The sequence below is a fragment of the Salmo salar genome, chromosome ssa26, assembly GCF_905237065.1.
Source record: "Salmo salar chromosome ssa26, Ssal_v3.1, whole genome shotgun sequence".
Classification (NCBI taxonomy): Eukaryota; Metazoa; Chordata; class Actinopteri; order Salmoniformes; family Salmonidae; genus Salmo; species Salmo salar.
Genome location: NC_059467.1, coordinates 137,639 through 209,727, shown reverse-complemented (window position 1 = coordinate 209,727; position 72,089 = coordinate 137,639). Strand labels below are relative to the sequence as shown.

General features: G+C 42.8%; 1 protein-coding gene across 2 annotated transcripts; it reads right to left on the bottom strand.

The window, feature by feature from the left end:
• Positions 1 to 27,459: 27,459 nt before the first annotated feature.
• Positions 27,460 to 39,168, bottom strand: il12b2 (interleukin 12B 2). 2 transcript variants are annotated; one of them, XM_014205516.2, is made up of 8 exons: positions 38,977 to 39,168; positions 31,789 to 31,870; positions 31,315 to 31,545; positions 31,099 to 31,201; positions 30,549 to 30,739; positions 30,050 to 30,198; positions 29,737 to 29,847; positions 27,462 to 28,450 (listed from the first exon to the last, which is right to left on the bottom strand). In XM_014205516.2, the coding sequence occupies exons 2-8, from the start codon at positions 31,868 to 31,870 to the stop codon at positions 28,319 to 28,321; spliced, it is 999 nt and encodes a 332-aa protein (XP_014060991.1). In that variant the 5' UTR covers positions 38,977 to 39,168; the 3' UTR covers positions 27,462 to 28,318. The 2 variants fall into 2 exon arrangements, with proteins under 2 accessions (XP_045564902.1, XP_014060991.1); XM_045708946.1 differs by lacking the exon at positions 31,789 to 31,870 and having other exon boundaries at positions 27,460 to 28,450; positions 38,977 to 39,161.
• Positions 39,169 to 72,089: the final 32,921 nt, after the last annotated feature.

The window sequence follows — 72,089 nt, the reverse complement described above, 5'->3', positions numbered from 1 at the left end:
CGTATTTTTCTGGGCGCAGTGCTCAGATTATTGCAAAGTGTGATTTCCCAGTAAGGTTATTTTTAAATCTGGCAAGTTGATTGCGTTCAAGAGATGTAAATCTATAATTCTTTAAATGACAATATAATATTTTACCAATGTTTTCTAATTTTAATTATTTAATTTGTGGTGTTGACTTGACTGCCGGTTATTGGAGGGAAACGATTTCCTCAACATCAATGCCATAGTAAAACGCTGTTTTTGGATATAAATATGAACTTGATAGAACTAAAAATGCATGCATTGTCTAACATAATGTCCTAGGAGTGTCATCTGATGGAGATTGTAAAAGGTTAGTGCATCATTTTAGCTGGTTTTATGGTTTTGGTGACCCTGTCTTTGAATTGACAAAACATTACACACAACTCTTGTAAATGTACTGTCCTAACATACTCTAAATTTATGCTTTCGCCGTAAAACCTTTTTGAAATCGTAAAACGTGGTTAGATTAAGGAGATGTTTATCTTTCAAAGGGTGTAAAATAGTTGTATGTTTGAAAAATTTGAATTTTGACATTTATTTGGATTCAAATTTGCCGCTCTTGAAATGCACCTGCTGTTGATGGAGTGCACCACGGGGGGGACGCTAGCGTCCCACCTAGCCCATAGAGGTTAATACAAAGTGAAACTACAAAAAACAACAAACATACAACGAGCATGAAAGGCGTAGTGCTCAATACACTAACACAAACAATATTCCACAAAAGCAGGTGGGAACAGGGACACCTTAAGTATGATCCCCAATCAGATACAACGATAATCAGCTGCCTCTAATTGGGAACCATACTCAATCCCAAACATAGAAATAAATCGACTAGAACACCCCCTCGTCACGCCCTGACCTACAACACCATAGAGAACCAAGGGCTCTCTATGGTCAGCGCGTGACAGTACCCCCCCCAAAGGTGTGGACTCCGGCCGCAAAACCTGAAACCAAATGGGGAGGGTAGGGCGGGTGACTGGTGTCGGTGGCGGCTCCGGTGCGGGTCATAGCCCCCGCCCAGACCCTGGATCCGGCCATGGTGCCGGGCTGAACGCCGTGCCTGGACTGGGCATCGGCGCAGAAGAAGGCTCCAACCTTTGGAGCGGTTACTGGATGCCGTGCCTGGACATGACACCGGCGCAGAGGAGGGCTCCGACCATGGAGCTGGGTTGGACGCCGTGCCTGGACTGGGCACCGGTGCAGAGGAAGGCTCCGGCCTTGGAGCGGGACTGGACGCCGTGCCTGGACTGGGCACCGGCGCAGAGGAAGGCTCCTGCCATGGAGCGGGACTGGACGCCGTGCCTGGACTGGGCACCGGCGCAGAGGAAGGCTCCTGCCATGGAGCGGGACTGGACGCCGTGCCTGGACTGGGCACCGGCGCAGAGGAAGGCTCCTGCCATGGAGCGGGACTGGACGCCGTGCCTGGACTGGGCACCAGTGCAGAGGAAGGCTCCGGCCTTGGAGCGGGACTGGATGCCGTGCCTGAACTGGGCACCACGCAGATGAAGGCTCCTGCCATGGAGCGGGACTGGACGCCGTGCCTGGACTGGGCACCGGCGCAGAGGAAGGCTCCTGCCATGGAGCGGGACTGGTCACCGTGCCTGGACTGGTCATCGGCGCAGGTTGCACCGGACTGATAACACGCTCCTCAGGTCGAGTGCGTGGAGCCGGCACAGGACGTACCGGACTTGGGAGGTGCACTGGAGGCCTGTTGCGTGGAGCCGGCACAGGTGGCCCCGGACTGGTGGCACGCACTTCAGGGCGAGTGCGGGGAGCTGGCACAAGACGTACCGGACTGGGGAGGTGCACTGGCGGCCTGGTGCATGGAGCCGGCACAGGTGGCACCGGACTGTTGACACGCACTTCAGGGAGGGTGCGGGGAGCTGGCACAGGACATACCGGACTGGGGAGGCGCACTGGAGGCCTGGTGCGTGGTGCCGGCACAGGTGGCACTGGACTGGTGACAGACTCTTCAGGTCGAACGTTGTGCAGAACACACCTGACCAACATCTCTCTCCTCTCTCTCAAGTTCTCCATCGCCTCCCTGACGATCTCTGGCTCTTCAGGGTGAGTGCGGGGAGCTGGCACAGATGGCACCGGACTGGTGTCACGCTCTTCAGCACGCCTGCGCTGCAGCATACTCCTCGCTACCACCTCTCTCCGGTATCTTTCATTGAATTCCTCCACCGACTCCCAAACGGCTCTGGCACTCCCCGCTGCTCAGTCGACCACCCCATGTGCCCCCCCCCCCCCCAAATAAATCTTGGGGTTTCTGTGGCCGCGGCCGCCGGCGTCGTCGCTGTCCTTCCTGATCTTTCTGTGATTCTTTCCAAGGAAGGGTCTCGCATCCTCCCGGATTTCCTCCCAGGTTCAACTCACTTTATCCTCCCGAGCACGCTGCTTGGTCCTTGATTGGTGGGATATTCTGTCTCGGTTGTAGAAAAGGTCGGACCAAGGAGCAGCGTGATTTGAGTTCCACAGTTTTAATACAAAGTGAAACTACAAAAAACAATGAACATACAACGAATATGAAAGGCGTAGTGCTCAATACACTAACACAAACAATATCCCACAAAAGCAGGTGGGAACAGGAACACCTTAAGTATGATCCCCAATCAGAGACAACGATAATCAGCTGCCTCTAATTGGGAACCATACTCAATCCCAAACATAGAAATAAATTGACTAGAACACCCCCTAGTCACGCCCTGACCTACTACACCATAGAGAACCAAGGGCTCTCTATGGTCAGGGTGTGACACAGTGGCAGCATGTGCAGCAGTGGTCATTCGGTTTTTGATATGCAAAAGTGAAATAGGTGTATTTATGGTGTTGTTCAAATGCACAGATGCTTTATATATCTTCTCAAAGAAATTACCTGTAGTTTTGAAATCTTGGCATCATGCTACTTTGTTGACAACACCAACCACCTCGTGCCCTGGGTATTAAGCCAATCAGTGGCCGCCGCTGCCTTGGGACCACATCACCCCTTAGCCTCATAAAACTTCACTGGCTCCCAGTTCAATACAGAAGCATCTTTAAATGGCTCATGATCACCTACAAAGCACTCAATGGACTGGCACCCACATACCTTAATGACCTCCTCTCCATGTCAGAACCTCACAATCCATACACATATTCAAGTCCACACTAAAGACATACCTCTTCAAACAGGCTTACCAGGATTTTCTGTTGTCTTAGTTTTTATCCTCAGTCTAGTTCACTACCCTGGTTAGTCATTGTGTTTACTGTTCTCCATGGTTAGTCTGTCCTTATGTTTAATGTACTTTATATATGTACTTATTTAATGTGTAATTTTATAGTTTTTTATCCTGCTGATTTTCTTATGTACTGTAGGTAATGTGACATTGGGTGTCATGAAAAGCGCTTAAAATAAATTAAGGGGAGCCAGTTCAGAAAGGAAAACACATCAGCTGAGACGGTAATAATTAGAGGCTAGTAGCAATCACACCTACCTTATTTGGCGGTCTATTTAAAATGACTGGGTCCACTCACTCATCCAGCTGCTGCTTGCTGCTTCTGCTACTATGTGACGGCTTCATTTACTGTTTCAAGCGTTACTGCTTTCTTTGTCAATGTCCCTCCAAGACCTGTCTGATTAGGATGACCTGGTCTTGCAGTGGGATGATGGTGACAATGATCCTCCAGAGCTCTCCCATTTAAATTCGCCATGGAGGAAGACATTATCATGTCCCGTTGGAACTTGAGATTGGTTAAACAACCTATGCCCTCTATTCAGGATTGGCCATTGGTTAGAATCCTGGAGGTCCTCTGCTCAAGATATATCTGCTCCCGTGGGTTTTTCCCATGAGGAGTTGTTAGAGTTTTTGCTAGAAGCTAATGAATCAGAGTTAGTTGATCCATCCGAACCACCGGGTATGGCTCCAGCTAAGAAACGTGGGTGTTCCAACGCTGGCAAGATGGCGAAGACAGTAAAAAATTCTGAGCCTCAGCCCGTGCCTGGCCCAGTCAGCCGTCTGACCCGTTTCTTTCAGCCATAGTAGACATCAAAACATATCTCGGTTGCGTGAATAGGATTACAACATTGGAGAACAACACAGCTTCCGCCTCTGCTCAGTCTGCCAGCGCATCGGCTTCCAATGCCGCTGCTGTGCACGCACCAGTAACGGACATCATGCCTAGGGCTGTGGCAGTCATGAAAAGGTTATTGTCATGCAGAAGACTGCCGGTCTCATGTTAATTTACTGTTAATTAACATAAACACGTTTAGCATCTCCAGGCCTCCATGCATACAAGCCGATGATGCACGCCTTTGGAACATCTACCTTTTAAAAAGTATAATAAACCAATTGGAAAGTATTCAGACCCGTAACATTTTGTTACGTTACAGCCTTATTCTAAAATGGATTCAATTATATATTTTTCTTCATCAATCTACACACAATACCCCATAATGACAAAACAAAAATAGGTTTATAGAAATTTGTGCACATTTATGAAAATGTAAAAACTGATATCACATTTACATAAGTATTTAGACCCTTAACTCAGTACTTTGTTGAAGCACCTTTGGCAGTGATTACAGCCTAGAGTCTTCTTGGGTATGATGCTACAAGCGTGGCACACCTGTATTTGGGGAGTTTCTCCCATTCTTATCTGCAGATCCTCTCAAGCTCTATCAGGTTGGATGTGGAGCCTTGCTGCACAGCTATTTTCAGGTCTCTTTAGAGATGTTCTATCGGGTTCAAGTCCGGGCTCTGGCTGGGCCACTCAAGGACATTCAGAGACCTGTCCCGAAGCCACTCCTGTGTTGTCTTGGCCTTGTACTTAGGGTCATTGTCCTGTTGGAAGTTGAGCTCTAAGATTAACCTTCCAACAGGTAAACTGGTCTGCTTTCCGAATGCACTGTACACCATCACAATAAATCCATTATTTATTTTTGTCAGATCTAAATAAACATGATATGAAGAAATGTATGTCAGGTGAACTGACTATGTGACTGACCGGCTCAATTCAGTCCTATGTAGCAAAATGTGAAATTGTGTTTTTTACATTGGATAAAAGTAGTATATCATTGAGGAACAATGCTTCTTTGAAAGTTGGCCTTTGAATGTTTTGGTACACCTACTGGAGAGCTCTTCTTTGTCTACACCCATTCAGCATTGTTCACACCCTCTTAAGCCTTAGACCCACCCATACCTTTAAGGATTCACATGTGAGGCCATGTGCTGAACTGAGTAAGGTAGTATAGTAAACAACCAAAGATTTTACAACTAAAAGTGGTGAAAGTAGTAGCAAAAATGTACTTAATCTAGTCCTTGGCCTATATCTTAAACTGATTTTGGTGCAGGTCATGTTGTTCTTGACATTACCGTCTCTGGTAAACACACACTATATTTACATTTCACTAATTTAGCAGACATGCTTACCCAGAGCAACTTACACTAGTGAGTGCATACATTTTCTCATACTGGTCCCCCGTGGGATTCGAACCCAACACCCTAGCGTTGCAAGTGGCATGCCCTACCAACTGAGGAACGCGGGACTATAAAATAAAATAAAGTTTATTTGCCAATTGCACAGGATACAGAAGGTGTAAACGGTACAGTGATGGTTACTTGCATATTTGCATAGCAGCAATATCAAAAATAGAAAATGTCCAGACAAATATTGTATAAATATTGTATAATTATTAGATGATTCTTACCCAGACACAGTGGTCTAAATTGATGGGTCATGTGACTGAAATGCTATAACCACCCCCCAGCTACATCTAGCTAAGTGGATGGGTTTTCTAGACATGTTCACATGTTCATGAATACAATAGATGACCATAATCACCCCCAGACACACCTGGCTAACTTGATGTGTCGTGTAATCATCTGACAAAGTGGAGTCTTTTGTTTAGACATGTAGCTAGCTAACTAAACATTGAACCTAATGGTGCTTTCAAGACAACTGGGAACTTGGAAAAATACCAGGTCAAATCATGATGTCAGTAATCTTCAGGTCGGAGAGTCGGTGGTCTAGAAAGAGGCCTGCGTTGCTGAGTTGGAATTCCGAGTTGGATGACCGTTGAAAACGATTTATCCCAGTCGGAGATAGTTTTTTTCAGAGTTGTCAGTTGTTTTGAGTGCACTGAAGTTGGAAGTTGGAGATTTCCGAGTTCCCAGTTCTGACTTCCCAGTTGTTTTGAATGTGGAAATAATCCCAACCCATAGACTACTAGCAATACAGATCGATTCTCATAGCTAGCCAACATGCATGAATCTCCAGGTAGCTAAAGTTATCATTAAGCTATAACTAGCAATGCAAATGGATTTTTGAGATACAAATAATCTTACTACACTGATCATACATGTAACGTTAGCTAGTGAGCCAGTCAGCTCACATTAGCTAACAAGCTAACAGTATGCTTTATGAAATGAAAACAACTTTCTGACAAAATTAGGAACGTATAATATCTGAAAATATAGCTAGCTAGACTCTATTACCAATATGCATGGATGAACACCTCACCCTCTCTGTCACGGCTGCCACGGTTGCCCTTAGTTTGAAGATATAATCCGGAGACAGGTATTTTATACAACAGCTTCTGTGTGTTCTCTTTTTGACTCCCTCCGCATATTTGCAATCAAACGCCAGAATTATTTCCAGCTCCTTAGCTATCATACTCTGGTTCCACAAGGCATTCCACTGATTTTAAAACTTGGTCAACTTTTTTGGTGACAACAACACTGTTGATCACCGTTTCAGAAGACTCTACAATGTCTGGTTCAATGGAAATGTTTTTACCTAAATCACAATTTCCTCATCATCTGATTCATTGTTAGAGTCAGCATGGCACGATCGTCCTCCAGAAAGTGGAGAGCATTAGCAACACTTTTCCAGTTCTTCATGATATCTTTGTCACAGTATCCACCGAGGATGGCGCCCCTCCTTGGTCGGGCGGCGCTCGGCAGTCGTCGTCGCGGGTCTACTAGCTGCCACCGATCTATGTTTCTGTGTTCTTTGGTTTTTGTCTGCTCTAGCCCGCACCTGTCTCTTGTCTGTCATTAGTGGGGAGGTATTTAGTTTGTTTCTTTGGGTTCGTCTTTGTGGGGGATTGTTTGTTTGTCAGCGGGCAGGTCTGTGTACGTTCTGTGCTTTTTGCACATTTTTCCCCAGCGAGTTCTCGCTGGATGAATATTGCATTTGCCGGGCTGCGCCCCGTGCGTATTTTGGTTTTCTCAGGGTTTACTGTGTTCCCGTGTGGTCTCTGGGCGCACCCTATGCCCTTTTGTTACGCCGAGTGGTTTTTCGGTGCAATAAATATATCATTCTACGACACTACTGGACTATGTCTCCTGCGTTTGACTCTGCCCTTTCCTCCTGCCTTAACCTGTTGGGGGTAGGGGGCAGTATTTACACGGCCGGATAAAAAACGTACCCGATTTAATCTGGTTACTACTCCTGCCCAGTAACTAGAATATGCATATAATTATTGGCTTTGGATAGAAAACACCCTAAAGTTTCTAAAACTGTTTGAATGGTGTCTGTGAGTATAACAGAACTCATATGGCAGGCAAAAACCTGAGAGGATTCTATATGGGAAGTGGCCTGTCTGACAAGTTGTTCTTCATCTTGGCTCTTTTTATTGAAGACTGAGGATCTTTGCTCTAACGTGACACTTCCTACGGCTCCCATAGGCTCTCAGAGCCCGGGAAAAAGCTGAACGATATCGAGGCAGCCTCTGGCTGAAACACATTATCGCTTTTGGCAAGTGGCCGATCAGAGTACTATGGGCTTAGGCACGTGCCCGAGTCGACCCCATGCTTTATTTTCTTTCGTCTGTTTACCTAAATGCAGATTCCCAGTCGGAATATTATCGCTTTTTTACGAGAAAAATGGCATAAAAATGGATTTTAAACAGCGGTTGACATGCTTCGAAGTACGGTAATGGAATATTTAGAATTTCTTTGTCACGAAATGCGCCATGCTCGTAACCTATATTTACCCTTTCGGATAGTGTCTTGAACGCACGAACAAAACGCCGCTATTTGGATATAACTATGGATTATTTGGGACCAAACCAACATTTGTTATTGAAGTAGAAGTCCTGGGAGTGCATTCTGACGAAGAACACCAAAGGTAATAACATTTTTCTTATAGTAAATCTGACTTTGGTGAGTGCTAAACATGCTGGGTGTCTAAATAGCTAGCCCTGTGATGCCGGGCTATCTACTTAGAATATTGCAAAATGTGCTTTCAGCGAAAAGCTATTTTAAAATCGGACATATCGAGTGCATAGAGGAGTTCTGTATCTATAATTCTTAAAATAATTGTTATGCTTTTTGTGAACGTTTATCGTGAGTAATTTAGTAAATTCACCGGAAGTTTGCGGGGGGTATGCTAGTTCTGAACGTCACATGCTAATGTAAAAAGCAATTTTTTGATATAAATATGAACTTGATTGAACAAAACATGCATGTATTGTATAACATAATGTCCTAGGTGTGTCATCTGATGAAGATCATCAAAGGTTAGTGCTGCATTTAGCTGTCTTCTGGGTTTTTGTGACATTATATGCTAGCTTGAAAAATGGGTGTCTGATTATTTCTGGCTGGGTACTCTGCTGACATAATCTAATGTTTTGCTTTTGTTGTAGAGCCTTTTTGAAATCGGACAGTGTGGTTAGATTAACGAGAGTCTTGTCTTTAAAATGGTGTAAAATAGTCATATGTTTGAGAAATTGAAGTAATAGCATTTCTAAGGTATTTGAATAACGCGGCACAGGATTCCACTGGCTGTTACGTAGGTGGGACGATTTCGTCCCGCCGGCCCTAGAGAAGTTAAACCTCTTACATCTAGACGTTCCGCAAGCGGAACACCTGCTCCAATATCCAATGATGGGCGTGGCGCGAAATACAAACTCCTCGAAAATCCGAAAACTTCCATTTTTCAAACATATGACTATTTTACACCATTTTAAAGACAAGACTCTCATTTATCTAACCACACTGTCCGATTTCAAAAAGGCTTTACAGCGAAAGCAAAACATTAGATTATGTCAGCAGAGTACCCAGCCAGAAATAATCAGACACCCATTTTTCAAGCTAGCATATAATGTCACAAAAAACAAAACCACAGCTAAATGCAGCACTAACCTTTGATGATCTTCATCAGATGACACTCCTAGGACATTATGTTATTCAATACATGGATGTTTTGTTCAATCAAGTTCATATTTATATCAAAAACCAGCTTTTTACATTAGCATGTGATGTTCAGAACTAGCATACCCACCGAACACTTCCGGTGAATTTACTAAATTACTCACGATAAACGTTCACAAAAAACATAACAATTATTTTAAGAATTATAGATACAGAACTCCTTTATGCAATCGCGTTGTCTGATTTTAAAATAGCTTTTCGGTGAAAGCACATTTTGCAATATTCTGAGTAGATAGCCCGGCCATCATGGCTAGCTATTTTGACACCCATCAAGTTTGGTACTCACCAAACTCAGATTAACTATAAGAAAAATTGGATTACCTTTGCTGTTCTTCGTCAGAATGCACTCCCAGGACTTCTACTTCATCACCCAATGTTGTTTTGGTTCCAAATAATCCATAGTTATATCCAAATAGCGGTGTTTTGTTGTGCGTCCAAGACACTATCCGAAGGGTAACGAAGGGTGACGCGCCCGGCGCGTATCATGACAAAAAAATTCAAAATATTCCATTACCGTACTTCGAAGCATGTCAAACGCTGTTTAAAATCATTTTTTATGCGATTTTTCTCGTAAAATAGCGATAATATTCCGACCGGGAGTCGTTGTTTTCGTTCAAAGACTGAAAATGTAAACATGGAGTCGTCTCGTGCACGCGCGCCCCCGTCTCATTGTTCTCAGATCGACCACTTTCCAAATGCGCTACTGTTTTTCAGCCATAGACTGCAAAGTCATCATTCAACGTTCTGCCGCCTTCTGAGAGCCTATGGGAGCAGTAGAAAGTGTCACGTTACAGCAGAGATCCTTTGTTTTGGATAGAGATGGCAAAGAAGGCCAAGAAATGGTCAGACAGGGTACTTCCTGTTCAGAATCTTCTCAGGTTTTGGCCTGCCATTTGAGTTCTGTTATACTCACAGACACCATTCAAACAGTTTTAGAAACTTTGGAGTGTTTTCTATCCAAAGCTACTAATTATATGCATATTCTAGTTTCTGGGCTGGAGTAATAACCAGATTAAATCGGGTACGTTTTTTATCCGGCCGTGAAAATACTGCGCCCTATCCATAACAAGTAAAGGAACCGTGACAATCTTTCAAAAAAGCTGTGGTAGAAAGGATTACCTACAGATAGTGAACAGCTCATGTTATAGACAGTAGCATGCTACATGGTAGACCAATCTGAACCCATCTCTTGGCATGTCCAGCCCATCCATTATCTCTGCCAATCATGACTAGCGGGAAGGTTCCTGGCTTTTTCCATGGCTAAACCAACTAGACTTGTAATGTAAAAATTATATTCATATTTACAGATGGCATAGAATAATGTAATTAAGGCACATGAAAGTTCATATGTTCCAGAAGACATTTCTGCCCCCCCAAAAAACGTATTTTGATTAAAAACAAATGTTTATGTTCAAATGCTTCTCCTGTGAAGTAGTGGCATGCGACATTCACCTAGTGTCCCTAAATTAGTCATATATGAGTTGGCCTACTGTAGGCCTACAGTGGGGAGAACAAGTATTTGATACACTGCCGATTTTGCAGGTTTTCCTACTTACAAAGCATGTAGAGGTCCGTAATTTTTATCATAGGTACACTTCAACTGTGAGAGACGGAATCTAAAACAAAAATACAGAAAATCACATTGTATGATTTTTAAGTAATTAATTTGCATTTTATTTCATGACATAAGTATTTGATCACCTACCAACCAGTAAGAATTCCGGCTCTCACAGACCTGTTAGTTTTTCTTTAACCTGTTGGGGCTAGGGGGCAGCATTTGCACGTCTGGATAAAAAAAATGTACCCGATTTAATCTGGTTACTAATCCTACCCAGTAACTAGAATATGCATATACTTATTATATATGGATAGAAAACACTCTAAAGTTTCTAAAACTGTTTGAATGGTGTCTGTGAGTATAACAGAACTCATTTGGCAGGCAAAACCCTGAGACATTTTCTGACAGGAAGTGGATACCTGATGTGTTGTATTGACTTTAAACCTATCCCATTGAAAAACACAGGGGCTTAGGAATATTTTGGCACTTCCTATTGCTTCCACTAGATGTCACCAGCCTTTACAAAGTGTTTTGAGTCTTCTGGAGGGAGATCTGACCGAACAAGAGCCATGGAACGATGATGTCCCATTAGACACCTGGCGCGCGAGTTCATGTTGGGTACCCTCGTTCCAATACGTTATAAAAGAGTATGCATTCGTCCACCTTTAATATTATTCATGTTCTGGTTAAAAAAGGCCCTAATGATTTATGCTATACAACGTTTGACATGTTTGAACGAACGGAAATATATTTTTTCCCCTCGTTCATGACGAGAAGTCCGGCTGGCTTACATCATGTGCTAACGAGACGGAGATTTTTGGACATAAATGATGAGCTTTTTTGAACAAAACTACATTCGTTATGGACCTGTGATACCTGGAAGTGACATCTGATGAAGAGAATCAAAGGTAATGGATTATTTACATAGTATTTTCGATTTTAGATCTCCCCAACATGACGTCTAGTCTGTATCGCAACGCGTATTTTTCTGGGCGCAGTGCTCAGATTATTGCAAAGTGTGATTTCCCAGTAAGGTTATTTTTAAATCTGGCAAGTTGATTGCGTTCAAGAGATGTAAATCTATAATTCTTTAAATGACAATATAATATTTTACCAATGTTTTCTAATTTTAATTATTTAATTTGTGACGCTGACTTGACTGCCGGTTATTGGAGGGAAACGATTTCCTCAACATCAATGCCATAGTAAAACGCTGTTTTTGGATATAAATATGAACTTGATAGAACTAAAAATGCATGCATTGTCTAACATAATGTCCTAGGAGTGTCATCTGATGGAGATTGTAAAAGGTTAGTGCATCATTTTAGCTGGTTTTATGGTTTTGGTGACCCTGTCTTTGACTTGACAAAACATTACACACAACTCTTGTAAATGTACTGTCCTAACATACTCTAAATTTATGCTTTCGCCGTAAAACCTTTTTGAAATCGTAAAACGTGGTTAGATTAAGGAGATGTTTATCTTTCAAATGGTGTAAAATAGTTGTATTTTTGAAAAATTTGAATTTTGACATTTATTTGGATTCAAATTTGCCGCTCTTGAAATGCACCTGCTGTTGATGGAGTGCACCACGGGTGGCACGCTAGCGTCCCACCTAGCCCCAAGAGGTTAAGAAGCCCTCCTGTTCTCCACTCATTACCTGTATTAACTGCACCTGTTTGAACTCGTTACCTGTATAAAAGACACCTGTCCACACACTCAATCAAACAGACTCCAACCTCTCCACAATGGCCAAGACCAGAGAGCTGTGTAAGGACATCAGGGATAGAATTGTAGACCTGCACAAGGCTGGGATGGGCTACAGGACAATAGGCAAGCAGCTTGGTGAGAAGGCAACAACTGTTGGCGCAATTATTAGAAAATGGAAGTTCAAGATGACGGTCAATCCCCCTCGGTCTGGGGCTCCATGCAAGATCTCACCTTGTGGGGCATCAATGATCATGAGGAAGGTGAGGGATCAGCCCGGAACTACACGGCAGGACCTGGTCAATGACCTGAAGAGAGCTGGGACCACATTCTCAAAGAAAACCATTAGTAACACACTACGCCGTCATGGATTAAAATCCTGCAGCGCACGCAAGGTCCCCCTGCTCAAGCCAGCACATGTCCAGGCCCGTCTGAAGTTTGCCAATGACCATCTGGATGATCGAGAGGAGGAATGGGAGAAGGTCATGTGGTCTGATGAGACAAAAATAGAGCTTTTTGGTCTAAACTCCACTCGCCGTGTTTGGAGGAAGAAGAAGGATGAGTACAACCCCAAGAACACCATCCCAACCGTGAAGCATGGAGGTGGAAACATCATTCTTTGGGGATGCTTTTCTGCAAAGGGGACAGGACGACTGCACCGTATTGAGGGGAGAATGGATGGGGCCATGTATTGCGAGATCTTGGCCAACAACCTCCTTCCCTCAGTAAGAGCATTGAAGATGGGTCGTGGTTGGGTCTTCCAACATGACAATGACCCAAAACACACAGCCAGGGCAACTAAGGAGTGGCTCCGTAAGAAGCATCTCAAGGTCCTGGAGTGGCCTAGCCAGTCTCCAGACCTGAACCCAATAGAAAATCTTTGGAGGGAGCTGAAAGTCCGTATTGCCCAGCGACAGCCCCGAAACCTGAAGGATCTGGAGAAGGTCTGTATGGAGGAGTGGGCCATAATCCTTGCTGCAGTGTGTGCAAACCTGGTCAAGAACTACAGGAAACGTATGATCGCTGTAATTGCAAACAAAGGTTTCTGTACCAAATATTAAGTTCTGCTTTTCTGATGTATCAAATACTTATGTCATGCAATAGAATGCTAATTAATTAATAAAAAATCATACAATGTGATTTTCTGGATTTTTGTTTTAGATTCCGTCTCTCACAGTTGAAGTGTACCTATGATAGAAATTACAGACCTCTACATGCTTTGTAAGTAGGAAAACCTGCAAAATCGTCAGTGTATCAAATACTTGTTCTCCCCACTGTATGTTATCTGGCTATGCTCCATGCCATAGTGAAAGGACCGATGCTGGAGATGAGAAGCAGGTACGGGGAGTTGAACATTTATTGCGGAACAGACAGGAACAGTTTCAGCACACGGGTAACAATGACATACAAACATTAATGCAGCAGCGGGGAACAGAGCTGGGGAACTGATAACTATAGGGGAGGTAATAAACAGGTGATTGAGTCAAGGTGAGTCCAATAATCGCTGATGCGCGTCATGGGGGAAGGCAGGTGTGCGTACTGATGGTGGCAGGAGTGCGTAATGCTGGGGAGCCTGGCGCCTTCGAGCATCAGGGAGGGGGAGCGGGAGTAGGCTTGTTCATTTAGCTGACAAGATATGCTAATAAGTCCTGTGCCATTATTGTATTTTATATGACTTTATAGTAAGAAGAATATAATTGAACTTAGCTGAATAAAATAGAAAGGATATTTTTCTAATATGGAGTGAATGTGCAAATTAGGTGTCTATGTTGAGCGTAAAATAATCATTTGAAACAGGTCCTATATGCTAGATTTAGAGTTATTTGGCAACTTTAGTTGCGAATGATACAAATCTTAGAATGACTTAAAAATTGGCATACACTACATTACCAGAAGTATGTAGGCACCTGCTTGTCGAACATGTCATTCCAAAAAAAGTGTCAAGGAAAGCCAGATTGGATTTGGTTTCACATCATTCACAAGCCAAATGTCATTTACAGGAAAATCTTGAATTGTTGGATCTTGTGAAATCGTCCCTTTCCCAAATTAGCCATGGACGGAGATAAGGATTTGGACTTGTGGTTTTACTTAATTCTCCGTACTGGTCAATTTAACAGCAATTCTGATTTAACCATGAATTCATACATTGTGCCCCTGGCCTGAGAGGATGGAAGTTCAATATGCAGCTAGATGTAGTAGGCTAATGTTAACCTCTCTGGGCTAGGCGGGACGAATTCGTCCCACCTACGCAACAGCCAGTCTAATCCAGTGGCGCGATTTTCAAATACCTTAGAAATGCTATTACTTCAATTTCTCAAACATATGACTATTTTACAGCATTTTAAAGACAAGACTCTCGTTAACCTGTTATGGCTAGGGGGCAGTATTTTCACGGCTGGATAAAAAACGTACCCGATTTAATCTGGTTACTACTCCTGCCCAGTAACTAGAATATGCATATAATTATTGCCTTTGGATAGAAAACACCCTAAAGTTTCTAAAACTGTTTGAATGGTGTCTGTGAGTATAACAGAACTCCTATGGCAGGCAAAAACCTGAGAAGATTTCATGCAGGAAGTGGCCTGTCTGACAAGGTGTCGTTCTTCTTGTCTCTGTTTATTGAAGAGTGAGGATCTTAGCTGTCCCGTGACACTTCCTACGGCTGCCATAGGTTCTCAGAAGGCGGCAAAATGCTGGATCGTGGCTTTGCAGGCTCTGGCTGAAACAAAGTAGCGAGTTTGGATAGTGGCTGGTTACAGTACTGTGAGACTCAGGCTCGTGCCCGCGTCGACCGAAAGCTTTGCTTTCTTTCCTCTGTTTAGCTAAATGGACATTCCCGGTCGGAATATTATCGCTTTTTTACGAGAAAAATTGCATAAAAATGGATTTTAAACAGCGGTTGACATGCTTCGAAGTACGGTAATGGAATATTTAGATTTTTTTTGTCAAGAATTGCGCCATGCGCGCGACCCTTCTTTACCATTCGGATAGTGTCTGGGACGCACGAACAAAACGCCGCTATTCGGATATAACGATGGATTATTTTGGACCAAACCAACATTTGTTATTGAAGTAGCAGTCCTGGGAGTGCATTCTGACGAAGACAACAAAAGGTAATGAAACTTTTATAATAGTAAATCTGATATTGGTGAGTGCTAAACTTGCCGGGTGTCTAAATAGCTAGCTCGTGATGCCTGGGCTATGTACTTAGAATATTGCAAAATGTGCTTTCACCAAAAAGCTACTTTAAAATCGGACATATCGAGTGCATAGAGGAGTTCTGTATCTATCATTCTTAAAATAATTGTTATGCTTTTTGTGAACGTTTATCGTGAGTAATTTAGTAAATTGTTAGCAAATTCCCCGGAAGTTTGCGGGTGGTATGCTAGTTCTGAACGTCACATGCTAATGTAAAAAGCTGGTTTTTGATATAAATATGAACTTGATTGAACAAAACATGCATGTATTGTATAACATAATGTCCTAGGTGTGTCATCTGATGAAGATCATCAAAGGTTAGTGCTGCATTTAGCTGTCTTCTGGGTTTTTGTGACATTATATGCTAGCTTGAAAAATGGGTGTCTGATTATTTCTGGCTTGGTACTCTGCTGACATAATCTAATGTTTTGCTTTCGTTGTAAAGCCTTTTTGAAATCGGACAGTGTGGTTAGATAAAGGAGAGTCTTGTCTTTAAAATGCTGTGAAATAGTCATATGTTTGAAAAATTGAAGTTTTTGTATTTTTGAGGAATTTGTAATTCGCGCCACGCCTATCATTGGATATTGGAGCAGGTGTTCCGCTAGCGGAACGTCTAGATGTAAGTTAATCTAACCACACTGTCCGATTTCAAAAAGGCTTTACAACGAAAGCAAAACATTAGATTATGTCAGCAGAGTACCCAGCCAGAAATAATCAGACACCCATTTTTCAAGCTAGCATATAATGTCACAAAAACCCAGAAGACAGCTAAATGCAGCACTAACCTTTGATGATCTTCATCAGATGACAACCCTAGGACATTATGTTATACAATACATGCATGTTTTGTTCAATCAAGTTCACATTTATATCAAAAAACAGCTTTTTACATTAGCATGTGACGTTCAGAACTAGCATACCCCCCGCAAACCTCCGGTGAATTTACTAAATTACTCACGATAAACGTTCACAAAAAGCATAACAATTATTTTAAGAATTATAGATACAGACCTCCTTTGTGCAATCGAGGTGTCCGATTTTAAAATAGCTTTTCGGTAAAAGCACATTTTGCAATATTCTCAGTAGATAGCCCAGCCATCACGGCTAGCCATTTAGACACCGACCAAGTTTAGCCCTGACCAAACTCCGATTTACTATTACAAAAGTTCGATTACCTTTGTTGTCTTCGTCAGAATGCACTCCCAGGACTGCTAGTTCAATAACAAATGTTGGTTTGGTCCAAAATAATCCATCGTTATATCCGAATAGCGGCGTTTTGTTCGTGCGTTCAAGACACTATCCGAAATGGTAAATCAGGGTCGCGAGCATGGCGCAATTCGTGACAAAAAAATTCTAAATATTCCATTACCGTACTTCGAAGCATGTCAACCGCTGTTTAAAATCCATTTTTATGCCATTTTTCTCGTAAAGCGATAATATTCCGACCGGGAATCTCCTTTTAGGTAAACAGAGGAAAGAAAACAAAGCATTCTGTCGACGCGGGCACGAGCCTGAGTCTCACAGTACTGTAACCAGCCACTACCCAAACGCGCTACTTTTTTTCAGCCAGAGCCTGCAAAGCCACGATTCAGCTTTTTGCCGCCTTCTGAGAGCCTATGGCAGCCGTAGGAAGTGTGACGTAACAGCAGAGATCCTTTGTAATGGATAGAGATGGCAAAGAAGGCCAAGAAATGGTCAGACAGGGTACTTCCTGTACAGAATCTTCTCAGGTTTTGACCTGCCATTTGAGTTCTGTTATACTCACAGACACCATTCAAACAGTTTTAGAAACTTTGGAGTGTTTTCTATCCAAAGCCAATAATTATATGCATATTCTAGTTACTGGGCAGGAGTGGTAACCAGATTAAATCGGGTACGTTTTTTATCCAGCCGTGTCAATACTGCCCCCTAGCCCTAACAGGTTAACTAGCGGGGCTGGCGCATTGTTGCCCGCCAAAGGAAGTTAGGCTACCGAGCAAGTATTTTAGCCAGGTAGCTTAGGACAAAACTAAAAGTGTGTACTGTATGAGTCATAAAAGAGAGGAGGACGGCATTGGCATTTTCTGGGTCAACAGTACCATGGACAGCCATGTCATATTTAGCTTATGTTGATTGGACTAAATCGTTTTTGGTATCTTAGTTGTCACTGTATTAGACTAAGCATAGGTGATTTGATTATGTTGAAATATTGAAGTTGAAATGGTGCTGGAATAGTGGAGGCATCTCATGCTTCCATTGTGACTTGTGGTAACTCTCCATGGTCTATATGGTTATAACATCTACCGAAAAGACAGAAATGCCAACGGGGGCAGAATTGCGGTTTATATAAAGAACCACATTCCTGTGAAGCTTAGAGACTATCTAATGTTCAATACTGTTGAAGTAATCTAGCTACAGGTTCATCTGCCTCACCTAAAGCCCATTCTTGTGGGAAGATGCTATAGACCACCACGTGCTAACAGTCTGGATAATATGTGTGAAATGCTTGATAATGTATGTGATATTAACAGAGAAGTATATTTTCTGGGTTATTGAAATATTGACTAGCTCTCATCAAGCTGCCCACTCAATAAAAAAAATGTAACCAGTACCTGCAACCTGGTTCAGGTCATCAGTCAACCTACCAGGGTATTTACAAACAGCACAGGAATGAAATCATCAACATGTATTGATCACATCTTTACTAATGCTGCAGAAATTTGCTTTAGAGCAGTATCCAAATCCATAGGATTTTGTGATCACAGTATAATAGCCATATCTAGGAAAACCAAAGTCCCAAAGGCTAGGCCTAATATAGTGTTCAGTAGTGTGGTCAGGTGCCACAAAAAGGGACTTGGGAAAATTGCAGTTGGCTCAGAACAGGGCAGTACGGCTGGCTCTTAATAGTACACGGAGAGCTAACATTAATGACATGCATGTCAATCTCTCCTGGCTCAAAGTGGAAGAGAGATTGACTTCATCATTACATGTATTTGTAAGAGGTGTTGACAAGCTGAATGTACCGAGCTGTCTGTTTGAAATACTATCACATGGCTCGGACACCCATGCATACCCCACAAGACATGCCACCAGAGGTCTCTTCACAGTCCAGAACAGACTATGGGAGGCACACAGTACTACATAGAGCCATGACTACATAGAACTCTATTCCACATCAGGTAACTGATGCAAGCAGTGGAATCAGATTTAAAAAGCAGGTAAAAATATAAATGTAAATAATGTAAATGTAAAAATACACCTTATGGAACAATGGGGACTGTGAAGAGACACACACAAAGGTACAGTAACATGCATACGCACACATTGTGATATTGTTGTATGGTGGTATTGGACATTTTATGGATATGTGGTGGTGTAGGGATGTTGTACTGTTTTATCTTTAGCTCATTCAGTACAAACATAGTTCACTGTTTTATATGTAATGTAGGTGCTTTGGTGTGTTTGGACGCAAGGAAGAGCAGTTGCTGCCTTGGGGGAGAGCAGCTAATGGCGATCCCTAATAAATACAAATACAAACTCTCCGTAGTTCTAAACCAACTAATTAACTAATTAACCAACCAATTAATTAAGTAATAAGAACATTTTGAAAACATTCAATTGCTTCACCATGCTGTGGTAGGTCATGTAACTGTGGATTTCACCGGACAGATTGTTGCTTTCCAGTTTTCTGATGAAACAAAGGTGTGATTGTTTCGGCCTTAGGCCTATATATATCACAATGGCAAGGGATATGAACTAATAGAACAAATGCAATTATCGCTGAACCAGTATATGGCCAGAGGATGTCTCCTTTCTAACCCAATTAGCTAAAATGTATTTTCCCATTAGACAGCTCTGCAAGCTTTATGTCCTTATTTTTTGTTACACATACTCAAACAAACTCTCAATTATAACGATATACGATTGCCTGCATTAGCATAATATAACTCACCAACAGTAACTCTTGAACCATTCAAGCTAGAGACAACAAACCAACTGTCAAGGTTGTGCGCTACTGGTAAGAAGTCAGTGGCAGGAGCGAAGAGAGTTGTGATCAGGCGCACTTTATTTGGCAGAAGCACAAAAGACAGATGCAACTGGGTCAAAAAACCTCCAGCCAATGGCAAAAGTGAATAAGTGCGAAAACACTCACAATAATGCAAATGTATGGCAATAAACATACTACGGGTCAAAATACGATACCCGGGGAAAAACCAGTCTTGCGCGTAACACTAAACACGTAACAAAAACAATTACACACAAAGACATGGGGGGAACAGAGGAATATATATATATGCAGTGTGATTAGGGAATGCAAACCAGGTGTGCGGGGAACAAAACAAAACAAATGGAACAATGAAAAATGGAGCGGCGATGGCTAGAAGGTTGGTGACGTTGACCGCCGAATGCCGCCCGAACAAAGAGGGGAGCCGACTTCGGCGGAAGTCATGACAGTACCCCCCCCTTGACGCGCGGCTCCAGCAGCGCGCCGACACCGGCCTCGGGGACGACCCAGAGGGCGAGGCGCCGGGAAATCCGTCCGGAGACGGTGGAAATCCGGCAGCATTTCAGGGTCCAGCACGTCCGCCACCGGAACAGAGCACCTCTCCTCTGGACCGTACCCCTCCCACTCCACGAGGTACTGAAGGCCCCTCGCCTGAAGCCTCGAATCCAGGATGGAACGGACGGAGTACGCCGGGACCCCCTCGATGTCCAGAGGGGGCGGAGGAACCTCCCGCACCTCAGACTCCTGGAGCGGACCAACCACCACCAGCCTGAGGAGAGACACATGGAACGAGGGGTTAATGCGGTAATCGGGGGGAGGCTGTATCCTGTAACACACCTCGTTCACTCTCCTCAGCACTTTGAATGGCCCCACAAATCGCGAACCCAGCTTCCGGCAGGGCAGGCGGAGTGGCAGGTTTCGGGTCGAGAGCCAGACCCAGTCCCCCAGTGCGAACATCGGGGCCTCACTGCGGTGACGGTCTGCGCTGGTTTTTTGGGTGCAGCGCGGCCTGCTGGAGGTGAACATGGGCGGCTTCTCATGTCTCTTCCGCACACCTGAACCAGTCTTCCACCGCAGGAGCCTCAGTCTGACTCTGATGCCATGGCGACAGAACCGGCTGGTACCCCAATACGCACTGAAAGGGGGAGAGGTTAGTGGAGGAGTGGCGGAGTGAGTTCTGCGCCATCTCGGCCCAGGGTACGAACGCCGCCCACTCCCCCGGCTGGTCTTGACAATAAGACCGCAGAAACCTGCCCACATCCTGGTTCACTCTCTCCACCTGCCCATTACTCTCAGGGTGAAAACCTGAGGTGAGGCTGATCGAGACCCCGAGACGTTTCATAAACGCCCTCCAGACTCTCGAAGTGAACTGGGGACCTCGATCAGACACTATATCCTCACGCACCCCGTAGTGCCGGAAGATGTGTGTAAACAAGGCCTCCTCAGTCTGTAGGGCCATAGGGAGACTGGGCAGAGGGAGGAGATGACAGAACTTAGAGAAATGATCCACAACGACCAGGATCGTGGTGTTTCCCTGTGAGGGAGGAAGATCGGTCAGAAAATCCAGCGACAGGTGTGACCAAGGCTGTTGTGGAACGGGTAAGGGATGTAGCTTACCTCTGGGCAGGTGTCTAGGAGCCTTACACTGGGCGCACACCGAGCAGGAGGAAACATAAACCCTCACGTCCTTTGCCAAGGTAGGCCACCAGTACTTCCCACTCAGACAGCGCACTGTCCGTCCGATCCCCGGATGACCAGAGGAGGGTGACGTGTGGGCCCAATAGATCAACTGGTCACGGACAGCAGACGGAACGTACAGACGCCCAACGTGTCACTGGAGGGGAGCAGGCTCTGTACGTAATGCCTGCTCAATGTCTGCGTCCTGCTCCCACACGACCGGCGCTAACAGGCAGGAAGCCAGGAGTATGGGAGTCTGATCCATGGGCCGCTCCTCTGTGTCATACAGCCAGGACAGTGCGTCTGCCTTAACATTTTGGGAACCTGGTCTGTAGGACAGGGTAAACACAAAACAGATTAAAAAAACATGGCCCACCTTGCCTGATGAGGATTCAGTCTCCTCGCTGCCCGGACGTACTCCAGGTTGCAGTGGTCAGTCCAGATGAGGAAAGGGTGTTTAGCCCCCTCAAGCCAATGTCTCCACGCCTTCAAAGCTTTAACCACAGCCAACAGCTCCCGGTCCCCCACATCAGAGTTTTGCTCCGCCGGGCTGAGCTTCTTCGAGAAGAAAGCACAGGGGCGGAGCTTCGGTGGCGTACCCGAGCGCTGAGAGAGCACGGCTCCTATCCTAGCCTCGGACGCATCCACCTCCACTATGAACGCCAAAGAGGGATCCGGATGAGCCAGCACGGGAGCCGAGGTAAACAGAGCCTTCAGATGACCAAAAGCCCTGTCCGCCTCAGCTGACCACTGCAGCCGCACCGGTCCCCCCTTCAGCAGTGAGGTAATGGGAGCTGCTACCTGACCAAAACCCTGGATAAACCTCCGGTAGTAGTTGGCAAACCCTAGAAACCGTTACACTTCCTTTACCGTGGTGGGAGTTGGCCAATTACGCACCGCTGAAATGCGGTCATTCTCCATCTCCACCCCTGACGTGGAAATGTGATACCCTAGGAAGGAGACGGACTGTTGGAAGAACAGACATTTCTCAGCCTTGACGTACAGGTCATGCTCCAACAGTCGACCAAGCACCCTGCGCACCAGGGACACATGTTCGGCGCGTGTAGCAGAGTATATCAGAATGTCGTTGATATACACCACTACACCCTGCCCGTGCAGGTCCCAGAAAATCTTGTCAACAAAGGCCTGGAAGACTGATGGAGCATTCATCAACTCGTACGGCATGACGAGGTACTCATAGTGCCCTGAGGTGGTACTAAATGCCGTCTTCCACTCGTCCCCCTCTCGGATACGCACCAGGTTGTAAGCACTCCTGAGATCAAATATTGTGAAGAAGCGCGCCCCGTGCATTGACTCGATTCGCACTGGCGATGAGAGGCAGCGGGTAGCTGTTCTTCACAGTGATCTGATTGATTCCCTTGATAGTCAATACACGGGCGCCAACCCCCATCCTTCTTCTTCACAGAAAAGAAACTCAAGGAGGCAGGTGAAGTGGAGGGCCGAATGTATCCCTGCACCAGGGATTCGGGGAGACATATGTTTCCATAGCCACCGTCTCCTCCTGTGACAGAGGATACATGTGACTCCTGGGAAGTGCTGCGTCTACCAGGAGATTTATCGCACAATCCCCCCGTCAAAGAGGTGGTAATTTAGTCGCCCTCTTCTTACAGAAGGCGAGAGCCAAATCGGCATATTCTGAGGGGATGCGCACGGTGGAGACCTGGTCTGGACTTTCCACCGTAGTCGCACCGATTGAAACCCCCACACACCTCCCTGAGAACTCTCATGACCACCCCTTGAGAGCCCTCTGATGCAACGAAATAGTGGGGTTGTGACAGGCCAACCAGGGTAGGCCCAGCACCACGGGAAACACAGGAGAATCAATAAGGAAGAGACTGATTCTCTCCTTATGACCCTCCTGCATCATAAGGAGCGGTGGCCTCCCTAATCAGCCCTGACCCTAATGGTCGACTATCTAGGGCGTGCACAGGGAAGGGCATATCCATAGGAACAAGGGGGATCCCTAAACTAAGGGCAAATGAACGGTCAATAAAATTCCCAGCTGCACCTCAATCTACGTACGCCTTATGCTGGGAATATGGGGAAAACTCAGGAAATGAAATAAACACAAAGATGTGAGCAACAGGGGGCTCTGGGTGAGCCTGGTGCCGACTCACCTATGGTGACACGATAGTGCCCTGCCTGCTGCCTCGACTCCCTGAGAAACCCCCCCAGCACCGACCAGCAGTGTGCCCTCTGCGGCCACAGATGGTGCAGGGAATGGCCCATCCTCCGGTCGCCCTAAGTGCAGCACCTCCCAGCTCCATGGGCGTCGGAGCGAAGGTGCTGGGGGATGGAACTGACAGGCCCCGATCCGGACGTCCGCGGGCAGTCAGCAGGTTGTCCAGCCGGATGGACATGTACACCAGCTGGTCCAATGTGAGGGTGGTGTCTCGGCAGGCCAACTCCCGACGGATGTCCTCGCGGAGACTGCACCGGTAGTGATCGATCAGGGCCCTGTCGTTCCATCCCGCGCTGGCAGCCAGGGTCCGCAAGTCCAATGCAAAATCCTGTGTGCTCCTCGTCCCCTGCATTAGGTGGAACAGTTGTTCGAACACTGCCCGAAAGCGGCAGGTGAACTCTGCGTAATGGTCCAACGTCGCGTCTCCCTCACTCCATACGGCGTTGGCTCACTCCAGGGCTTTGCCTGAGAGGCAAGAGACGAGGGCGGACATGTTCTCACGTCCCAAAGGAACCGGGTGGACGGTCGCTAGGTAGAGCTCAAGCTGGAGTAGGAACCCCTGGCATCCGGCAGCCGTCCCATCATACTCCCTCGGGAGTCCGAGCCAGATCCCGCTGGAACCGGGTGTGGAGTGGGAGTGGTGGACAGTGGGACCTGCTGTAGTGGGGCTGATGGAGGCGCTGGACGACCTCCTCCTCTCTTCCAACGATCCATCTTCTGCAGCAAGCGATCCATGGTGGTGCCCAGATGTTGCAATATGGTCGCGTGCTGCTGGACGCGCTCCTCTATCTCTGAAGGGAGGGCGTCTGCTCCTACTGACTCCATTCTTTCGGGTGAGAGATTCTGTCAGGAGGTCTATGTGTAGCTGGTGTATAGGAGTCAGGCAAGGACAGTAGATAAGAGTAAATAAACGTATTTTACTCAACATATAATAAATGTAATACAAAAACAGAGCCCACAATAACGGACCTACCTACATAGAAACAATCACTCACAAACAAACATGGGGGAACAGAGGGTTAAATAATGAACTGGGGGATTGAAACCAGGCGTGTAAGACAAAGACAAAACAAATGGAAAATGAAAAGTGGATTGGCGATGGCTAGAAGGCCGGTGACGTCGACCGCTGAATGCCGCCCGAACAAGGAGAGGGACCGACTTCGGCGGAAGTCGTGACACGTGCAGGCTATCATAACTTCAAAGTCTTCATTTTTTTTTAACAACTATAAAAATACAAATGTACAGACATTTGCATAAATAACTCAATAACAGTAGCTCTTGATCCATTCAAGCTAGAGAAACCAAACCATCATGTTCAGGCTATCCTAATTTCAAATTCTTACATTTTTTTATCAACTATAACTATAAATGTGCCACATTTGCATAAAATAACTCACCATTGTTAACTCTAGAACTGTTCAAGCTAGAGACACTGTAACGGCTGTTGTGAGAGAGAGTAGACCAAGGTGCAGCGGAGTTAGTGTTCATCATTGAATATTTAATAGCTGAAAGAACACTACATAAAAATAAGAAAACTGACAGCCAAACAGTCCTGTCAGGTGCAAAACACTAACAGAAACAATTACCCACAAAACCCAAAGGAAAAACATGCTCCTTATGTGTGACTTATTTAAATACACAGTGTGAAACAGGAAGTGTACAGTGGTTGAAAGTCTCTATAACATGCATTGGCAGTGTGTGTGTGTGTGTGTGTGTGTGTGTGTGTGTGTGTGTGTGTGTGTGTGTGTGTGTGTGTGTGTGTGTGTGTGTGTGTGTGTGTGTGTGTGTGTGTGTGTGTGTGTGTGTGTGTGTGTGTGCGTGTGTGTGCGTGTGTGTGCGTGTGTGTGTGTGTGTGTGTGTGCGTGCGTGTGCGTGCGAGTGTGATAGCTTGCAATGGTGTAAAGTACTTATATAAAAATACTTTAAAGTATTACTTGTGTATTTTTTTTGGGTGTCTGTACTTTCGTTTTCTATTTATATTCTTGACAACTTTTACTTCACTACATTCCTAAAGAAAATAATGTACTTTTTACTCCATACATTTTCCCTGACACCCTAAAGTACTCATTACATTTTGAATGCTTAGCAGGACAGGAAAATGGTCCAATTCAGGCACGTATCAAGAGAAAATCCCTGGTCATCCCTACTGCCTCTGATCTGGTGTAACACTCTTCGTCTGAAGATATAGAGAAATCATCGTCGGAGAAAGTGGACCAATACGCAGCGGGGTTATGTGTACTCATCTTCTTTATTCTTTATTAGGCTTGTATGGCACACCGCTATACAAAGCATATAATCTCCCACACTAAACAAACCCACACACATACCTATATATAGGACTCTCAATCAGAGGAAAATAGAAACACCTGCCTCCAATTGAGAGTCCACACCCAAACCTAAACATAGAAAAACTAAACTAGACAGAATGTAGAAAATACAACCTAGAACATACCCAACACCCAGAACTAACAAATCACACACCCTAAACACAACCAACCACCCTGAACCAACCAAAACAAATACCCTCTGCCACGTCCTGACCAAACTACAATACAAATAATACCTAAATACTGGTCAGGACGTGACATTACCCCCCCCCCCCCCCAAAGGTGCACACCCCGAATGCACCGAAACAACAAAAAGAAAAACAACCCCCCCCAAAAAAATAACCTAAGTAAAGGGAGGGAAGGGAGGGTGGATGCCGTCAACGACACACCCCCCCCAACCCACCTATACTGGAGGTGGCTGAGGTTCTGGTCTACAGCCACCCAGACTGTAGGCATACTCGCTTGGTTGCGGACCATAGGCAGACTCACTCGATTCCGGGCCGCAGGCAGACTTACTCGGTTCCGAGCTGTAGGCAGACTCACACAGTTCAAAGTTATAGTCAGACTCACTCGGTTCCGGATCGCAGGCAGACTCACTCGGTTCCGGATCGCAGGCAGACTCACTCGGTTCCGGATCGCAGGCAGACTCACTCGGTTCCGGACCGTTGACAGGCTCACTCGGTTCCGGACTGCATGCAGACTCACTCGGTTCCAGACCGTTGACAGGCTCACTCGGTTCCGGACTGCATGCAGACTCACTCGGTTCCAGACCGTTGACAGGCTCACTCGGTTCTGGACTGTAGACCCATTCACCCCTCTCCGAACTGTGGGCCGTCTCACTCGGTTCTGCACAGTGGGCCGTCTCCCTTGGTTCCGAACTGTAAGCCGTCTCACTCGGTTCTGCACAGTGGGCCGTCTCACTCAGTTCCGAACTGTAGGCCGTCTCACTCGGTTCCGGGCTTAACACTCTTACCGGATACTCATGACGGGGTACTGTTGTCGGATACTCTGGACGGGGCACTGTTGCCGAATACTCTGGACGGGGCACTGTTTCCGGACACTCGAGGCTGGGCTGACGCACTGGAAGCCTTATGCGTGGGACTGGTAGTGGAGGTACCAGCCTGGGGACACGCACCTCAGGGCTAGTGCATGAAGCAGGAACCGGTCGAGTGGAACTGGTATTACGCACTGGAAGCCTGATGCGTGGTGCTGGTACTGGAAGTGCCAGTTTGGGGACACGCACCTCATGGCTAGTGCGGGGAGCAGGAACGGGCTGAGTTGGACTGGGCTGACGTATTGGAGGCCTGGTACGTGGTACTGGATATACCGGGCCGTGAAGAAGCACTGGCGGTCTCGATCGCACCTCCTGCACAACCCGTCCTGGCTGGATGGAACTAGTAGCCCTGTACGAGCGGGGTGCTAGTACAGGGCGAACTGGGCTGTGCAGGGGCCTGATGGTTACTGTGCGTAGAGCGGGCGTAGGGTAGCCTGGTCCTAGGAGGCGCACCGGCGACCAGACGCGCTGCGCAGGCATCCTCCTACCAGGCTGGATGCCCACTCTAGCACGGCATCTGCGAGGGGCTGGAATAACTCGCACCGGACTGTGCGTGCGTATGGGCGAGATCGTGCGCACTTCCGCATACCTTGGCGCTCTCCACTCAACGCTTCCCAAAAAAAGCACGGGGAGCTGGCTTAGGTCTACTGCCTGGCCTAGCCAAACTACCCATGTGCCCCCCCCAAAAAAATTATTGGGGGTGCCTCTCCGGCTTAAACGCCAGTCGTGTTCCCCTGTAGCGTTCCCGATCTTCGCTCCATTTTCTCCATGGACCTTCTCTGGCCATAATCTCCTCCCACGTCCACTTTTCCCGATAGTCCATATTACTCTCCCATTGCTCCTTACCCCGCTGCTTGGTCCTTGGTTGGTGGGAGATTCTATAACACTCTTCTTCGTCTGAAGATATAGAGAAATCATCGTCGGAGAAAGTGGACCAATACGCAGCGGGGTTATGTGTACTCATCTTCTTTATTACTGGATAAGAAGGCAAAACCGAAAACAAAATACATATTTTACATTTCTCCAGCCCCATCGGTCAGCCTTTATACCAAGACAGTGGCATGTGTCCAGTTTGTTTTTGTTTGAACTGCAGCATGCCCCTTTAACAACCTGTATATGTTGATGCATTGATGTTGTGATCTAATTTCCACAATAGATAAAAATAATTTCTGGTCATATTCATCAGATTAGCATTTTCATCTGAAATTTGCACAAGTAAAACAATGTCTGCATGAGGACCATCCACTTTATAGACCAACTACATGCATGTGGAAAGTCAATAATTATCACTACTTTTTGGGAAAATGTTACATATTACATTTTATTGGCATATTTAACTGTCTAGATCCCAGAAACACATAGTGATACGACAATAGGGAGCACGATGTCCGTTATTCATTAGCAGTGAATGCAGATCTCGACTTAGTCTTGGTCCCCTTCTTTTCTCCTGTCTTGCAGCAGATGCTATCTTTTCCTTTGCGTTTCTCTTTGCATTTCTCCTCCTTTTTGCCTCCCGTAACCACCTGTAATAAGGTAAATGGTAGAGTGTTTCCTATCCATAAGCCAACCAGATGGTTATTTTGTTTGGGCACCTCATTCAAGAAACACAACAGAGATCACTTACACTACAAAACTTGTAGGAAATATTTCACCTGATGTGTGTGTGAGTGTTTTGTGCGTGCGGCAGAGGAGGATGGTGGGCGAAGAATATAGCAGGATGGGCTCAATGTAATGGCTGGAATGGAATGAATGTAAAGGTATCAAACACATCGACTTGTGTTTTATACCAATCCATCCTTCTATTACTCTGGCCACTAGCACCTCTGTGTGTGTGTGTGTGTGTGTGTGTGTGTGTGTGTGTGTGTGTGTGTGTGTGTGTGTGTGTGTGTGTGTGTGTGTGTGTGTGTGTGTGTGTGTGTGTGTGCGTGCGTGCGTGTGTGCGTGCGTGCGTGCGTGTGTGTGTGTGTACATGCGTGTCTGTGTGTGTTGTGAGTCTCTGTGGACATGTCTGTGGGTGCCTGTGTGTGTGTGTTTGTGTTTCTTGGTCTAACAGGATGTGATGGAATAAGTGTGAATGGTATAGGCTGCCCTTCACATTGAGCCACAGTACACAACACATTAGCCCAGAAATGACTCAGATGCTACATCAGTGTCTATGTAGCAAGCTTATCCATGAGGCTAGTGTAAAATGTTTTGTGGTTAAATTATATAGAGTATTTTTGCTTTCTTCCATTTCTTAATTACTATACAATCATCAAGTTCACCTTTAATATGTTACAATGATACCAAACATCAACAAAAACACATACGGTATGTACACCTCCCAACACATATATATATACATAACATAGTATACAGTATACAAACAAGGAAACAGAAGTATGAGGCAGGAAACAGCTCTTTTAATAGCAATAGTTGTGACGTACAAAGAGACAGAGCCAAACCATCAGCCTACACAGAAACACCACCACAAAGATACATTGATAAAGGGACTGATATCACATCACACACTTGTACACTGTAAACCAGGGTTGCAATGGTGCTCAGGATAGAGGTTGCTGTTAACCCTTTTGTAGCTTTTTTCAGATAGTTATTATGAAAAAGATAATATAATTCAATAAATATGTCAATAGTTACCATTTTGCAGATTTACATATTTGTTAGAAGGCACTAGTCCCATGATAACCAGTGCCTGAAGAAATAATGGTAGCTTACGGTGGAGGGCGATAGTTGAAATGAAGTGATACTGTAAAAAGCGTCTGCTAAATGTCATATATTATTCTATTATTACTATATCTTAGTTGGTTACATTTTTCCAGGGGGTCCACTGGCTCCAGGGGGAAGGGACCAGGGGGTCTCTGGAGCGGACCCTCAGCTTACTGACCCCTCTCGGTATGAGAGGATTCATAGAGTGCTCCTCCTAAAGAGAGAAAGGCAAAGGAGAGAGAGTTATGGTTTCATTCCAAAATTCCAGTGTGTGTCAATGTGTGCATAAGCTTGCATGTGTGTGTGTGTATGTGTGTGTGTGTGTGTGTGTGTGTGTGTGTGTGTGTGTGTGTGTGTGTGTGTGTGTGTGTGTGTGTGTGTGTGTGTGTGTGTGTGTGTGTGTGTGTGTGTTGTACCTTTCCGTTGTCTTTAAAAATGTATCCTATCTGGTGCTCCAGAGGGAAGTAGCTGGGCGGACAGTTCCAGGTGGCTGGTGGTTCTACTTTCACCTTCAATCTCTGATCCATCACCTGGCACTTCATCCCTGCAGGACTGTCTGGCTGGACTGTGGACATGTATATAACAGGCAGGGGTGTATTCATTAGTGCACAATGTAGCAAAAAGGTTGCCCCGAAGCAAAACATTTTTTCATTGGAAAAACAAAAGCATATAGGACAAATTCATGTAGGTTTCAGGTCCATTTGCTTCCGTTAGCTTCCTTGTGAATACAACGTTGTTACATAGACCTGTGATACTTGTTTTTGGTTTGCGTAATCACACATAACATTCTTGCACACATGAGATTTGCAAACAAACGGAAATGTATTGTGTTTTAAGCCTTTCCTTACTCTGGAAAGAAGTACCATGGAAGTGCATGGTTTTAATACCACCTGTTATGTAGGTGGATACACTCACCAATGTCGTGTAGGTAGAACCTCTTAGTCTTCCTGAGGTACTCCTGCCTGGTGATGGCCTCAACAGTGACCACTAGGGGAGCAGTCTCCTCAGTGTAGGGTGAAAGTGAATGTGTCAGTTCAAACTCCAACCCTCCATCTTGGAGGCTGGTCGTTGGGTACACCCAGGTGCAAGATTCCTGGCTGTCAGTACTGGAGACACATACAGATGTGGAGTCTTAATTTGAGGGAGTTTGCTACAGCAGGAAAATAATTCTGCTGCGACAGGAAATGGGAATTTTTATGTGGATTCTAATTAATGGACATTTTAATTTCAAAGTGGAAATTACAAACTTTAGAAGCCTTGATAAAACTAGTAGACTTTAAGTTTGCAATTCTCAGCAACAAAAGAGTGCTCAAATTAATATCCTACATCTGTCCAGTACACATCAGATTAAATAAGAATGTCTGTCTGTGTCTGAATAAAAACGATGAAAAAGGCTACGTTTGTATGTGTTTGTGTGTGTGTGTGTGCGTGTGTGTGTGCGCGTGTGTGTGTATGTGTTACTTACCAGTCATGGCCCAACCCAAGACGGACAGCTGTGAATTCACTGCGGGTCCAGCTACAGTTAAAGGTGCAGCCATAAGACTTGGCTCGACAGCTGATTAAATAATCTACAGAGAGAGGCAGAGCACACACACACACACACACATACAAACATGAACAACCAGATATGTGGTAGAGACATGTGGGCAATAAACTATCTCTCTGTCACAAACACACACACCGTCCTGTTCCTCCGGGTCCTTCAGCTCCTCCAGTAGATAGATGGATCCTAGTTTCCTGTCTCGATCCCAGCAGCTGTATTCTCCATACCAGTCCACCTCATTCAGTATCAGGTTATGGCCTTGGACCTGAGTTTTGTCTAAATCCTCAGCCTCGTACTTCCACGTCATAGCGCCAGAGAATGCCGTGGGACATGTCAGAGTCACCAAACTGTCCCCCTTATCAACCATGTCTACACACACACACACACACACACACACACACACACACACACACACACACACACACACACACACACACACACACACACACACACACACACACACACACACACTTCAATTAGATCCACAATAAAACACTGAGAGCACAGTATACATAAAGTGATACAGGCAGAAACCATTGATACTTACAATCAGGAACACACACAGCTCAGAGATAAAGAGAGAAACACACACACATACAAACACACACTCACAGAATTCATGGAAGGAGGTGAGACCATTCACTCTCGGTAGAATAACACAGAGGAGCATGATGACCCATGGTACTACAGTCATCTGGAGAGGAAAGAGAGTACAGGGGCGAGAGAAAGTCACACCATATACAGGAGTAGGGTGAAGATGACCGTAGAGATACTGATCTAACATCAGTTTACTGTTTCACCCTAATGGTTAGGGTTAGGACTTCTGGAGAGTAAGCAGATTACAGATCTGTGCCTATGGAAAACCTTTACCTGGAGTTACATGGAGTTATCCTATTCTAATCATAATTATTTTTTGGGAATTCATTAAAGCAATTTGCTCCAATTGGCCTAGATATGGCATTATTTATACCAGTTACTCAATGTGATTAATTATTGAAAGGAAGTACAAGAAAGTTTATTGTTACCGCATTATAATTCTTAAGTAAATAATAGCCAACAAACAGGACTACACAGGACTGTCAAATAAAACATAGGCATATCTCTATAAACCCTGTGAGATTATTTAGATTGGATAATGTATAGCCAGGTCCATAATTATGGATAATGAGCTGAGACTGTATAAAGATGAGCAAAAAAGACTGTATGAAATAAATAATACAAATACTGAGCTATATTGTATGCTCGAAAAAAATAAAATGGTAAATTATGTTATTATACTAATACAATTGCTCAAAGAAAGACATTTTGTTTAACAAGTAATAAAATATCTAAAAAAGATAGGAGTCAAACTTATTGGCATCCCTGTATTCAATTCTCTAGCACACTACCCTTGTGAGGATAAAGACACTGAGCCTTTTTCTAAAATGTTTTATGAGCTTGGAGAACACATTGAGGCGGCAGGTAGACTAGTGGTTAGAGCGTTGGACTTGTAACCGAAAGGTTGAATCCCCGAGCTGACAAGGTAAAAATCTGTTGAATTTGTTATTAAAACTTCTTAGGGCTTAAAACCCCTTTTTTCTCAATTTCCGCCTGAATGACGTGCCCAAAGTAAACTGCCTGTTGCTCAGGCCCTGAAGCCAGGATATGCATCGGTACCATTGGAAAGAAAACACTTTGAAGTTTGTAGAAATGTTAAAATAATGTAGGAAAATATAACACAATAGATATGGTAGGAGAAAATCCAACCTGATTTTGTTTTGGAGAGAGACCATCCTCTTACAATGGCAAGTAAATAAGGGCATACTGAAAATTAGCTCCCTGGATGCAATTCCTATGGCTTCCACAAGGTGTCAGCAGTTTCAGTAGGAGGACACAGTCTTGGAAATTCATGTTTGCGTGTGCCATGAAGACAGGACGCACCTGCTAAAATCGGTTTCCTATTGAACATACTTCTATCTGTAAGAAATATTATATTTTGATTACATTTTAGGGTGTCTGAGGTACCCTTTCGGATAGTGTCTTGAACGCACTAACAAAACACCGCTATTTGGATATAACTATGGATTACTTTGAACCAAACCAACATTTGTTATTGAAGTAGAAGTCCTGGGAGTGCATTCTGACGAAGACAGCAAAGGTAATAACATTTTTCTTATAGTAAATCTGACTTTGGTGAGTGCTAAACTTGCTGGGTGTCTAAATAGCTAGCCCTGTGATGACGGGCTATCTACTTAGAATATTGCAAAATGTGCTTTCACCGAAAAGCTATTTTAAAATCGGACATATCGAGTGCATAGAGGAGTTCTTTATCTATAATTCTTAAAATAATTGTTAAGCTTTTCGTGAACGTTTATCGTGAGTAATTTAGTAAATTCACCGGCAGTGTTAGGTGGGAATGCTAGCCACATGCTAGTCACATGCTAATGTAAAAAGCTGGTTTTTGATATAAATATGAACTTGATTGAACAAAACATGCATGTATTGTATAACATAATGTCCTAGGAGTGTCATCTGATGAAGATCATCAAAGGTTAGTGCTACATTTAGCTGTGGTTTGGGTTTATGTGATTATATGCTAGCTTGAAAAATGGGTGTCTGATTATTTCTGGCTGGGTACTCTGCTGACATAATCTAATGTTTTGCTTTCGTTGTAAAGCCTTTTTGAAATCAGACAGTGTGGTTAGATTAACGAGAGTCTTGTCTTTAAAATGGTGTAAAATAGTCATATGTTTGAAAAATTGAAGTTTTTGCATTTTTGAGGAATTTGAATAACGCGCCACGGGATTACACTGGCTGTTGACCTAGCCCATGGAGGTTAACAAGAATTGAAGCTTTCAACCAATATAAGACACTTATAAGTACCTAAATGTTTAATAGCCATAATGTTTATAATTATTTATTTGAATTGCACGCCCTCCAGTTTCACCAGAAGTTGTCCCGGTAGCGGGATGCCTAGCCCCATTAACTGACTTGCTTAGTTAAATTAACCTGTTGGGGTGTAGGGGGCAGTATTTTCATGGCCGGATGAAAAACGCACCCAAATTAAACTGGTTACTACTCTGGCCCAGAAACTAGAATATGTATATTATTAGTAGATTTGGATAGAAGACACTCTGGGGTTTCTAAAACTGTTTGAATGGTGTCTGTGAGTATAACAGAACTCATACGGCAGGAAAAAACCTGAGATAAATCCAACCAGGAAGTGGAAAGTCTGAGAATTGTACTCCTTCTTTTGATTCTCTATCGAAACTACAGTTTCTGTGGGGTCACGTTGCACTTCCTAAGGCTTCCATTGGCTGTCAACAGCCTTCAGAAAGTTCTTTCAGCATTCTCCTGTCACTGGGCAGATAATAGGAGCTCAGTCAATCAATGGACTGCCTGTGGACAAAGGGATTGGATAAGAGCGATCCCGCGAGCGCGCCGTTCCTTATTTTTCTTTTTGAATGAATATGCTATTGTCCGGTTGGAATATTATCGCAATTTTACGTAAAAAATACCATAAAGATTGATTTTAAACAGCGTTTGACATGCTTTTAACCTGTTAGGGCTAGGGGGCAGTATTGACACGGCTGGATAAAAAACATACCCGATTTAATCTGGTTACCACTCCTACCCAGTAACTAGAATATGCATATACTTATTACATATGGATAGAAAACACCCTAAAGTTTCTAAAACTGTTTGAATGGTGTCTGTGAGTATAACAGAACTCAAATGGCAGGTCAAAACCTGAGAGATTCCTTTACAGGAAGTGGCCTGTCTGACCATTTCTGGAACTTCTTTGCCATCTCTATCTTTTACTAAGGATCTCTGCTCTAACGTGACACTTCCTACGTCGTCCATAGGCGCTCAGAGCCCGGGAAAAACCTGAATGTCGTCATCCCAGCCCCAGGCTGAAACACATTATCGCCTTTCTCAAGTGGCCGATCAAGGGACTCTGGGCTTAGGCGCGTGACCTGGCTGCCCCCGTCTTTGTGATTTTTTCCTCTGTTTGCCGAAAAGGAGATTCCCGGTCGGAATATTATCGCTTTTCTACGAGAAAAATGGCATAAAAATTTATTTTAAACAGCGGTTGACATGCTTCGAAGTACGGTAATGGAATATTTAGAATTTTTTTGTCACTAATTGCGCCATGCGCACGACCCTTCTTTACCATTTCGGATAGTGTCTGGAACGCACGAACAAAACGCCGCTATTCGGATATAACGATGGATTATTTTGGACCAAACCAACATTTGTTATTGAAGTAGCAGTCCTGGGAGTGCATTCTGACGAAGACAACAAAAGGTAATCAAACTTTTATAATAGTAAATATGATTATGGTGAGTGCTAAACTTGCCGGGTGTCTAAATAGCTAGCCCGTGATGCCTGGGCTATGTACTTAGAATATTGCAAAATGTGCTTTCACCAACAAGCTATTTTAAAATCGGACATATCGAGTGCATAGAGGAGGTCTGTATCTATAATTCTTAAAATAATTGTTATGCTTTTTGTGAACGTTTATCGTGAGTAATTTAGTAAAATGTTAGCGAATTCCCCGGAAGTTTGCTAGTTCTCAACGTCACATGCTAATGTAAAAAGCTGGTTTTTGATATAAATATGAACTTGATTGAACAAAACATGCATGTATTGTATAACATAATGTCCTAGGGTTGTCATCTGATGAAGATCATCAAAGGTTAGTGCTGCATTTAGCTGTCTTCTGGGTTTTTGTGACATTATATGCTAGCTTGAAAAATGGGTGTCTGATTATTTCTGGCTTGGTACTCTGCTGACATAATCTAATGTTTTGCTTTCGTTGTAAAGCCTTTTTGAAATCGGACAGTGTGGTTAGATTAACGAGAGTCTTGTCTTTAAATAGCTGTAAAATAGTCATATGTTTGAGAAATAGTAATAGGATTTTTAAGGTTTTGAAAATCGCGCCACAGGCTTCAACTGGCTGTTACGTAGGTGGGACGAATTCGTCCCGCCTAGCCCAGAGAGGCTAAGTACGGTAATGGAACATTTTGACTTTTCGTCTCTGGTACCACGCTTGCGCGTTATGACTTTGGATAAGTGATCTGTTCGCACGAACAAAACGGAGGTATTTGGACATAAATATGGATTATTTCAAACAAAAACAACATTTCTTGTGGAAGTAGCAGTCCTGGGAGTGCATTCTGACGAAGATCAGCAAAGATAAGAGAATATTTATAATACTAATTCTGAGTTTAGGTGACCCCAAACTTGGCGGGTTTCTGTATAGCTTGCTGTGATGGCGAGCTATGTACTCAGAATATTGAAAAATGTGCTTTCTCCGTAAAGCTATTTTAAAATCTGACACAGCGGTTCCATCCAGGAGTAGTCTATCTATAATTCTTTAAATAATTGTTATTTATTTTGTCAACGTTTATGATGAGTATTTTTGTAAATTGATGTGCACATTCATCGGAAGTTTTGGTGGGAATACATTTTCTGAACATCACGCGCCAATGTAAAATGCTGTTTTTGGATATAAATATTAATATTGAAAACATCCTCAATTCATCTTTATTGAAAACATCCTCAATTCGTCGGGGCATGGACTCTACAAGGTGTCAAAAGCATTCCACAGGGATGCTGGCCCATGTTGACTCCAATGCTTCCCAATGTTGTGTCAAGTTGGCTGGATGTCATTTGGGTGGTGGACCATTACTGATACACATGGGAAACTGTTCAGCATGAAAAGCCCAGCAGTGTTGCAGTTTTTGACACAAACCAGTACGCCTGGCACCTACTACCATACGCGTTCAAAGGCACTTACATTTTTGTGTTGCCCATTCACCCTCTGAATAGCAAACATACACAATCCATGTCTCAATTGTTTCAAGGCTTCTTTTACTTGTCTCTTCCCCTTCATGTACACTGATTGAAGTGAATTTAACAAGTGACATCAATAAGGAATCTTAGCTTTCACCTGGATTCACCTGGTTAGTCTATATCATGGAAAGAGCAGGTGTAACCTCTTACATCTAGACGTTCCGCTAGCAGAACACCTGCTCCAATATCCAATGATAGGCGTGGCGCGAATGACAAATTCCTCAAAAATACAAACATTTAAATTTTTCAAAAATATGACTATTTCACAGCATTTTAAAGATAAGACTCTCCTTTATCTAACCACACTGTCCGATTTCAAAAAGGCTTTACAACGAAAGCAAAACATTAGATTATGTCAGCAGAGTACCAAGCCAGAAATAATCAGACACCCATTTTTCAAGCTAGCATATAATGTCACAAAAACCCAGAAGACAGCTAAATGCAGCACTAACCTTTGATGATCTTCATCAGATGACAACCCTAGGACATTATGTTATACAATACATGCATGTTTTGTTCAATCAAGTTCATATTTATGTCAAAAACCAGCTTTTTACATTAGCATGTGACTAGCATGTGACTAGCATTCCCACCGAACACTGCCAGTGAATTTACTAAATTACTCATGATAAACGTTCACAAAAAGCATAACAATTATTTTAAGAATTATAGATAAAGAACTCCTCTATGCACTCGATATGTCCGATTTTAAAATAGCTTTTTGGTGAAAGCACATTTTGCAATATTCTAAGTACATAGCCCAGGCATCACGGGCTAGCTATTTAGACACCCGGCAAGTTTAGCACTCACCAATATCAGATTTACTATTATAAAATATTGATTACCTTTTGTTGTCTTCGTCAGAATGCACTCCCAGGACTGCTACTTCAATAACAAATGTTGGTTTGGTCCAAAATAATCCATCGTTATATCCGAATAGCGGCGTTTTGTTCGTGCGTCCCAGACACTATCTGAAATGGTAAATCAGGGTCGTGCGCATGGCGCAATTCGTGACAAAAAAATCTAAATATTCCATTACCGTACTTCGAAGCATGTCAACCGCTGTTTAAAATCAATTTTTATGCCATTTTTCTCGTAAAAAAGCGATAATATTCCGACCGGGAATCTCCTTTTAGCTAAACAGAGGAAAGTAAACAAAGCTTTCGGTCGACGCGGGCACGAGCCTGAGTCTCACAGTACTGTAACCAGCCACTACCCAAACGCGCTACTTTGTTTCAGCCAGAGCCTGCAAAGCCACGATTCAGCTTTTTACCGCCTTCTGAGACCCTATGGCAGCCGTAGGAAGTGTCACGGGACAGCTAAGATCCTCACTCTTCAATAAACAGAGACAAGAAGAACGACACCTTGTCAGACAGGCCACTTCCTGCATGAAACCTTGTCAGGTTTTTGCCTGCCAAATGAGTTCTGTTATACTGACAGACACCATTCAAACAGTTTTAGAAACTTTAGGGTGTTTTCTATCCATATGTAATAAGTATATGCATATTCTAGTTACTGGGTAGGAGTGGTAACCAGATTAAATCGGGTACGTTTTTTATCCAGCCGTGAAAATACTGCCCCCTAGCCATAACAGGTTAATGTTTGTATACTCAGTGTATAAAATATATCATGTGGTGATATAATCTTTGGGTAGGATTTAGCCCACTAAAGGTTTGCACCATGTCAAAAGTTTGTAGCTGCTTTTTTCCTAAAGGGGAATTTAGCCTAATTAAACATAGAATATAGAATTTCAATAAAAATGTAAATGCAAACTACAGTACGTCCTGCCATAGCCTTTGATGAGTCTACATGAACACAGAAAATTAGTTATTCATTGAATGCAAAAAAAGTATTTACTGAAATGTAATAACCTATGTTACTTTTCAGTTCTAATTAATACATTTCCCATTGAATAGGTTCAGCCCATAAGTGTTGCTGAATTTGCACAGGTCTTGCGCTTACCGTTATGCTGAAGTTGCGCTGGTCACGTTGATTGATTGTTGGCAGTCAGCTCGGTCAAGCTTGTAACAAAGAGTCAACTTGAGTTTCTCTTATTTTCTGAAAGTCCTTCTGTTTTATATGTTTGGCTACTGTGTGCTATTCAGCCTCTGCCCACACATCTTTGCCACGGACTTTTGGAAGATGAGAGGGTGGGTGGGGGGTTGGGGGAGGATGGAGTTGGGTGCAATTCATAAGTAAACTATTAGTAGTAGTAGTACTGTGTGTGCATGTGTGTGTGTGTGTGTGTGTGTGTTTGTTTGTGTGTGCGTACACATGCACCACAGTTCCATTTGAGATTAGAATCTTTAATGGTGTGACGTGTGAGGGTGTTGTAGCGATGGTCGTCAACAAAATATTTTCAGAAGAAAACCCTCCAGTTTGGGGCACTCCCTACACCCACCCCATACTCCCCTCTATCAAACATCTATGTCATCTCTCCTTACTTTCTTTTTTTATGACCAATATTTCTTTCTTTTTTTCCTTTTTTGGTCATGGTTACAGCAGGTACAATATTCATATTCACATCAGATAATAAATACATATATTATTACATTTTCCATTCAATATTTTCTATATCTATAATTTTCTCTTCTTTGACATTCAACACTTGTGTCATACATAGATTCATTTGCAAGTCAAACAAGCTTTTGAGGAAACATGCCCACATGAGGCCTTTTATCTTTTATCTCTCACAGTACAGTTTCTGTCTCAACCTTATGAGGTTTATTTTAGATGGGTGGAACTAGAGAACTAACTACTGACCCCAAACACACACACACACACTCACACACACACACACACACACACACACACACACACACACACACACACACACACACACACACACACACACACATACACACACACATTAAATCATCATTCACATATTCAATGTCAATGGGTCTTTTGTTCAAAGAGAACTCCGCACGTCCCACTACGACATTATGTTTTTATAGGTTCATAGTGTGTGTGTGTGTGTGTGTGTGTGTGCGTGCGTGCGTGCATGCGTGCACTTTCACCACAGTTCCATCTGAGATTAGGATCTTTAAAGTTGTGACGTGTGAGGGTGTTGTAGTGATTCTCGTCAACCAAATATTTTTAGAGGAAAACCCTCCGGTTTGGTGCACGGTGTGCACACAAGGCCGGCGCCAAAATGAATCAGTTGGATGGGCATTTGATTTGCATAGTATTTTTCACAGGACCTCCACATTTTCTTAACTTCTCTAGGGCCGGCGGGACGAAATCGTCCAACCTACGTAACAGCCAGTGGAATCCTGTGGCGCGTTATTCAAATACCTTAGAAATGCTATTACTTCAATTTCTCAAACATATGACTATTTTACACCATTTTAAAGACAAGACTCTCGTTAATCTAACCACACTGTCCGATTTCAAAAAGGCTTTACAACGAAAGCAAAACATTAGATTATGTCAGCAGAGTACCCAGCCAGAAATAATCAGACACCCATTTTTCAAGCTAGCATATAATGTCACAAAAACCCAGAAGACAGCTAAATGCAGCACTAACCTTTGATGATCTTCATCAGATGACACACCTAGGACATTATGTTATACAATACATGCATGTTTTGTTCAATCAAGTTCATATTTATAACAAAAAACAGCTTTTTACATTAGCATGTGACATTCAGAACTAGCATACCCCCCCCCCGCAAACTTCCGGTGAATTTACTAAATTACTCACGATTAACGTTCACAAAAAGCATAACAATTATTTTAAGAATTATAGATACAGAACTCCTTTGTGCAATCGAGGTGTCCGATTTTAAAATAGCTTTTCGGTGAAGCACATTTTGCAATATTCTGAGTACATAGCCCAGCCATCACGGCTAGCTATTTAGACACCCACCAAGTTTAGCCCTGACCAAACTCCGATTTACTATTACAAAAGTTTGATTACCTTTGATGTTCTTTGTCAGAATGCACTCCCAGGACTGCTACTTCAATAACAAATGTTGGTTTGGTCCAAAATAATCCATCGTTATATCCAAATAGCAGCGTTTTGTTCGTGCGTTCAAGACACTATCCGAAGTGTAAATAAGGGTCACGAGCATGGCGCAATTCGTGACAAAAAATGTCTAAATATTCCATTACCGTACTTCGAAGCATGTCAACCGCTGTTTAAAATCCATTTTTATGCCATTTTTCTCGTAAAAAAGCGATAATATTCCGACCGGGAATCTGCGTTTAGGTAAACAGAGGAAAGAAAACAAAGCATTCGGTCGACGCAGGCACGCGCCTGAGTCTCACAGTACTGTAACCAGCCACTACCCAAACGCGCTACTTTTTTTCAACCAGAGCCTGCAAAGCCACGATTCAACTTTTTGCCGCCTTCTGAAAGCCCATGGGAGCCGTAGGAAGTGTCACGTAACAGCAGAGATCCTCTGTAATGGATAGAGATAATCAAGAAGGGCAAGAAATTGTCAGACAGGCCACTTCCTGCATGGAATCTTCTCAGGTTTTGGCTTGCCATATGAGTTCTGTTATACTCACAGACACCATTCAAACAGTTTTAGAAACTTTAGGGTGTTTTCTATCCAAAGCCAATAATTATATGCATATTCTAGTTACTGGGCAGGAGTAGTAACCAGATTAAATCGGGTACGTTTTTTATCCAGCCGTGTCAATACTGCCCCCTAGCCCTAACAGGTTATAGACAAGACTCTCGTTAATCTAACCACACTGTCCGATTTCAAAAAGGCTTTACAACGAAAGCAAAACATTAGATTATTTCAGCAGAGTACCCAGCCAGAAATAATCAGACACCCATTTTTTAAGCTAGCATATAATGTCACATGAACCCAAACCACAGCTAAATGCAGCACTAACCTTTGATGATCTTCATCAGATGACAATCCTAGGACACTATGTTATACAATACATGCATGTTTTGTTCAATCAAGTTCATATTTATATCAAAAAACAGCTTTTTACATTAGCATGTGACGTTCAGAACTAGCATACCCCCCGCAAACTTCCGGTGAATTTACTAAATTACTCACGATAAACGTTCACAAAAAACATAACAATTATTTTAAGAATTATAGATACAGAACTCCTTTGTGCAATCGAGGTGTCCGATTTTAAAATAGCTTTTCGGTGAAAGCACATTTTGCAATATTCTGAGTAGATAGCCCAGCATCACAGGGCTAGCTATTTAGACACCCACCAAGTTTAGCCCTCACAAAAGTCAGATTTACTATAAGAAAAATGTTATTACCTTTGCTGTTCTTCGTCAGAATGCACTCCCAGGACTTCTACTTCAATAACAAATGTTGTTTTGGTTCAAAATAATCCAAAGTTATGTTCAAATATCCTCTGTTTTGTTTGTGCGTTCAAGACACTATCCGAAAGGGTAAAGAAGGGTGACGCGCCCGACGCGTTTCGTGACAAAAAAATTCGAAATATTCCATTACCGTACTTCGAAGCATGTCAACCGCTGTTTAAAATACATTTTTATGCCATTTTTCTCGTAAAAAAGCGATAATATTCCGACCGGGAAACCGTGTTTTAGTTCAAAGAGAGAGAAAATAAAAACATGGGGTCGCCTTGTGCACGCGCCTCAGTCTCATTGTCCTCTGATAGACCACTTACCAAAGGCGCTAATGTTTTTCAGCCAGGGGCTGCCTCGACATCATTCAGTTTTTTCCCGGGTTCTGAGAGCCTATGGGAGCCCTAAGAAGTGTCATGTTAAAGCAGAGATCCTAAATTTTCAATAAAGAGAGTGAAGAAGCCCAAGGAATGGTCAGAGAGGGCACTTCCTGTACAGAATCTTCTCAGGTTTTTGCCTGCCATATGAGTTCTGTTATACTCACAGACACCACTCAAACAGTTTTAGAAACTTTAGGGTGTTTTCTATCCAAAGCCAATAATTATATGCATATTCTAGTTTCTGGGCAGTAGTAATAACCAGATTAAATCGGGTACGTTTTTTATCCGGCCGTGTAAATACTGCCCCCTTGCCCTAACAGGTTAATGTGAGTCTGGAAGGAGAGTTTACAGTCTAACCAGGCACCCAGGTATTTGTAGTTGTCCACATATTCTAAGTCAGAACCGTCCAGATTAGTGATGCTGGATGGGCCGGCAGGTGTGGGCAGCGATCGGTTGAAGAGCATTTATTTAGTTTTACTTGCATTTAAGAGCAGTTGGAGGCCATGGAAGGAGAGTTGTATGGCATTGAAGCACGTCTGGACGTTAGTTAACACAGTGTCCAAAGAAGGGACAGAAGTATACAGAATGGTGTTGTCTGCATAAAGGTTAATCAGAGAATCACCAGCAGCAAGAGCTCCCGAGGATTGAACCCTGTGGCACCCCCATAGAGACTGCCAGAGGTCTGGACAACAGGGCCTCTGATTTGACACACTGAACTCTGTCTGAGAAGTAGTTGGTGAACCAGGCGAGGTAGTCCTTTGAGAAACCAAGGCTGTTGAGTCTGCTGATAAGAATGTGGTGATTGACAGAGTCGAAAGCCTTGGCCAGTTCGATGAATACAGCTGCACAGTATTGTCTCTTATTGATGGCGGTTAACCTGTTAGGGCTAGGGGGCAGTATTGACACGGCCGGATAAAAAACGTACCCGATTTATTCTGGTTACTACTCCTGCCCAGTAACTAGAATATGCATATAATTATTGGCTTTGGATAGAAAACACCCTAAAGTTTCTAAAACTGTTTGAATGGTGTCTGTGAGTATAACAGAACTCATATGGCAGGCAAAAACCTGAGAAGATTCCAAACAGGAAGCGCCCTCTCTGACAAGTTGTTGTTCATCTTGGCTCTTTTTATTGAAGACTGAGGATCTTTGCCGTAACGTGACATTTCCTACGGCTCCCATAGGCTCTCAGAACCCGGGAAAAAGCTGAATGATATCGAGGCAGCCTCTGGCTGAAACACATTGTCGCGTTTGGATAGTGGCTGGTCAGAGTACTCTGAGACTCACGCTCGTGCACGAGGGCATGAGATATATTTATTGTCTCTCTCTTTGTATGTATACAGGCTTTCCCGGTCGGAATAGTATCGCTTTTTTACGAGAAAAATTGCATAAAAATTGATTTTAAACAGCGGTTGACATGCTTCGAAGTACGGTAATGGAATATTTAGAATTTTTTTGTCACGAAATGCGCCATGCTCGCCACCCTTATTTACACTTCGGATAGTGTCTTGAACGCACGAACAAAACGCCGCTGTTTGGATATAACTATGGATTATTTGGGACCAAACCAACATTTGTTATTGAAGTAGCAGTCCTGGGAGTGCATTCTGACAAAGAACACCAAAGGTAATCAAACTTTTCTAATAGTAAATCGGAGTTTGGTGAAGGCTAAACTTGCTGGGTGTCTAAATAGCTAGCCCTGTGATGCCGGGCTATCTACTGAGAATATTGTAAAATGTGCTTTCACCAAAAAGCTATTTTAAAATCGGACATATCGAGTGCATAGAGGAGTTCTGTATCTATAATTCTTAAAATAATTGTTATGCTTTTTGTGAACGTTTATCGTGAGTAATTTAGTAAATTCACCGGCAGTGTTCGGTGGGAATGCTAGTCACATGCTAGTCACATGCTAATTTAAAAAGCTGGTTTTTGATATAAATATGAACTTGATTGAACAAAACATGCATGTATTGTATAACATAATGTCCTAGGGTTGTCATCTGATGAAGATCATCAAAGGTTAGTGCTGCATTTAGCTGTGGTTTGGGTATATGTGACATTATATGCTAGCTTGAAAAATGGGTGTCTGATTATTTCTGGCTGGGTACTCTTGCTGAAATCTTCTCAGGTTTTGGCCTGCTATATGAGTTCTGTTATACTCACAGACACCATTCAAACAGTTTTAGAAACTTTAGGGTGTTTTCTATCCAAAGCCAATTATTATATGCATATTCTAGTTACTGGGCAGGAGTAGTAACCAGATTAAATCGGGAACGTTTTTTATCCGGCTGTGTCAATACTGCCCCCTAGCCCTAACAGGTTAAATAACGTGCCATATAATTCTGCGGCAGCCCACAAGCTGTGCTGTAGTACGACTCAACTTTTAAAGGAAGAACCACTGCAGGTGTATCCAAACTTTTGACTGGTACTGTATATTGGATCTCCCTTTTAATTTTTAGGGATAGGCGTTCTGCTAGCGACCCACCTCGACAACATCCGGTGAAATTGCAGAGCGCCAAATTCGAAATACAGAAATACTCATAATAAACATTCATAAAAGATACAAGTGTTATACATCGGCTTAAAGATTAACTTCTTGTTAATCCAGCCGCTGTGTCAGATTTCAAAAATTCTTTACAGGCGAAAGCATACCATGCAATTATCTGAGGACAGCGCCCCGCTTACAAAAGCATACAAACATTTTCAAGCCAAGTAGAGGAGTCACGGAAGTCAGAAATAGCGATAAAATTAATCACTTACCTTTGATGATCTTCATCTGGTTGCAGTCACAAGAGTCCCTGTTACACAATAAATGTTGGTTTTGTTCGTAAAATCCCTCTTTATATCCCAAAAACTTGGTTTTGTTGGCGTGTTTTGTTCAGTAATCCACTGGCTCAAAGGCAGTCACAACATGCAGACGAATACATCCTAATAGTACTGCTAAAGTTCGTCTAAACATGTCAAACGATGTTTATAATTAATCCTCAGGTTGTCTATTTTCTAAATAATCGATAATATACTGCTCAAAAAAATAAAGGGAACACTTAACCTGTTAGGGCTAGGGGGCAGTATTGACACGGCTGGATAAAAAAACATACCCGATTTAATCTGGTTACCACTCCTACCCAGTAACTAGAATATGCATATACTTATTACATATGGATAGAAAACACCCTAAATTTTCTAAAACTGTTTGAATGGTGTCTGTGAGTATAACAGAACTCATTTGGCAGGCAAAACCCTGAGACATTTTCTGACAGGAAGTGGATACCTGATGTGTTGTATTACCTTTAAACCTATCCCATTGAAAAACACAGGGGCTGAGGAATATTTTGGCACTTCCTATTGCTTCCACTAGATGTCACCAGCCTTTACAAAGTGTTTTGAGTCTTCTGGAGGGAGATCTGACCGAACAAGAGCCATGGAACGATGATGGCCCATTAGACACCTGGCGCGCGAGTTCATGTTGGGTACCCTCGTTCCAATACGTTATAAAAGAGTATGCATTCGTCCACCTTGAATATTATTCATGTTCTGGTTAAAAAGGCCCTAATGATTTATGCTATACAACGTTTGACATGTTTGAACGAACGTAAATATATTTTTTCCCCTCGTTCATGACGAGAAGTCCGGCTGGCTTAGATCATGTGCTAACAAGACGGAGATTTTTGGACATAAATGATGAGCTTTTTTGAACAAAACTACATTCGTTATGGACCTGTGATACCTGGAAGTGACATCTGATGAAGAGAATCAAAGGTAATGGATTATTTACATAGTATTTTCGATTTTAGATCTCCCCAACATGACGTCTAGTCTGTATCGCAACGCGTATTTTTCTGGGCGCAGTGCTCAGATTATTGCAAAGTGTGATTTCCCAGTAAGGTTATTTTTAAATCTGGCAAGTTGATTGGGTTCAAGAGATGTAAATCTATAATTCTTTAAATGACAATATAATATTTTACCAATGTTTTCTAATTTTAATTATTTAATTTGTGACGCTGACTTGACTGCCGGTTATTGGAGGGAAACGATTTCCTCAACATCAATGCCATAGTAAAACGCTGTTTTTGGATATAAATATGAACTTGATAGAACTAAAAATGCATGCATTGTCTAACATAATGTCCTAGGAGTGTCATCTGATGGAGATTGTAAAAGGTTAGTGCATCATTTTAGCTGGTTTTATGGTTTTGGTGACCCTGTCTTTGAATTGACAAAACATTACACACAACTCTTGTAAATGTACTGTCCTAACATACTCTAAATTTATGCTTTCGCCATAAAACCTTTTTGAAATCGTAAAACGTGGTTAGATTAAGGAGATGTTTATCTTTCAAAGGGTGTAAAATAGTTGTTTATTTGAAAAATTTGAATTTTGACATTTATTTGGATTCAAATTTGCCGCTCTTGAAATGCACCTGCTGTTGATGGAGTGCACCACGGGTGGCACGCTAGCGTCCCACCTAGCCCATAGAGGTTAAACAACACAATGTAACTCCAAGTCAATCACACTTCTGTGAAATCAAACTGTCCACTTAGGAAGCAACACTGATTGACAATACATTTCACATGCTGTTGTGCAAATGGAATAGACAACAGGTGGAAATTATAGGCAATTAGCAAGACACCCCCAATAAAGGAGTGGTTCTGCAGGTGGTAACCACAGGTGGTAACCGCATTTGCCAGAGAACACCAAGATTGGTAAATTCGCCACTGGCGCCCTGTGCTCTTCACAGATGAAAGCAGGTTCACACTGAGCACATGAGCACATGTGACAGACGTGACAGAGTCTGGAGACGCCGTGGAGAACGTTCTGCTGCCTGCAACATCCTCCAGCATGACCGGTTTGGCGGTGGGTCAGTCATGGTGTGGGGTGGCATTTCTTTGGGGGGCCGCACAGCCCTCCATGTGCTCGCCAGAGGTAGCCTGACTGCCATTAGGTACCGAGATGAGATCCTCAGACCCCTTGTGAGACCATATGCTGGTGCGGTTGGCCCTGGGTTCCTCCTAATGCAAGACAATGCTAGACCTCATGTGGCTGGAGTGTGTCAGCAGTTCTTGCAAGAGGAAGGCATTGATGCTATGGACTGGCCCGCCCGTTCCCCAGACCTGAATCCAATTGAGCACATCTGGGAAATCATGTCTCGCTCCATCCACCAACGCCACGTTGTACCACAGACTGTCCAGGAGTTGGCGGATGCTTTAGTCCAGGTCTGGGAGGAGATCCCTCAGGAGACCATCTACCACCTCATCAGGAGCATGCCCAGGCGTTGTAGGGAGGTCATACAGGCACGTGGAGGCCACACACACTTCTGAGCCTCATTTTGACTTGTGTTAAGGACATTACATCAAAGTTGGATCAGCCTGTAGTGTGGTTTTCCACTTTAATTTTGAGTGTGACTCCAAATCCAGACCTCCATGGGTTGATAAATTGGATTTCCATAGATTATTTTTGTGGGATTTTGTTGTCAGCACATTCAACTATGTAAAGAAAAAAGTATTTAATAAGATTATTTCATTCATTCAGATCTAGGATGTGTTATTTTAGTGTTCCCTTTATTTTTTTGAGCAGTGTATTTCAACCAGACAATAGCGTATTCAATAGAAAGGAAAAACAATGAAGGGCGCGCAATCGGTCACGTGCGCAAACCAGCTCTGCTTCCTTCTACAGTCCACTGACAAAATGGTCTCGTTCTTCCTCATTTTTCAGAAAACGATGTCTAAAGACTGTTGACATCTAGTGGAAGCCATAGGAACTGCAATCTGGGTCCTAACCCATTACATACTGTATAGCATTCAATTGAAAGGTACCCACATAAAAAAATCCCACTTCCTGTTATACTCACAGACATTATTTTAACAGTTTTGGAAACTTCAGAATGTTCTTTCCAAATCTACCAATTATATGCATATCCAAGCTTCTGGGTCTGAGTAACAGGCAGTTTACTTTGAGCACCTTAGTCATCCAAACTTCCGAATACTGCCCCCATCCCAAAAAAGTTAACTTAACATTTTTTTTAAAAGCTGTTGCACAGCAACTCAATGCCTTATGACAAATCATGTACACAAAATGCTCCAGTCTGGTTCTAGCCCCATTATAGTACTGAGACTACACTTGTGAAGGTGGTAAATTACCTTTTAATGGCGTCAGACCAAGGCTCTGCATCTGTCCTCATGTTCCTAGACCTTAGTGCCTCTTTTGAAACCATCAATCACCACATTCTTTTGGAGAGGTTGAAAACCCAAATTGTTCTACACGGATAAGTTCTTGCCTGGTTTAGATCTTATCTGTCGGAAAGACATCAGTTATCTCTGTGGATGGTTTGTCCTCTGACAAATCAATTGTAAGTTTCGGTGTTCGTCAATGTTCCGTTTCAGGAAGACTACTATTGTTTCCACTATATACAGTGGCAAGAAAAAGTATGTGAACCCTTTGGAATTACCTGGATTTCTGCATAAATTGGTCATAACATTTCATCTGATCTTCATCTAAGTCACAACAATAGACAAACACAGTCTGCTTAAACTAATAACACACAAAGAATTACACGTTTTCATGTCTTTTTTTAACACATCGTGTAAACATTCACAGTGCAGGGTGGAAAAAGTATGTAAACCCTTGGATGTAACCTCTATGGGCTAGGCGGGACGAATTCGTCCCACCTACGTAACAGCCAGTTGAAGCCTGTGGCGCGATTTTCAAATACCTTAAAAATCCTATTACTTCAATTTCTCAAACATATGACTATTTTACAGCTATTTAAAGACAAGACTCTCGTTAATCTAACCACACTGTCCGATTTCAAAAAGGCTTTACGACGAAAGCAAAACATTAGATTATGTCAGCAGAGTACCAAGCCAGAAATAATCAGACACCCATTTTTCAAGCTAGCATATAATGTCACAAAAACCCAGAAGACAGCTAAATGCAGCACTAACCTTTGATGATCTTCATCAGATGACACACCTAGGACATTATGTTATACAATACATGCATGTTTTGTTCAATCAAGTTCATATTTATATCAAAAAACAGCTTTTTACATTAGCATGTGACGTTCAGAACTAGCATACCCCCCGCAAACTTCCGGCGAATTTACTAACAATTTACTAAATTACTCACGATAAACGTTCACAAAAAGCATAACAATTATTTTAAGAATTATAGATACATTACTCCTCTATGCACTCGATATGTCCGATTTTAAAATAGCTTTTCGGTGAAAGCACATTTTGCAATATTCTAAGTACATAGCCTGGCATCACAGGGCTAGCTATTTAGACACCCAGCAGGTTTAGCACTCACCAATATCAGATTTACTATAAGAAAAATGGTCTTACCTTTCCTGTTCTTCATCAGAATGTACTCCCAGGACTTCTACTTCAATAACAAATGTAGGTTTGGTCCAAAATAATCCATAGTTATGTTCCAACAGCGACGTTTTGTTAGTGCGTCCCAGACACTATCCCAATGGTAAATAACGGTCGTGCGCACGGCGCATTTCGTGACAAAAGATTTCTAAATATTTCATTACCGTACTTCGAAGCATGTCAACCGCTGTTTAAAATCAATATTTATGCCATTTTTCTCGTAACAAAAGCGACAATATTCCGACCGGGAATCTGCAATTAGATAAACAGCCGAAGGAAAATATATCACTGGGTCGAATCGGGCACGCGCCTAATTCCATTGTCCTCTGATGGGCCACTTGGCAAAGGCGATAATGTGTTTCAGCCTGAGGCTGCCTCGTCATCGTTCAGGTTTTTCCCGGGCTCTGAGAGCCTATTGGAGCCCTAGGAAATGTCACGTTACAGCTAAGATCCTGACTCTTCAATAAACAGAAGCAAGAACAACAACACCTTGTCACACAGGCCACTTCCTGAATGAAACCTTCTCAGGTTTTTGCCTGCCAAATGAGTTCTGTTATACTCACAGACACCATTCAAACAGTTTTAGAAACTTTAGGGTGTTTTCTATCCATATGTAATAAGTATATGCATATTCTAGTTACTGGGTAGGAGTGGTAACCAGATTAAATCGGGTACGTTTTTTATCCGGACGTGAAAATACTGCCCCCTATCCCAAACAGGTTAATAACTGTTTGACTCTCCTTTGGCAGTAACCTCAACCAAACATTTTCTGTAGTTGTGGATCAGACCTGCACAACGGTCAGGAGGAATTTTGGACCATTCCTCTTTACAAAACTGTTTCAGTTTAGCAATATTCTTGGGATGTCTGGTGTGAACCGCTCTCGTGAGATCATGCCACAGCTTCTCAATCGGGTTGAGGTCAGGACTGACTGGGCTACTCCAGAAGGCGTATTTTCTTCTCATGAAGCCATTCTATTGTTGATTTGCTGTCCAGGCCCTGAGGCAGCAAAGCAGCCCCAAACCATGATGCTCCCTAAGGCCGCAAATATTGTCAAAGACACCAGCCACCTAAGTCACAGACTGTTCTCTCTTTTACTGCATGGCAAGCAGTACTGATTCACCAATTCTGGAACCAACAGGACCCTGAACAGCTTCTACTCCCAAGCCATAAGACTGCTAAATAGTTAGTTAACCTCTATGGGCTAGGTGGGACGCTAGCGTGCCACCCGTGGTGCACTCCATCAACAGGAGGTGCATTTCAAGAGCGGCAAATTTGAATCCAAATAAATGTCAAAATTCAAATTTTTCAAACATACAACTATTTTACACCATTTTAAAGATAAACATCTCCTTAATCTAACCACGTTTTACGATTTCAAAAAGGTTTTACGGCGAAAGCATAAATTTAGAGTATGTTAGGACAGTACATTTACAAGAGTTGTGTGTAATGTTTTGTCAAGTCAAAGACAGGGTCACCAAAACCATAAAACCAGCTAAAATGATGCACTAACCTTTTACAATCTCCATCAGATGACACTCCTAGGACATTATGTTAGACAATGCATGCATTTTTAGTTCTATCAAGTTCATATTTATATCCAAAAACAGCGTTTTACTATGGCATTGATGTTGAGGAAATCGTTTCCCTCCAATAACCGGCAGTCAAGTCAGCGTCACAAATTAAATAATTAAAATTAGAAAACATTGGTAAAATATTATATTGTCATTTAAAGAATTATAGATTTACATCTCTTGAACGCAATCAACTTGCCAGATTTAAAAATAACCTTACTGGGAAATCACACTTTGCAATAATCTGAGCACTGCGCCCAGAAAAATACGCGTTGCGATACAGACTAGACGTCATGTTGGGGAGATCTAAAATCGAAAATACTATGTAAATAATCCATTACCTTTGATTCTCTTCATCAGATGTCACTTCCAGGTATCACAGGTCCATAACGAATGTAGTTTTGTTCAAAAAAGCTCATCATTTATGTCCAAAAATCTCCGTCTTGTTAGCACATGATCTAAGCCAGCCGGACTTCTCGTCATGAACGAGGGGAAAAAATATATTTACGTTCGTTCAAACATGTCAAACGTTGTATAGCATAAATCATTAGGGCCTTTTTAACCAGAACATGAATAATATTCAAGGTGGACGAATGCATACTCTTTTATAACGTATTGGAACGAGGGTACCCAACATGAACTCGCGCGCCAGGTGTCTAATGGGACATCATCGTTCCATGGCTCTTGTTCGGTCAGATCTCCCTCCAGAAGACTCAAAACACTTTGTAAAGGCTGGTGACATCTAGTGGAAGCAATAGGAAGTGCCAAAATATTCCTCAGCCCCTGTGTTTTTCAATGGGATAGGTTTAAAGGTAATACAACACATCAGGTATCCACTTCCTGTCAGAAAATGTCTCAGGGTTTTGCCTGCCAAATGAGTTCTGTTATACTCACAGACACCATTCAAACAGTTTTAGAAACTTTAGAGTGTTTTCTATCCATATATAATAAGTATATGCATATTCTAGTTACTGGGTAGGATTAGTAACCAGATTAAATCGGGTACATTTTTTTTATCCAGACGTGCAAATGCTGCCCCCTAGCCCTAACAGGTTAAATAGTTAATCAAATAGCTGCCCGGACTATCTGCATTGACCCTTTTTGCACTAACTTTTTTTACTCATCACATATGCTGCTGCTACTGTTTACTATCTGTCACTTTATTCCTCCTTATATGTACAGTACATATCTACCTCAATTACTTCATCCCCCTGCACATCGACCAGCTGAACATGGCCAAGATGTTCAAATGTTCATAAATGACCAGCATGGTCAAATAATAATAATCACAGTAGTTGTCGAGGGTGCAACAAGTCAGCACCTCAAGAGTAAATGTCAGTTGGCTTTTCATAGTCTGCTACCTGTACATTAACCTTCTATATTTGTCGTTTGGAGAAACTAAACGATACTGAGCAGGAATAGTCAACCTAGGGTGTAGAAAAACCCTTTGGAATTTGACGTTTGGCGAAACGTGGATAAACGTCTAATTATGCGGTTGAGACTGTGAGAGCTTGTTGTGTTAAGGGTGTGCACACAGTTTGTGTAGGGGTGCGAGTGACACATTATCTCTGTCAGATTAGTTTTTTTAATAAATTCTCTAGTAATTTTCAGTTCCCCAAACTAAAAATAAACATAGAAGTTGAATCAGAGCTCTCTCTACCCCCTCTTTCTTTCTTCCTCCCCTCCTTCTTTCTTCTTCTCTCCTTCCTCATTCTCTCTTCCCTCTGTCTCACTTTAACTATTCTCCCTCCCTTGTCTCTCTCTTCTCCCCTCTATTTCACTTTCCCTCTCCCTCTCTCTCTCTGTCTGGTTTGCACATGGCATAATACAATGCCAGCTCTTGTACGACTAGATTGATATTTGAGGGCACTCATACTCGAGAAACTCACCTTCCGCTTTTTTTGTAGTATTACACAGGCCTTGCTCTACCAACTATGAGGGGCTTGTAGTACCTACCATGCCCAAGTGAGGGCACCACAACTATACATAATTGAAGACAGTGTCAACTGTCTGTGTGCGGGCGGGTGCATGCGTGCGTCATGTGTGTGTGTATAACGTCCCTTGATTGCTGTTGCATAGCAGAGTTTACACAGGGGTAATTGTGGAGTCGTGACCTCTGTAAAGCTGCTGTTTGGGCCGCTTAGTGCCAGGGAGCCCCAACACTTATCACATGCTCTCAGGAATGCTAGAGCACGCACACACAGGCGCAATTTTTTTAATTGATGCACTCCTCTTCATCCCTCTGTTTCCCTTTTCCTGATCTCTCTATTATTCACACGTTCTTCTAATTTTACCTTCTTTTCTCTCTCTTTCTCTCTCTCTCTCTCTCTCTCTCTCTCTCTCTCTCTCTTTCTCTCTCTCTCATTTACCTTATCTGTTTTGTTGTCTCATTAACATCGCCTGTTCATTCAACCTTTTTCTCCCTCTCTCTGATTATTCCTTTCTATTCCAATCCATGTTTATTGACTTCAGTTCTTTTTGGGTGACTGCTGACAGAGCCAAACAATCTGCAGGAGGGAAGTGGAGCTGAGCTGAATGGACTTCTACAATGCAGGTTTCACCGTCGAGCTCTGCTGAGGTGTTACAGTAGTTGTCGCACGGAGCAGAACAGACTGAGGAGACTGGGATGAGGTAACCAAGGTATTTATTGAAACACAGGGGGAAAATGGGGTGCAGACCAGGGGAAGCTCGGGCAGGTTGCAGGAAGCCAGGTACAGAGGCTGCGGCTGATCACTGTGTTCACCATTCTATTTCATTTCACATTTTATGATATCTGAAGTTTAATAATAGAAAGGTGAATGCAGCGATCAGGTTGGTTCCACCAGGGTAATCATAATCACCATTGATAATGTTATCAGTGCTCTGTGTGTGTGTGTGTGTGTGTGTGTGTGTGTGTGTGTGTGTGTGTGTGTGTGTGTGTGTGACCGACCAGTATCTTTGATGAGGGGCCAGGAGCTCATCTATGCTGCTGAGGGGCCAGGAGCTCATCTACTCCGCTATTCTCCGGCAAAGACATCACCTACAGCCCCACCTCTTGCCTGCTCACCAATGGTCATCGATGGAACAGAATTAGGTAGGTTTAGTCGGACTTATTCAAACTTCAACATAGTGTATATATCACCTGTCAGACATCACCTATCCCTAATTGCCATTGGTAGAACAGTGTCTGTGTATATGTTTTTACCGATGCATGATATGCAGAGATCTGGCACTCAACACATCAACTCAACACATCCACAATGAGGTCATTATTAATAAACAGTACAGCACAAATGTTCAGTAATAACAACACCCTTTTCATTCCATGTGTCACTGAGGAACTCTGCTTCAACTCTGCCTATTTCTACAGATGGACTGGAGATGCTTTTTGCCAGATGGCAGACTCAGTCTGATGGGGAGACCGTCATTGGGGAGGTTTTATTTGACCTGTTCAAACTTCAACATAGTACCTGTTTGTGTTTCAGATGGTATCTATCCTAACTGCCATTGGTAATAGAACAGTGACTATGTGTGTATGTGTTCACAGAAACATATATATGCAGCCAGCACATGGAGACTTGCAAGATGATGGGATGACTCCAGTCCAGACTGACAGACGGGCTTGAAACTGATGTCTCTGAATGGAGAGAGACCTGGCACCCGGCATTACAATTTTACAAGACAGAACTTTTACTTGTATTGTCTTTTTTTAATGATTGAATTGTATTGTATCTGGGGAGGGAGAAACCTTGTGTATTCTGCACCGGGAAAAGGGAACTCCTGGACACCACACCGTAATGAACACGAGAGAAACAGAGAGCTGGTTTCAAGCGCAGAGCGCAGCAGGTGTTTAATAAATAAATGTTTTGACTGTTTTGACCAAGTTAATCTGCTCATGTTGTGTGTGTTCAATTACTTGTGATATTGTGGCATTTAAAGCATATTGATGAGTTCTGAGGGCCGATCTGTGATATCCAACTATTTGGTTTAATAGCCCGGCTACTTTAGGTGTGAAACTCCACCCAACTTGCAATGTATTCGATGCTTAAGCTCTCTAAAGTTTTATACATGTATATATATACACACACATATATATACAGTTGAAGTCGGAAGTTTGCATACACCTTAGCCAAATACATTTAAACTCAGTTATTCACAATACCTGACATTTATTCCTAGTAAAAGTTCCCTGTCTTGGGTCAGTTAGGATCACCACTTTATTGTAAGAATGTGAAATGTCAGAATAATAGTAGAGAGAATGATTTATTTCAGCTTTTATTTCTTTCATCACATTCCCAGTTGTTCAGAAGTTAGAGATAGAGTTAATAAATACTTGGCACAGCGTCGTCCGGGTTTGGCTGGTGTAGGCTGTCATTGTAAATAAGAATACTATATTAGTATTTGGTAGCACTGTCTTAAAATTGTTTAACTTGGGTCAAACGTTTCGGGTAGCCTTCCACAAGCTTCCCACAATAAGTTGGGTGAATTTTGGCCGATTCCTCCTGACAGAGCTGGTGTAACTGAGTCAGGTTTGTAGGCCTCCGTGCTCGCACACGCTTTTTCAGTTCTGCCCACAAATTTTCTATGGGATTGAGGTCAGGGCTTTGTGACACCTTGACTTTGTTGTCCTTAACCTGTTAGGGCTAGGGGGCAGCATTTGCACGTCTGGATAAAAAAAATGTACCCGATTTAATCTGGTTACTAATCCTACCCAGTAACTAGAATATGCATATACTTACTATATATGGATAGAAAACACTCTAAAGTTTCTAAAACTGTTTGAATGGTGTCTGTGAGTATAACAGAACTCATTTGGCAGGCAAAACCCTGAGACATTTTCTGACAGGAAGTGGATACCTGATGTGTTGTATTACCTTTAAACCTATCCCATGGAAAAACACAGGGGCTGAGGAATATTTTGGCACTTCCTATTGCTTCCACTAGATGTCACCAGCCTTTACAAAGTGTTTTGAGTCTTCTGGAGGGAGATCTGACCGAACAAGAGCCATGGAACGATGATGTCCCATTAGACACCTGGCGCGCGAGTTCATGTTGGGTACCCTCGTTCCAATACGTTATAAAAGAGTATGCATTCGTCCACCTTGAATATTATTCATGTTCTGGTTAAAAAAGGCCCTAATGATTTATGCTATACAACGTTTGACATGTTTGAACGAACGTAAATATATTTTTTCCCCTCGTTCATGACGAGAAGTCCGGCTGGCTTAGATCATGTGCTAACAAGACGGAGATTTTTGGACATAAATGATGAGCTTTTTTGAACAAAACTACATTCGTTATGGACCTGTGATACCTGGAAGTGACATCTGATGAAGAGAATCAAAGGTAATGGATTATTTACATAGTATTTTCGATTTTAGATCTCCCCAACATGACGTCTAGTCTGTATCGCAACGCGTATTTTTCTGGGCGCAGTGCTCAGATTATTGCAAAGTGTGATTTCCCAGTAAGGTTATTTTTAAATCTGGCAAGTTGATTGCGTTCAAGAGATGTACATCTATAATTCTTTAAATGACAATATAATATTTTACCAATGTTTTCTAATTTTAATTATTTAATTTGTGACGCTGACTTGACTGCCGGTTATTGGAGGGAAACGATTTCCTCAACATCAATGCCATAGTAAAACGCTGTTTTTGGATATAAATATGAACTTGATAGAACTAAAAATGCATGCATTGTCTAACATAATGTCCTAGGAGTGTCATCTGATGGAGATTGTAAAAGGTTAGTGCATCATTTTAGCTGGTTTTATGGTTTTGGTGACCCTGTCTTTGACTTGACAAAACATTACACACAACTCTTGTAAATGTACTGTCCTAACATACTCTAAATTTATGCTTTCGCCGTAAAACCTTTTTGAAATCGTAAAACGTGGTTAGATTAAGGAGATGTTTATCTTTCAAAGGGTGTAAAATAGTTGTATGTTTGAAAAATTTGAATTTTGACATTTATTTGGATTCAAATTTGCCGCTCTTGAAATGCACCTGCTGTTGATGGAGTGCACCACGGGTGGCACGCTAGCGTCCCACCTAGCCCATAGAGGTTAAGCCATTTTGCCACAACTTTGAAAGTATGCTTGGGGTCAGGATTGGGATGGTGTTTTTTTCGGCTTGCAAGCCTCCCTCTTTTTTCTCCAAACATAACGATGGTCATTATACCAAAACAGTACTATTTTTGTTTCATCACACCAGAGGACATTTCTCCAAAAAGTATGATCTTTGTCCCCATGTACAGTTGCAAACCGTTGTCTGGCTTTTTTATGGTGGTTTTGGAGCAGTGGCTTCTTCCTTGCTGAGCCGCCTTTCAGGTTATGTCAATATAGGACTCGTCATAATGTGGATATAGATACTTTTGTACCTGTTTCCTCCAGCATCTTAACAAGGTCCTTTGCTGTTGTTCTGGGATTGATTTGCACTTTTCGCACCAAAGTACGTTCATCTCTAGGAGACAGAACACGTCTCCTTCCTAAGCGGTATGACGGCTACGTGGTCCCATGGTGTTTATACTTACGTACTAGTGTTTGTACAGATGAACGTGGTACCCTTCAGGTGTTTGGAAATTGCTCCCAAGGATGAACCAGACTTGTGGAGGTCTACAATTTTTTTCTGAGGTCTTGGCTGATTTCTTTTGATTTTCCCATGATGTCAAGCACTGAGTTTGAAGGTAGGCCTTGAAATACATCCACAGGTACACCTCCAATTGACTCAAATGATGTCAATTAGCCTATCAGAAGCTTCTAAAGCCATTACATCATTTTATGGAATTTTCCAAGATGTTAACCTCTATGGGCTATGTGGGACGCAAGCGTCCCACCCCTGGTACACCCAATCAACAACAGGTGAAATATCAAGACCGCCAAATTTGAAAAACAATTAAATGTCATAATTCACATTTCTCAAACATACAACTATCTTACACCCTTTGAAAGATAAAAATCGCCTTAATCTAACCACGTTGTCCGATTTCAAAAAGGCTTTACGGCAAAAGCATAAAGTTAGATTATGTTAGGAGAGTACATTGACAATAGCTGTGTGTAATGTTTTGTCAATTCAAAGAAAGGCATCACCAAAAGCAGAAAACCAGCTAAAATGATGCACTAACCTTTGACAATCTCCATCAGATGACACTCCTAGGACATTATGTTAGACAATGCATGCATTTTTTGTGCTATCACGTTCATATTTATATCCAAAAACAGCGTTTTACTATGGCGTTGATGTTGAGGAAATCGTTTCCCTCCAATAACCGCCAGTCAAGCAGCACAACAAATTAAATAATTACTATTCAAAAACATTGGTAAAATATCATACTGTCATTCAAAGAATTATACATTTACATCTCTTGAACGCAACCGGATTGCCAGATTTAAAAATAACCTTACTGGGAAATCACACTTTGCAATAATCTGAGCACTGCGCCCAGAAAAATACGCTTTGCGATACAGACTAACCGCCATGTTGGAGAGATCTAAAATCGAAAATACTATGTAAATAATCCATTACCTTTGATTCTCTTCATCAGATGTCACTTCCAGGAATCCCAGGTCCATAACAAATGTAGTTTTGTTCGAAAAAGCTCATAATTTATGTCCAAAAAGCTCCGTGTTGTTAGCACATGATCTATGCCAGCCAGACTTCTCGTCATGAACGAGGGGGAAAAAAATATTTACGTTCGTTCAAACATGTCAAACGTTGTATAGCATAAATAATTTGTGCCTTTTTTAACCAGAACATGAATAATATTCAAGGCGGACGTTTGCATTCTCTTTTAACCTGTTAGGGCTAGAAGGCAGTATTGACACGGCTGGATAAAAAACATACCCGATTTAATCTGGTTACCACTCCTACCCAGTAACTAGAATATGCATATACTTATTACATATGGATAGAAAACACCCTAAGGTTTCTAAAACTGTTTGAATGGTGTCTGTGAGTATAACAGAACTCAAATGGCAGGTCAAAACCTGAGAGATTCCTTTACAGGAAGTGGCCTGTCTGACCATTTCTGGAACTTCTTTGCCATCTCTATCTTTTACTAAGGATCTCTGCTCTAACGTGACACTTCCTACGTCGTCCATAGGCGCTCAGAGCCCGGGAAAAACCTGAATGTCGTCATCCCAGCCCCAGGCTGAAACACATTATCGCCTTTCTCAAGTGGCCGATCAAGGGACTCTGGGCTTAGGCGCGTGACCTGGCTGCCCCCGTCTTTGTGATTTTTTCTTCTGTTTGCCGAAAAGGAGATTCCCGGTCGGAATATTATCGCTTTTCTACGAGAAAAATGGCATAAAAATTGATTTTAAACAGCGGTTGACATGCTTCGAAGTACGGTAATGGAATATTTAGAATTTTTTTGTCACGGATTGCGCCATGCGCGCGACCCTTCTTTACCATTTCGGATAGTGTTTGGAACGCACGAACAAAACGCCGCTATTCGGATATAACGATGGATTATTTTGGACCAAACCAACATTTGTTATTGAAGTAGCAGTCCTGGGAGTGCATTCTGACGAAGACAACAAAAGGTAATCAAACTTTTATAATAGTAAATATGATTATGGTGAGTGCTAAACTTGCCGGGTGTCTAAATAGCTAGCCCGTGATGCCTGGGCTATGTACTTAGAATATTGCAAAATGTGCTTTCACCAAAAAGCTATTTTAAAATCGGACATATCGAGTGCATAGAGGAGGTCTGTATCTATAATTCTTAAAATAATTGTTATGCTTTTTGTGAACGTTTATCGTGAGTAATTTAGTAAAATGTTAGCGAATTCCCCGGAAGTTTGCGGGGGTATGCTAGTTCTCAACGTCACATGCTAATGTAAAAAGCTGGTTTTTGATATAAATATGAACTTGATTGAACAAAACATGCATGTATTGTATAACATAATGTCCTAGGGTTGTCATCTGATGAAGATCATCAAAGGTTAGTGCTGCATTTAGCTGTCTTCTGGGTTTTTGTGACATTATATGCTAGCTTGAAAAATGGGTGTCTGATTATTTCTGGCTTGGTACTCTGCTGACATAATCTAATGTTTTGCTTTCGTTGTAAAGCCTTTTTGAAATCGGACAGTGTGGTTAGATTAACGAGAGTCTTGTCTTTAAATAGCTGTAAAATAGTCATATGTTTGAGAAATTGAAGTAATAGGATTTTTAAGGTTTTGAAAATCGCGCCACAGGCTTCAAGTGGCTGTTACGTAGGTGGGACGAATTCGTCCCGCCTAGCCCAGAGAGGTTAAAACGTTTTGGAACGAGAGTACCCAACATGAACTCGCGCGCAAGAGTCTAATCGGCCATCACCGTTCCAAGGCTCTTGTTCGTTCAGTTCTCACAGTATAAGACTCAAAACACTTTCTAAAGACTGGTGACATCTAGTGGAAGCAATAGGAAGTGCTCAAAGATTAATATGCCCCTGTGTGTTTCAATGGCATAGGCTTAAAGGTAATTCAACACATCAGGTATCCACTTCCTGTCAGAATTTGTCTCAGGGTTTTGACTGCCATATGAGTTCTGTTATACTTACAGACACCATTCAAACAGTTTTAGAAAATTCAGAGTGTTTTCTATCCATACCTGAACAATAATATGCATATTCTAGCTTCTGAGTTGGTGTAGGAGGCAGTTAAAAAGGGGCACATATTTTTTTCAAAATTCTCAATACTGCCCCCTAGCCCCAAGAGGTTACCTCTATGGGCTAGGTGGGACGCTTGCGTCCCACCTACTCAACAGCCAGTGTAATCCCATGGCGCGATATTCAAATACCTTAAAAATGCAAAAACTTCCATTTTTCAAACATATGACTATTTTACACCATTTTAAAGACAAGACTCTCGTTAATCTAACCACACTGTCCGATTTCAAAAAGGCTTTACAACGAAAGCAAAACATTAGATTATGTCAGCAGAGTACCCAGCCAGAAATAATCAGACACCCATTTTTCAAGCTAGCATATAATGTCACATAAACCCAAACCACAGCTAAATGCAGCACTAACCTTTGATGATCTTCATCAGATGACAACCCAAGACATTATGTTATACAATACATGCATGTTTTGTTCAATCAAGTTCATATTTATATCAAAAAACAGCTTTTTACATTAGCATATGACTAGCATGTGACTAGCATTCCCACCGAACACTGCCGGTGAATTTACTAAATTACTCACGATAAACGTTCACAAAAAACATAACAATTATTTTAAGAATTATAGATACAGAACTCCTCTATGCACTCGATATGTCCGATTTTAAAATAGCTTTTCGGTGAAAGCACATTTTGCAATATTCTAAGTAGATAGCCCGGCATCACAGGGCTAGCTATTTAGACACCCAGCAAGTTTAGCACTCACCAAAGTCAGATTTACTATAAGAAAAATGTTATTACCTTTGGTGTTCTTCGTCAGAATGCACTCCCAGGACTTCTACTTCAATAACAAATGTTGGTTTGGTCCCAAATAATCCATTGTTATATCCAAATAGCGGCGTTTTGTTCGTGCGTTCAAGACACTATCCGAAAGGGTAAATAAGGGTGACGAGCATGGCGCATTTCGTGACAAAAAAAATCTAAATATTCCATTACCGTACTTCGAAGCATGTCAACCGCTGTTTAAAATCCATTGTTATGCCATTTTTTTTGTAAAAAAGCGATAATATTCCGACCGGGAAATCGTTTTGTATTACATAGAGAGTGAAAGTAAAAGCATGCTATCCCCTCATGCACGAGCCTCAGTCTAATGGCCCTCTGATAGAGCACTTGCCAAACACGCTAATGTGTTTCAGCCTGGGGATTGAATTACATCGTTCAGCTTTTACCCGCCTTCTGAGAGCCCATGGGAGCCGTAGGAAGTGTCACGTCATGCCAGAGATCCCCTGTATTTTTTAGAGATGATCAAGGAGGGCAAGAAATGGTCAGACAGGCCACTTCCTGTAAGGAATCTTCTCAGGTTTTGGCCTGCCAAATGAGTTCTGTTATACTCACAGACACCATTCAAACAGTTTTAGAAACTTTAGGGTGTTTTCTATCCAAAGCCAATAATTATATGCATATTCTAGTTACTGGGTAGGAGTAGTAACCAGATTAAATCGGGTACGTCTTTTATCCGGCCGTGCAAATACTGCCCCCTAGCCCCAACAGGTTAAATTTACGCACATTCTCAAGTATAAGTACAAATTGATAAATCCCACACTTTGCTTAGAAATGATCGCACACATGGTTTATGAACATTTCTGTTTGTACACAACATTGATAAATGAGAACCCCTGGATCCTTTCACAGTATTATAAGTCTGCGTTGAGACAATGACTTATCATTGACCAAGCCCAGCTCATTTACCCCCTCCCATTGTGTTGCTGAGTTGTCCTGTTTCCTGTTGAACGCAGAACGAGGAAAAACGAGGAAGAGCTTGTTTTTGTTGTTTTGTAAATTTTGTTGTTTTGAAAGTATATTGAAAGTTCTTAGTAGCTAGTTACCTGTTGTCTCAACCAGAATTTTATCAAACATGTCGTATTGAAAGCGGCAGCTCTAGCCTCTTTATTTTACTACACTTCCATTTTTATAATGTTATTTGAGGATTTATTTTAAAGCTGGCTTTAGGCTAAAAACAAACTGCTAACTGCTAGCCTCTGGGCCCAAAACCATCTGTCTCTCATGGCTTCGCTCACCCCTGGATGTACCACCTGCTAGTACCTGAGCCAGAGAGTCGCTGAGCTGGAGGGGAGAGTATCTGTCTTGCGCCAGATCAAGGAGGACGAAGAACTCCTGGACTCCATGGTTGCACAAACCACCTCCAAAATCGACGACGTCACCTGCTCCTGGCTCGGCACCTCAACTTTTGGGGAGCCTGTAACGGAGAAACTCCATTCGGTTCCCTTAAATGAGCCATGGCCCAGGCTAGGAGCTAAACCGAAGGGCCCGGTCTGTTCCACCCCTTCTGCTCCGCCTCAGGATGCCTGGATTGCTGTCCGGGGAGTAAAGCATTCCAGGAAACAGAATCCATCAAATGTTTCGGTGGTGCTACAATTGGGGAGGAGATTCAAGGTCCTGGAAGACCTGGAAGTGCATTCCAATCATACTGTACAGGGTCCCTCCGCTACATCTCTACTGCTGCCATCTCACTCTCAGGTGGAAGTGCCCAAGCACACTCATCTGCGCTCCTTGTCCGCCGCTAGGTCGTCAGTCTCAGCTGCTAGCCCCCCTCAACCTGCTAGGAGGCAGATCACCCGGGAGAGGGCTTGACATTTACCCAATAAACCCATCTGTAGTCCTTCCGTTCTCGTGGTGGGTTCATCCATGGTCCGAAACATTTAAATCCGGAAAGCTGAGACCTTCTGCTACCCTGGCGCTAGGATCCCTGACCTAAATTCCATGCTACTGCTACTTATTAGCAAGCACTCCGCCGCTTCAACTGTCATTGTCCATGTTGGGTCAAATGACATTAAACTCCAGCAGTCAGAGAAATTGAGAGACGATTTTAAAACATTGATAAATACGCTGCTGGAATCTGGGAAGCAGTGCGTTGTTTCCAGTCCATTTCCATCCCCACGCTATACGGATATGGTTTTTAGTTGTATACGCCAATTACACACCTGGCTTAAGGGATACTGCTGCACAATGGGAATTCCTTTTGTAGATAACTTTGCAGCTTTTACAGACCGACCAGGTCTATTTCTTCGGGACAATTTACATCTTAACAGGTATGGCTCCAGCATCCTCTCCACCAACATGTCTCTTACTCTTGACTCATGTAGAGCCTTTGATACCTGACGTTGTGTATTTTCGGGGGTTGACTTTTGGGATTGTACGCTCCCCTATCAGACTACGTTCAATGCTCCTCTCCCAGTTTCATTAATTAGTCCCTCAATTGCAAATATGGAACAAACTACAGTTAACAACCTTTATGCAATTCCTAGATTATTGTCCAATCACCGTATTGCGAATACTACTCACATGCAGAGAGGTATTGTTAGTAATCTTGTCCCCATAAAATTAAGCTCTGTCAATAGCTCGAAAATGGTTTATTGCTCATCCAGTGCAGCTTCAGGTGCTACCTTGGATACTCCATCTGATATGAATTCCCATAGCAATGGCATTGGAATAATTCATTTGAATGCTAGTAGAAGCCTGATCCAAAAGTTGGACTTTATTTACATTTTGGTCTCACAATTAAATGTTGACGTACTGATTGTATCTGAATCGTGGCTGTGTGATTCTGTGCCTGATTCAGATGTTCAGTTGATTGGGTACAATATTTATAGAGGTGGTGGTATCGCGATTTATGTAAAATGCTGCTTAAATGTTTGTGTCCATATCAACCTATGTCCCAAAGCAATATGAATGTCTAGTTTTAAATTTGGTAATAATGCTCATTTAACTCTAGGAGGGGTATATCGCCCCCCCCCCCCCCAGCTCCTCCTTGTACTCTATGCAAATTATCTGATATACTGTCTAATTATGCAAACTCTGAATTACTGATTTTGGGAGATTTTAACCTGGTTTGGCTTTCACCAGTATCCGATAAATTAAAATACATTTGTACTGAGCTAAATCTAACTCAGCTGATAACTAAACCAACCCGTCCCAATTTTAAGAACCCAGTAAAATCTACTCTAGACATTATTCTAACAAATACCCTCCCCCCCATAAATACACAGCCAGTGGGGTTTTTGCAAATGATGTCAGTGACCACTGCCCTATTGCTTGTATTAGAGATACCAGGCTGAAACACTCTGATCCCTGTATAATCTCTAAGAGAAATTATCCTGTTAGGGCTAGGGGGCAGTATTGACACGGCTGGATAAAAAACATACCCGATTTAATCTGGTTACCACTCCTACCCAGTAACTAGAATATGCATATACTTATTACATATGGATAGAAAACACCCTAAAGTTTCTAAAACTGTTTGAATGGTGTCTGTGAGTATAACAGAACTCAAATGGCAGGTCAAAACCTGAGAGATTCCTTTACAGGAAGTGGCCTGTCTGACCATTTCTTGAACTTCTTTTCCATCTCTATCTTTAACTAAGGATCTCTGCTCTAACGTGACACTTCCCACGTCTTCCATAGGCGCTCAGAGCCCGGGAAAAAACAGAATGTCGTCATCCCAGCCCCAGGCTGAAACACATTATCGCCTTTCTCAAGTGGCCGATCAAGGGACTCTGGGCTTATGCGCGTGACCCGACCGCCCCCGCCTTTGTGATTTTTTCCTCTGTTTGCCGAAAAGGAGATTCCCTGTCGGAATATTATCGCTTTTCTACGAGAAAAATGTCGTAAAAATTGATTTTAAACAGCGCTTGACATGCTTCGAAGTACGGTAATGGAATATTTAGAATTTTTTTGTCACGAATTGCGCCATGCGCACGACCCTTCTTTACCATTTCGGATAGTGTCTGGAACGCACGAACAAAACGCCGCTATTCGGATATAACGATGGATTATTTTGGACCAAACCAACATTTGTTATTGAAGTAGCAGTCCTGGGAGTGCATTCTGACGAAGACAACAAAAGGTAATCAAACTTTTATAATAGTAAATATGATTATGGTGAGTGCTAAACTTGCCGGGTGTCTAAATAGCTAGCCCGTGATGCCTGGGCTATGTACTTAGAATATTGCAAAATGTGCTTTCACCAAAAGCTATTTTAAAATCGGACATATCGAGTGCATAGAGGAGGTCTGTATCTATAATTCTTAAAATAATTGTTCTGCTTTTTGTGAACGTTTATCGTGAGTAATTTAGTAAAATGTTAGCGAATTCCCGGAAGTTTGCGGGGGGTATGCTAGTTCTGAACGTCACATGCTAATGTAAAAAGCTGGTTTTTGATATAAATATGAACTTGATTGAACAAAACATGCATGTATTGTATAACATAATTTCCTACGGTTGTCATCTGATGAAGATCATCAAAGGTGAGTGCTGCATTTAGCTGTCTTCTGGGTTTTGGTGACATTATATGCTGGCTTGAAAAATGGGTGTCTGATTATTTCTGGCTTGGTACTCTGCTGACATAATCTAATGTTTTGCTTTCGTTGTAAAGCCTTTTTGAAATCGGACAGTGTGGTTAGATTAACGAGAGTCTTGTCTTTAAATAGCTGTAAAATAGTCATATGTTTGAGAAATTGAAGTAATAGGATTTTTAAGGTTTTGAAAATCGCGCCACAGGCTTAAAGTGGCTGTTACGTAGGTGGGACGAATTCGTCCCGCCTAGCCCAGAGAGGTTAAAAACATTTCTCACAGCAAGCTTTTATCCTTGACTGTAACGGCTGTCGTCGTAATGAGACCAAAATGCAAGCGGGATGTGGATACTCATCTTTTTAATGTAAAGAATGAAGCAAACACTGAAAAACAATAAACAATAACGACTCACGACAGGCTATATATACAACAATAATAGCAGTGCTAGCGCAACAACCCACAAACCCAAGTGAAAAACACACACCTAATATATGACTCCCAATCAGGAACAACGATAACCAGCTGTCCCTGATCAGGAGCCACACAGACCAACATAGAAACATACAACCCAGAACAAACATACACAGACATCTTCTGCCATGTCCTGACCAAAATACTACACAACTACACCCTCTGCTGGTCATGACGTGACAGTAGTACCCCCCCCCTCAAGGTGCATACCCCGAATGCACCAAAAGAAACAAAAATCCCCAATACCACAACAAAACAAAAAGAAATACCCCCTAAACAATAAGGGAGGGAAGGGAGGGTGGCTGCCGTCAACGACGGCACTGTGCTACACCCCCCCTCCCCAACCCACCTATCCTGGAGGTGGTTCAGGTTCCGGCCTACTGCCCTCCAGACTGTAGGCAGACTCATTGGGTTCTGGGTCGTAGACAGACTCACTCCGTTGTGGATCGTGGGCAGACTCTTTCAGTTCCAGGTCGTAGGCATACTCCTTCCAGTCAACGCTGTAGGCAGACTCATTTAGTTCATAGTTAATTATATTCAGTTCCGGATCGTAAGCAGACTCACCCGGTTCCGGGTCGCAGGCAGATTCTCTCGATTCCGGGTCGCAGGCAGACTCCCTCGGTTCCGGACTGCACACTGGTGCCGGATACTCTGGACTGCACACTGTTGCCGGATACTCTGGACTGCACACTGTTGCCGGATACTCTGGACTGCACACTGTTGCCGGATACTCTGGACTGCACACTGTTGCCGGATACTCTGGACTGCACACTGGACGCCTTATGCGTGTGGCTGGTAGAGGAGGTACCAGGCTGGATACACGCACCCCAGGACTAGTGCGAGGAGTGGGAACAGGCTGAATAGGACTAGGCTGACTAATGGGAAGCTTGGTCCGGGTTGCTGGTACTGGTCGTGCCAGACTGGAGGTACTCACTTCCGGGTTAGCACGAGAGGTGGGAAACCGGAAAGACTGGGCCATGGAGGCGCACAGGTGGCCTTGACCGCACCGCCTGCACAACCCGTCCTGGCTGGATGGAACTAGCAGCCCTGTACGAGCGGGATGCTGGTACAGGGCGAACTGGGCTGTGCAGGGGCTTGATGGTTGCCATGCGTAGAGCGGGAGTAGGGTAGCCTGGTCCTAGGAGGCGTAACGGCGACCAGACGCACTGCGCAGGCATCCTCCTACCAGGCTGGATGCCCACTCTAGCACGGCATCTGCGAGGGGCTGGAATAGCGCGCACCAGACTGTGCGTGCGTATGGGCACCCTCCACTCCATACGCTCCTCCATATACTCACGGTTAGCTGGCTTATGGCTCTTCCTTGGCCTAGCCAAACTACCTGTGTGCCCCCCCCAAAAAAATGTATTGGGGGTGCCCCTCCGGCTTCCTCGCCAGTCGTGTACCCCGGTAGCGTTCCCGGTCCTCACCAGCCTTTCGACGTTCCTCCCTCTCTTTCCACCTGTCCCCATGGAAGGCGATCCTTTCCAGCCTGGATCTCCTCCCAAGTGTAGGAGCCTTTTCCCTCCAAGATCTCCTCCCAGGTCCATTTCTCACCATAGTCCATGTACTCAGCGTTCCTCTTCTCCTTCTTCTGCTGCTTGGTCTTGTTTTGGTGGGTTGTTTTGTAACGGCTGTCGTCGTAATGAGGCCAAAATGCAAGCAGGATGTGGATACTCATCTTTTTAATGTAAAGAATGAAGCAAACACGGAAAAACAATAACGACTCACGACATGCTAACATGCTATACATACAAAAATAATAGCAGTGCTAGCGCAACAACCCACAATCCCAAGTGAAAAACACACACCTAATATATGACTCCCAATCAGGAACAACGATAACCAGCTGTCCCTGATCGGGAGCCACACAGACCAACATAGAAACATACAACCCAGAACAAACTTACACAGACATCTTCTGCCACGTCCTGACCAAAATACTACACAACTACACCCTCTGCTGGTCACATTGGTCACGTGACATTGACTTATATCACTCTGAGTTTTTATCCACTTGCTGCTTTCTGGACCCGGTTTTAGCCCTTGCTTTTTTCTCTTCTATTGTTACCTCTATGTCTGATAAACATGCCCCGCTTAAGAATCACAGAGTAAGAAACCAAACCAGTTCTTGGTTCTCTCCTGAATTATCAGGTATTTTCCTGCAAAAGAATCGGGCCTGGGCCTTGGCGAGGAAAACAGGTACTCCAGCTGATTGGCAGTTTTTTAGGCAATTGAGAAATAAATGTACTGCAGCTGTCAAAAAGGCCAAATCAAATTACTTCCTTAATGCTATGACAGATTCTGCAGGAGATCCAGCAAAATTCTGGAAAACCGTTAACTCACTGAAACGGGGGAATTCTGCTGTTTCTCTTCCTAAGCAAATTACCTCAGACTCCTGTATCCTAAGTGAAAAAAAAAGATATTTGTGATACCTTTAGTAAGCATTTCATCTCTGCTGGTTTTTTATTTGAAAGGAAAAGTGGCCATTGTGGTACTGGCCAGTTAGTTAATTTTTCGTCTTGCATTTCAACCGTTACTCTGAAAATTGGTAACCCTGTTTTTAGTTTCCAGAAAATAACCGAAGCAGAGTTTCTAGCTGCCCTGTGTGCCATTGATACTAAGAAATCCTCAGGCGCTGACAATTTAGACCCGTACTTACCTCTTACATCTAGACGTTCCGCTAGCGGAACACCTGCTCCAATATCCAATTATAGGCGTGGCGCGAAATACAAACTCCTCGAAAATCCGAAAACTTCCATTTTTCAAACATATGACTATTTTACACCATTTTAAAGACACGAATCTCCTTTATCTAACCACACTGTCCGATTTCAAAAAGGCTTTACAACGAAAGCAAAACATTAGATTATGTCAGCAGAGTACCCAGCCAGAAATAATCAGACACCCATTTTTCAAGCTAGCATATAATGTCACAAAAAAACAAAACCACAGCTAAATGCAACACTAACCTTTGATGATCTTCATCAGATGACACTCCTAGGACATTATGTTATACAATACATGCATGTTTTGTTCAATCAAGTTCATATTTATATAAAAAAACAGCTTTTTACATTAGCATGTAACGTTCAGAACTAGCATTCCCACCGAACACTTCCGGTGAATTTACTAAATTACTCACGATAAACGTTCACAAAAAACATAACAATTATTTTAAGAATTATAGATACAGAACTCCTTTATGCAATCGCGGTGTCTGATTTTAAAATAGCTTTTCGGTGAAAGCACATTTTGCAATATTCTGCGTAGATAGCCCGGCCATCATGGCTAGCTAATTTGACACCCACCAAGTTTGGTACTCACCAAACTCAGATTTACTATAAGAAAAATTTGATTACCTTTGCTGTTCTTCGTCAGAATGCACTCCCAGGACTTCTACTTCAATAACAAATGTTGGTTTGGTTCCAAATAATCCATAGTTAAATCCAAATAGCGGCGTTTTGTTGTGCGTTCAAGACACTATCCGAAGGGTAAAGAAGGGTGACGAGCCCGGCGCGTTTCGTGACAAAAAAATTCAAATATTCCATTACCGTAATTCGAAGCATGTCAAACGCTGTTTAAATAAATTTTTATGCGATTTTTCTCGTAAAAAAAGCGATAATATTCCGACCGGGAAACCCTGTTTTCATTCAAAGACTAAAAATCTAAAATGGACTCTTCTCGTGCACACGCGTGCGCCAGTCTCATTGTTCTCAGATTGACCACTTACCAAATGCACTACTGTTTTTCAGCCATGGCCTGCAAAGTCATCATTCAACATTCTGGCGCCTTCTGAGAGCCTATGGGAGCGTTAGAAAATGTCACGTTACAGCAGAGATCCCCTGTTTTGGATAGAGATGATCAAGAAGGCCAAGAAATGGTCAGAGAGGGCGCTTCCTGTTTGGAATCTTCTCAGGTTTTGGCCTGAGAAGCTCCCTTGTCTGGCAAAGATCCTAGAATCTATAGTCAACAAACATTTACAATCTTTTCTTTCTGCTAACAGTATTCTTAGCACCAATCAATCTGGTTTTAGATCTAAACACAGTACCACATCGGCCACTATGCTTGTTGTAAATGATATTGCAAATGCCTTAGATGATAGAAAGCACTGTGCTGCGTTATTTGTAGATTTGTCAAAAGCTTTTGACACTGTAGACCACGCTATCCTTTTGAGTAAGCTGTCATCTATAGGACTGGGCACTGATGCCTGCCGATGGTTTTATGACTATCTTAACCTGTTGGGTCTAGGGGGCAGCATTTGCACGTCTGGATAAAAAAAATGTACCCGATTTAATCTGGTTACTAATCCTACCCAGTAACTACAATATGCATATACTTATTATATATGGATAGAAAACACTCTAAAGTTTCCAAAACTGTTTGAATGGTGTCTGTGAGTATAACAGAACTCATTTGGCAGGCAAAACCCTGAGACATTTTCTGACAGGAAGTGGATACCTGATGTGTTGTATTGACTTTAAACCTATCCCATTGAAAAACACAGGGGTTTAGGAATATTTTGGCACTTCCTATTGCTTCCACTAGATGTCACCAGCCTTTACAAAGTGTTTTGAGTCTTCTGGAGGGAGATCTGACCGAACAAGAGCCATGGAACGATGATGGCCCATTAGACACCTTGCGCGCGAGTTGATGTTGGGTACCCTCGTTCCAATACGTTATAAAAGAGTATGCATTCGTCCACCTTGAATATTATTCATGTTCTGGTTAAAAAGGCCCTAATGATTTATGCTATACAACGTTTGACATGTTTGAACGAACGGAAATATATTTTTTCCCCTCGTTCATGACGAGAAGTCCGGCTGGCTTACATCATGTGCTAACGAGACGGAGATTTTTGGACATAAATTATGAGCTTTTTTGAACAAAACTACATTCGTTATGGACCTGTGATACCTGGAAGTGACATCTGATGAAGAGAATCAAAGGTAATGGATTATTTACATAGTATTTTCGATTTTAGATCTCCCCAACATGACGTCTAGTCTGTATCGCAACGCGTATTTTTCTGGG

Coding starts and splice junctions, on each gene's coding strand:
- il12b2 (XM_014205516.2), bottom strand. CDS start 31,870: ATGACTGTAGTACCATGGGTCATCATGCTCCTCTGTGTTATTCTACCG. Junction 31,546..31,788: donor CACCTCCTTCCATGAATTCT/GTGAGTGTGTGT, acceptor GTGTGTGTGTAG/ACATGGTTGATAAGGGGGAC. Junction 29,848..30,049: donor TTTTTAAAGACAACGGAAAG/GTACAACACACA, acceptor TTCTCTCTTTAG/GAGGAGCACTCTATGAATCC.